This window comes from Bombina bombina, chromosome 4 (genome assembly GCF_027579735.1).
Source record: "Bombina bombina isolate aBomBom1 chromosome 4, aBomBom1.pri, whole genome shotgun sequence".
Classification (NCBI taxonomy): Eukaryota; Metazoa; Chordata; class Amphibia; order Anura; family Bombinatoridae; genus Bombina; species Bombina bombina.
The window spans coordinates 218,864,577-218,936,665 of NC_069502.1; the positions used below are offsets into that span (position 1 = coordinate 218,864,577).

General features: G+C 37.6%; 1 long non-coding RNA gene across 1 annotated transcript; it reads right to left on the bottom strand.

Moving 5' to 3' along the window:
- Positions 1-26,855: 26,855 nt before the first annotated feature.
- On the bottom strand, positions 26,856-29,916 carry LOC128655314 (uncharacterized). Its single transcript, XR_008401757.1, has 3 exons — positions 29,889-29,916; positions 27,662-27,742; positions 26,856-27,032 (listed from the first exon to the last, which is right to left on the bottom strand). It is a non-coding gene; the product is annotated as an uncharacterized LOC128655314 (long non-coding RNA).
- Between the last annotated feature and the right edge of the window lie 42,173 nt (positions 29,917-72,089).

Sequence of the window (72,089 nt, forward strand, 5' to 3'; positions counted from 1 at the left end):
TGTAGGTAGGTGGTGGCAATGTTAGGGGTGGCAGAATATGGGTTAATAATATTTAACTAGTGTTTGTGATGCGGGAGTGCGGCGGTTTAGGGATTAATATGTTTATTATAGTGGCTGTGATGTCCAGAGCGGCAGATTAGGGGTTAATAGGAATAATGTAGGTGGGTTAATAAGTGTATTAGACTTGAGGTTCATGTTAGGGTGTTAGGTGTAAACATAAAATGTGTTTCCCCATAGGAATCAATGGGGCTGTGCTACGGAGCCTTACGCTGCTTTATTGCAGGTGTTAGACTTTTTTCTCAGCTGGCTCTCCCCATTGATGTCTATGGGGAAATCGTGCACGAGCACGTACAACCAGCTCACCACTGACTTAAGCAGCACTGGTATTGGAGTGCGGTATGGAGCTCAATTTTGCTCTACACTCACTTCTTGACTAATAACGCCGGGTTTAGGAAAACCTGTAATACCAGCGATGTAGGTAAGTGAGCGGTGAGAATAACGTGCAAGTTAGTACCGCACCCCTCATAACGCAAAACTCGTAATCTAGCCATTTATTTATAATGTTATTCCTTTGTAGATGGAAAAAAAAGGGTGGAGCATTGTGGGGCATTTTCCTGTCAATCAGGCTATCGATACAAAAAAGTGACCTTAGCCAGACAGAAATGAAAACAGGTCTTACCCCAGGAAGACAACTATCCCTCAGTCCAGCGGATTATGCAACCAGGGAAGACAAAGCATAATAGGATGTGCAGGGGAATGAATGACATCAAATTGTATGTGTTCGGAATTTAAGACCCCCATGATCAAAACAAGGGGTGCTGATTCAAAATGGTAGCATCCAGGAGAGAGAAAGCAAGTGGTGATGGCGTCATCTCCGCACGCTCACAACCACCGCTGTGTCCATGGCAACGGCCATAGCAATGGACAGAGCGGCATGACAATTGTTTGTGCAACAGACTAATTGCACATAAAGTTTAATTCTGCACAATTAGCGCTCTAGTGGAAGTGCAAAATACCGCTCCACTTGTTATCTGGCCCATGATTTTTAACTGAACAAAAATGTAACATGTTTGAAAAGTAGACTTTCATACGGATGATAAAAAAATATGGAATTGTTGCTTATAATACAATTTAAGGAATCTGAGTATTGAATATATGAAATAGTCACATAATAAGAAAGAAGCCTCATACTGCCTGGTTTTAAGCATGAGTAAATGGTTAATTAACCCAGAGAATGGATTTGCAACTATCATGATAATAGCAACAAATGACTAGGTTAATTAATTAAATACTACTTACAGTGATGAAATGGTTGAATTCCCTCATCCTGCCCCCAGTGATAAAGGGATTAATTAGCCAGTAACTAATAGAATCAAGATAATTGTCCAGCAAAGTCTCAGCGAAAGCCAGTTGTGGTGACTGAGGGCAAAAAGAGATAATTAGATAAGTCTTTAAATGTCTTATAAATATAAGTACAATAAGGGGGAGCCAAAGGTATTTACCACCTGGAGAACTATTTTGCCTCACCCACCTGGAAAATAATATATTATTTGTAATTATATATGTTTTACCCCCTTGCCAATGAACACAGCCATTCTATCCTTGATTACAGTAAAAGAAAAACTGTGAATTTTACTGTGTTCTTAACACAAAATAGTTATTTTACCTTGATTGCAGTAACAGATTACAGTTTTGACATGCCAGTAATACACAGATAAGCAATTAATCACAATGCAGTAAACTGAGCTCACTAGATAATTGTTTTAACATTTGAATTATAATTATTTATATCAGTTACACATAACAGCGATTCAAATCAGATTCTTAGCCCCATTTAAACCAATGGCATTTGATATGTAAGTCCTTTATACTAGTAAAACATAAGCAGTGACACAAAGAAAAGTGATTTTAAACTCATTGAGGACAGTTATTATTCTCCATGATGAAGATTCAACATATATTTTATCAAGGGGCATAACTAGACCTCACTGGGCCCCAGAGCAAAGGCTTTTGTCCAGCCCCATTTCAATTGATACCTGAGCTGGCAGAAAAAAATGAGAAGCTGCTTTTCTGTTAGTATGAGTCTTCTTTCCCCCTTTGTTAGTCCATGCCAGAGAATATGCACTCGCACTACCATTATGTACAAATTTGGTGGCAGGTTTTTCTGTAACGCACCGTCATGACCATCTTGGAATCCCTTCCACCATACTTAAATCCATACTCTGTTTATACACTTTAAACCCTATTTTGTGGAGGATAGAGGACATGATGCAGATGGATACCATGCCCCATGTAGCAACACCACTACTGATTACAGGGACAGATGGGCCCCCTGGATGTGTGGGCGCAGTCTTAGTTGAGACCTCTTAGACCCCTGTAGTTATGCTGCTGATGTCACAAACATAGAGCAGTTATTTTAACCCATTTGATGTAAGTAATAGAATACACTAATTTTAATCCTAATGTTAGCATTTCCTTGGATTCTTGAAACACAAAGAACATGGGTTTTTACCCCCTTGATGCCAATAACTAATATTTAGACCCTTAATATCAATAACAGAGAACCATTGTTTCAACACATTTGATGTCAGTAACTGAGAATAATGATTTAAACCAATTTTTTCGCATTTTACTCACTCTATTAAGTGAGCTTTAGCCTCTTGTTGATCTATGGCACAAATGCAAGATAAGAAATACAAAGAACAATCCACATATTGCACCATGTAGAAGTTAGAACATAGCATACAAGAAATGCTGAAAAGTAAAGTGTGTGTGTGAACACTGCAGAGCAATGTATGGAATGCCGAAAAGTGATGTATTAATAGTAAACTGCATATATATGTACATATGACACATTTATATCCACATTTATATCCACATACACCTATACATTAAAACACACATACATCTATACAAAGATAGTCTAACAATATAATAGCCACACCGATTTTACATACATACACCCTAATTCATAGTCAGATAAACATCTTATAGATCTATACATTAACACGTTTTTTTAAGTCCAAAAAACTTTCATGTTTCAAATAGAGTCATTTTAAACAACTTTCCAATTTATTTTTATCCCCAATTTTGCTTTGTTTCTCGGTATTCTTAGTTGAAAGCTAAACCTAGGAGGTTCATATGCTAATTTCTTAGACCTTGAAGGCCACCTCTAATCTAAATGCATTTTGATAGTTTTTCACCTCTAGAGGGCATTAATTTACATGTTTCATATAGATAAAATTGAGCTCATGCACGTGAATTTACCATGGAGACCGCCCTGATTGGCTAAACTGCAAGTCTGTGAAAAGAACTGAAATAAGGGGGCAGTCTGCTGAGGCTTAGATACAAGGTATGCAAAACTGGGGAATTGGTAATTAAGGGATTATCTATCTTTTAAAACAACAAAAATTCTGGTGTTGACTGTCCCTTTAAGAACATTATTACAGAAATTCCCTGTTTACTGCAAAAGGCAACACCCACTGACCAACCAGACACATCCATAATGCCATTCCTATCTACCGGTGACCTTAACCCCTTCCATCAACCCAGCCCCACCCACAAAAGCAATTATGGCTTTCATCAACTTCCCGAGTCCCTAATACTTAGCCACAACTGTTTCTCGGAATTCTAAAAGAATGCCAGGAAAAATGATGAGAAAGACACCAAGAAATGTAAGTCTTCCAAACTTGATAATACAGGGAGTGCAGAATTATTAGGCAAATGAGTATTTTGACCACATCATCCTCTTTATGCATGTTGTCTTACACCAAGATGTATAGGCTCGAAAGCCTACTACCAATTAAGCATATTAGGTGATGTGCATCTCTGTAATGAGAAGGGGTGTGGTCTAATGACATCAACACCCTATATCAGGTGTGCATAATTATTAGGCAACTTCCTTTCCTATGGCAAAATGGGTCAAAAGAAGGACTTGACAGGCTCAGAAAAGTAAAAAATAGTGAGATATCTTGCAGAGGGATGCAGCACTCTTAAAATTGCAAAGCTTATGAAGCGTGATCATCGAACAATCAAGCGTTTCATTCAAAATAGTCAACAGGGTCGCAAGAAGCGTATGGAAAAACCAAGGCGCAAAATAACTGCCCATGAACTGAGAAAAGTCAAGCGTGCAGCTGCCAAGATGCCACTTGCCACCAGTTTGGCCATATTTCAGAGCTGCAACATCACTGGAGTGCCCAAAAGCACAAGGTGTGCAATACTCAGAGACATGGCCAAGGTAAGAAAGGCTGAAAGATGACCACCACTGAACAAGACACACAAGCTGAAACGTCAAGACTGGGCCAAAAAATATCTCAAGACTGATTTTTCTAAGGTTTTATGGACTGATGAAATGAGAGTGAGTCTTGATGGGCCAGATGGATGGGCCCGTGGCTGGATTGGTAAAGGGCAGAGAGCTCCAGTCCGACTCAGACGCCAGCAAGGTGGAGGTGGAGTACTGGTTTGGGCTGGTATCATCAAAGATGAGCTTGTGGGGCCTTTTCGGGTTGAGGATGGAGTCAAGCTCAACTCCCAGTCCTACTGCCAGTTTCTGAAAGACACCTTCTTCAAGCAGTGGTACAGGAAGAAGTCTGCATCCTTTAAGAAAAACATGATTTTCATGCAGGACAATGCTCCATCACACGGGTCCAAGTACTCCACAGTGTGGCTGGCAAGAAAGGGTATAAAAGAAGAAAATCTAATGACATGGCCTCCTTGTTCACCTGATCTGAACCCTATTGAGAACCTGTGGTCCATCATCAAATGTGAGATTTACAAGGAGGGAAAACAGTACACCTCTCTGAACAGTGTCTGGGAGGCTGTGGTTGCTGCTGCACGCAATGTTGATGGTGAACAGATCAAATCACTGACAGAATCCATGGATGGCAGGCTTTTGAGTGTCCTTGCAAAGAAAGGTTGCTATATTGGTCACTGATTTGTTTTTGTTTTGTTTTTGAATGTCAGAAATGTATATTTGTGAATGTTGAGATGTTATATTGGTTTCACTGGTAAAAATAAATAATTGAAATGGGTATATATTTGTTTTTTGTTAAGTTGCCTAATAATTATGCACAGTAATAGTCACCTGCACACACAGATATCCCCCTAAAATAGCTATAACTAAAAACAAACTAAAAACTACTTCCAAAACTATTCAGCTTTGATATTAATGAGTTTTTTGGGTTCATTGAGAACATGGTTGTTGTTCAATAATAAAATTAATCCTCAAAAATACAACTTGCCTAATAATTCTGCACTCCCTGTATATCTTCCAAGATACAGATTTACGAGCCTGTAACATAGTATTAATCACAGAGTCAGAGAAACCTCTTTGACTAAGAATCAAGCGTTCAATCTCCATACCTTTAAATTTAAGGATTTGAGATCCTGATGGAAAAAAGGACCTTGTGACAGAAGGTCTGGTCTTAACGGAAGAGTTTTGGAAATTTTGGAGTGTAGGCGCAAGTGAATGCTTTTACCCTTGTCTTAATTATTAAGTACCCTTATCTGAGGGAAATGTATAAAAGATTTGACACTGGCTTTAATAAAAAAGATATATTTATTTGAAAAATAAGATATATTTATTTGAAAAAATAATAATAGGACTTTATGACAGGTGGTTTACAGATACTGATTAAATCTAGATAGGTATGTATTGTAACCAATATGTGAAGTCTAGGACCAGTGTTACAAGATTGAAGGTATAGGTATATAGTAACGAATATGTTTAGTAACGATATGTTTGTCTGAAATACGATGAAACAAATTGTGTATTTGGAAATGTTTTAAGTATAGGACTCGTTTGAGTGTTGTACCTAGTACATTGAAAACCTAGTACACAATCTAAAAAAGTCGGATATACAGTGGAAGGGATCTTTATGCTTGTAGAGTTTTAGCTGTTATTAAGGTTTCTAGTGTTACTACATATATAGAAGATTATTCTTGGTCTAGATGCTTGTTCCTGGTATCAACAAATATTAGCTTTCACACAAATAACTGTCATATGAAAAAGAAAATGTTTGAACATTTGTTGCTAAAAATCCTACAAATATTCATAAAACATATATTGCTAAAATTGTATATTTACGATAAAAACTTGTATTGCTACAATTTTGAACTTGCTAATAGTCGTCCGACTAGTGTATGACAATTTAAGTTGCACAGAAATTTTGTATGCGATGGTATCCCAGTTTGAATAGTAAAAAACTACCGGTGGATTTAGGGCTGTGAAAAATGTCAAAATGACATGTTTAAAAATCGTTTTCTTAAAAACTTTTTTGGATAGTTTGCATCAGTTTATATTATACACTCATTTTTGCACAAGGGTCCTTGAGTGTTTAACACTGTCAGTGTGTGTCAAGGTAAGATCTATATCTTGGTCCCTTATTTACCAAAGCTCTACGGTCTAAGGAAGTATTGGAGTAAGGAGCGTTAGGACTTACTGTACTCCTAGCCGATTCTGGAGCCCGGTTCGAGTTGTTGCGCTCTGTATGTTTTTCTCTGAAGGATGTCGGGTCCCCGCTGGCTGTGTGCAGCTCCGTGTCCCTCTGATGTGGGTAATCTTTGTAGCGGTCTGTTAGTCCAATAGGAAATGCTGGAGTTGAAACATTTGAAAGTGTTTTTTTGAAGGCTTTGATCCGTCTTTTCACCGCTTGTCCAACGAGCGGGGGGTGTAAAAAACTGGGCTTATAACAGGTATTGTTTATAGCCTCAGTGGGTAAATTATTTTCTTTGTAGGTTACACAGTATTTTGCTACGCGTTTCGGCCGTTACACTGGCCTTTTTCAAGCTGTAATACTGTGTGTTAGTTTGGCGGTCTTTTTATTTAAAAAAATCTCTTCAATTAGATACTTAGCATTCAATCATTCAATTCATTTTTCAGTGGAGGGGCATGCAGCTGTTGCAAATTGTCTTTGCAGTTACATTTTGTGTACCACCCATAGATACAACAATATTCATTCATAATCATAATGATCTAGAAAGGAAGGCACTTTTTGCGTGCAGATATAATAATAAATAATGCGTGTTAAAAATGTTTGCAATGTCATTTCTGGTTTTCACATTTTTCTCATTATTAGTTGTGAATTATTAGTTGTTTGCAAAATGTTTTTAAGCTACTCTGATGTGAGGAGGTGTAAAAAAGATTTCTGAAGCTATAAACAAAAACATACTTGATAAAGCCAGAGGAAAAATACTTTGTCGTTTGTTGAAGATCATTTGATAGTAATGTATTTATATATAGTACATTTACAATTTTATTAAAAAACGTGTTTTAACCCTCTTAATCCTTTGTTGAGGAGACCTATGGTTATCTGAAAAAGTATTGTTATGTTTTGTATAGAGGTTGTATGGTGTTTGTATATTTTTAAACATATTTTATCAATCGTAATCCTTTGTTGAAGGAATTAGAGATCTATGATTGTATGAAAAAAAATGTTTATATAGTCACAGTTACGGTTGAAAAATATTCTTTCAGATATAATACGATCAAAAAATATATATGTTTTTCCAATCTTAGTCGTTTGTTCAAGAATTAGAGATTTTTTTGCTATCTGTAAAAAAAATTTTTGTAAAAAATTTTTCTCAAATTGTTTGTATCTACATTTTGTATCATCATTATTGTGTAGACTGTACTATAGACTATTTGGTGATGTTTTATTGTTTTAAGAAGCTGTTTAGGTTGAAATCTATGTTGAGACCCTTTGGCTGTAATGTTTGTAATTTAAAAATCCATTTTGCTTCTGCTTGTAGTAGTGCTGTGGATTGATTGCCCCCTCTGATGTTTTTCTTTATCTTTTCTATAGCTGTAAAATTGAAGAATTTTAGATTGCTGTTATTACATAGTCTGAAGTGTTTTGGGACAGGTAGCTCTAAATTCCTTTTCTCTTCTGAGTTTTCTATGGACAGGATGTGTTCACGTATCCTTTCTCGTATAGTTCTTTCTGTTTCTCCTGTATATTGTAGATTGCATTTTTTGCATTCTATAAGATAAATTATATTTTTGTCCATACACCTGATAGTATTGTTTATCTTGTATGTTTGTTTCGTATTACTAGATGTAAAAGTGTCTTTTTTGAGTGCCTGCAAGCCTTACATATATGGCAAGGATAAAAACCCTTTAATTCAGTTCCTAGTACCCCTTTCTCAACGTTTTTACATCTATTATTCTTCATTGATGGTGCTAATCTATTTTTTAATGTGTTTGCTCTCCGATATATAAATCTTGGTTTTTTTGGTAATAGAGGTCCAATATCTGGATCATAACTGAGGATGTTCCAGTGTTTTTTGATGATTTTTTCTATAGCCTGCTTATCTTCTCCATATTGAGTGATAAATGGTACATTTATTTTATCGTTTGTTGTGTTCGGAAGTTTATTTTTCTTGGTATTGTGATTCAGGATGTCAGATCTATCAATGTTCCTAACTTCTTCTATATCTTTTTCTATTTGTGATGTATTATAACCTCTATCTATAAATTTTTGTTTAAAAATTTCACTTTGTTCTTCAAAGACTTTGGGGTCATTACAGTTTCTTTTTAATCTTAGAAATTGTCCCTTAGGTATGTTTTGTTTCCATCTTTTTAAATGGCAGCTTTCCCAGTAGATGTAATTATTTGCATCCACTTCTTTGAAAAATGTTTTGGTATTAATTTTGTCTCCATTTGTTGAGATTTCTAGATCTAAATAGCTGATTTTATCTTTACTGAAGGTGTATGTAAAAGTTAAGTTTTTGTTGTTATTGTTCATGGTATGTATGCAGTTTGTCAGATCTTCCTCATTGCCTTTCCATATAAAGAAGAGGTCGTCTATGTATCTCTTGTACAGTATAATGTTCTTTTTGTATGAACTATTGTTGAAAAAATTGTCTTCCCATAGGCCCATGAACAGGTTTGCGTAACTTGGGGCGAATTTTGTGCCCATGGCAGTCCCGCAAACCTGTTCATAGAAAGCACCGTCATATAGGAAATAATTATGTGTTAGGATAAAGTTGATTCCATCTAAGATGAATTCAATTTGATTTGATGGCATTCCACCTTCATCAGTTAGAAAGTGTTTGATTGCATCTATTCCATCACTGTGCTTTATACATGTGTATAGTGATGAAACATCACAGGTTACTAATAGGTAATCTGATTCCCATGGAATTTCCTCCAGTATTTTTAAGAGACTGGAAGAGTCTCTTAAATAAGATTCTAGATTTTTCACATGCAGTTGAAGAAACTTATCTATATATGCAGATAAATTAGATGTTAAGGAGTTTATTCCCGATATTATCGGGCGTCCTAGAGGATTTTTTATGTCTTTGTGTATTTTGGGGAGTCCATATATAATAGGAATTCTCGGGTAAATTGGGTATAAGTAGTCGTATTCTTTATCTGTTATAATTCCACATGTTTTAGCCTTCTCTAGGTGATGTTTTAAGAAGATTTGGTATATTCTGGTAGGGTTAGTAGTCATTTTCTTATATGTGTTAGTATCATCCAATAATTTAAAGATCATATCTTTATATTGTGATTTGTCCAGAATCCCCTTTGTCTGCTGGTTTAATGATAATTTCATTGTTCTTCTCTAATTCTGTTATGAGTAGTTTTTGTTTTCTAGTAAGGTTCTGTTTTTTAGTCTTTTTTTCTTTTAAGTTACTTATGTCGGTTGTTACTAGTTTTTCGAACGTGTCTATATATTTGCCTTTTTCATTTTTGGGGTAAAAATTTGATTTTCTTTTTAGGTCAGTGTGTATATAGCCTCTTTCATCTTTAAAGAAAGTTTTTGTTTCTCTTATTTTATTGGTTTCACCATTTGATATTTCTACTGGATTTTTTATAAAATATTTCTTTAATGTCGAATTTCGGACGAATTTGTGTGCATCTATAAATGTATTGAAATTGTCTATTGTTTGTGTAGGTGCGAATGATAGCCCCTTATTCAATATTTGTTTTTGTTCGTCATTGAGCTGAATTTTGCTAAGATTATATATTCCCTGTTGGGTTTTTACTTCTTTCTTTTCACTTCCTGAAAGTGTGCCCTCTGATGATATTGTTGTTCTTTCTGATCTTTTTGGTCTACCTCCTCTTGTTCCCCTCTTTCTGAATTTCTTCTCTTTCTTCTCCCTGAGTTTTGATTTGGGCCTAGTTCTAAAAAAGAGGGATGTTGGTTTGTGTTGGTTGTGTATGGTGTGTTTTTATCTTCTACCCTTCTTGGTTCTTGTATTTCATTCCTTTTTGGTGGTTCATAATTTTCTAGAGCTGAAAATCTATTGTAGTTGCTAAATGATTTATTGTATGCATTTTGGTATTCATTGTGGGTGTTACTTGATTGGTAGTGTACTCTTTGTTGTTCATGTATTCTTTTATATTCATTTTGATTTTGATAATATGTTTGGTTGTGCTGAAACCTCCCATGTTCTTGAGGTCTCCTATTACGCCAGTGGTTATTCTCATTATAGTAGTTATTATAAGGTTAATTTCTATAGTAATTGTGTTGTATGCAGTCTGTCTGATGGTAGTTGTTTTTTTCTTTTTTGTATTCTACTCTTTGCCAGGATGGTCTTAATTTATAATCCTTCTGTTCTCTTTTTTCGATTTCATTATGTTGTGACTTATGGTTGTATGATCGTTGTTGTTCGTTTTGTGGTTTATATTCAACTTTTTTCTCTAGTTTGTTACCTCTCCATTTGTGGCTAATGTATTCCTCTCCATTAGGATTATGTTGGAATGCGGAATAGTCATTTTTATCTCTTTCAAATTTCTTGAATTTATTATCTACTAGTTCTTGTTTTGTTTTGATCAATAATTGTTTTATTTCCTCTTCTCTTTTTTTGTATTCATTCAATTCTTTAAATTCATTTATTTTACTTTCTAAGTCATTTATTTCATTCCCTAGTTTTAGTAGTTGTTCTTCCCTATATTCTTTTATTAGGTTCATTAATTTGAAGGAGGTTTCTTCTAGTATCTCTCTCCATTTTTTCTTAAAGGAGGAGTCTATATTTTTAAAAGAGCATTCTTTTTTTATTCTTAGTCCCCTGGGGACTCTTTTATTTGTTAGGTATTCATTTAGAAAAATACACTCAGTTTTGTGTCTCATTTCTATAATCAATTTTTCTTCTAAACTATTTAGGTATTCCTTCATTTTATCTACATTTTTATTTTCTAATTCTATTGTTTGTCTACCCTCTTCAAAAATATTGTGTATATTATCATAAATTTGAGACCTGAGATCAAAAATATTTTCTTTTTTGTGTAAATTGCTTTTTGTTTTACTTTTAAAATGTTCACTATGTTGTATTTCTTCTATTGAGTTTTTTCTTGTATGGTTTTCTATGGCTGCTGCAGTACTCATTTTAAAGGGGGATTTTTGGAGATAGTCTAGGTGAGTGAAATATAAAACTTTTTTTGCGCTGCCTAATGGGGTAAGCCTTTTACTCCTAGGATATTTTCCCCAAACATCTGCATATATAGATAAGTTTCTTCAACTGCATGTGAAAAATCTAGACTCTTATTTAAGAGACTCTTCCAGTCTCTTAAAAATACTGGAGGAAATTCCATGGGAATCAGATTACCTATTAGTAACCTGTGATGTTTCATCACTATACACATGTATAAAGCACAGTGATGGAATAGATGCAATCAAACACTTTCTAACTGATGAAGGTGGAATGCCATCAAATCAAATTGAATTCATCTTAGATGGAATCAACTTTATCCTAACACATAATTATTTCCTATATGACGGTGCTTTCTATGAACAGGTTTGCGGGACTGCCATGGGCACAAAATTCGCCCCAAGTTACGCAAACCTGTTCATGGGCCTATGGGAAGACAATTTTTTCAACAATAGTTCATACAAAAAGAACATTATACTGTACAAGAGATACATAGACGACCTCTTCTTTATATGGAAAGGCAATGAGGAAGATCTGACAAACTGCATACATACCATGAACAATAACAACAAAAACTTAACTTTTACATACACCTTCAGTAAAGATAAAATCAGCTATTTAGATCTAGAAATCTCAACAAATGGAGACAAAATTAATACCAAAACATTTTTCAAAGAAGTGGATGCAAATAATTACATCCACTGGGAAAGCTGCCATTTAAAAAGATGGAAACAAAACATACCTAAGGGACAATTTCTAAGATTAAAAAGAAACTGTAATGACCCCAAAGTCTTTGAAGAACAAAGTGAAATTTTTAAACAAAAATTTATAGATAGAGGTTATAATACATCACAAATAGAAAAAGATATAGAAGAAGTTAGGAACATTGATAGATCTGACATCCTGAATCACAATACCAAGAAAAATAAACTTCCGAACACAACAAACGATAAAATAAATGTACCATTTATCACTCAATATGGAGAAGATAAGCAGGCTATAGAAAAAATCATCAAAAAACACTGGAACATCCTCAGTTATGATCCAGATATTGGACCTCTATTACCAAAAAAAACCAAGAATTTATATATCGGAGAGCAAACACATTAAAAAATAGATTAGCACCATCAATGAAGAATAATAGATGTAAAAACGTTGAGAAAGGGGTACTAGGAACTGAATTAAAGGGTTTTTATCCTTGCCATATATGTAAGGCTTGCAGGCACTCAAAAAAGACCAACACTTTTACATCTAGTAATACGAAACAAACATACAAGATAAACAATACTATCAGGTGTATGGACAAAAATATAATTTATCTTATAGAATGCAAAAAATGCAATCTACAATATACAGGAGAAACAGAAAGAACTATACGAGAAAGGATACGTGAACACATCCTGTCCATAGAAAACTCAGAAGAGAAAAGGAATTTAGAGCTACCTGTACCAAAACACTTCAGACTATGTAATAACAGCAATCTAAAATTCTTCAATTTTACAGCTATAGAAAAGATAAAGAAAAACATCAGAGGGGGCAATCAATCCACAGCACTACTACAAGCAGAAGCAAAATGGATTTTTAAATTACAAACATTACAGCCAAAGGGTCTCAACATAGATTTCAACCTAAACAGCTTCTTAAAACAATAAAACATCACCAAATAGTCTATAGTACAGTCTACACAATAATGATGAATCTTTGACAACAATATATTAAGTCCAAAATGTAGATACAAACAATTTGAGAAAACATTTTTACAAAAAATTTTTTTACAGATAGCAAAAAATCTCTAATTCTTCAACAAACGACTAAGATTGGAAAAACATATATATTTTTTGATCGTATTATATCTGAAAGAATATTTTTCAACCGTAACTGTGACTATATAAACATTTTTTTTCATACAATCATAGATCTTTAATTCCTTCATCAAAGGATTACGATTGATAAAATATGTTTAAAAATATACAAACACCATACAACCTCTATACGAAACATAACAATACTTTTTCAGATAACCATAGGTCTCCTCAACAAAGGATTAAGAGGGTTAAAACACGTTTTTTAATAAAATTGTAAATGTACTATATATAAATACATTACTATCAAATGATCTTCAACAAACGACAAAGTATTTTTCCTCTGGCTTTATCAAGTATGTTTTTGTTTATAGCTTCAGAAATCTTGTTTACACCTCCTCACATCAGAGTAGCTTAAAAACATTTTGCGAACAACTAATAATTCACAACTAATAAAGAGAAAAATGTGAAAACCAGAAATGACATTGCAAACATTTTTAACACGCATTATTTATTATTATATCTGCACGCAAAAAGTTCCTTCCTTTCTAGATCATTATGATTATGAATGAATATTGTTGTATCTATGGGTGGTACACAAAATGTAACTGCAAAGACAATTTGCAACAGCTGCATGCCCCTCCACTGAAAAATGAATTGAATGATTGAATGCTAAGTATCTAATTGAAGAGATTTTTTTAAATAAAAAGACCGCCAAACTAACACACAGTATTACAGCTTGAAAAAGGCCAGTGTAACGGCCGAAACGCGTAGCGAAATACTGTGTAACCTACAAAGAAAATAATTTACCCACTGAGGCTATAAACAATACCTGTTATAAGCCCAGTTTTTTACACCCCCCGCTCGTTGGACAAGCGGTGAAAAGACGGATCAAAGCCTTCAAAAAAACACTTTCAAATGTTTCAACTCCAGCATTTCCTATTGGACTAACAGACCGCTACAAAGATTACCCACATCAGAGGGACACGGAGCTGCACACAGCCAGCGGGGACCCGACATCCTTCAGAGAAAAACATACAGAGTGCAACAACTCGAACCGGGCTCCAGAATCGGCTAGGAGTACAGTAAGTCCTAACGCTCCTTACTCCAATACTTCCTTAGACCGTAGAGCTTTGGTAAATAAGGGACCAAGATATAGATCTTACCTTGACACACACTGACAGTGTTAAACACTCAAGGACCCTTGTGCAAAAATGAGTGTATAATATAAACTGATACAAACTATCCAAAAAAGTTTTTAAGAAAACGATTTTTAAACAACATGTCATTTTGACATTTTTCACAGCCCTAAATCCACCGGTAGTTTTTTACTATTCAAACTGGGATACCATCGCATACAAAATTTCTGTGCAACTTAAATTGTCATACACTAGTCGGACGACTATTAGCAAGTTCAAAATTGTAGCAATACAAGTTTTTATCGTAAATATACAATTTTAGCAATATATGTTTTATGAATATTTGTAGGATTTTTAGCAACAAATGTTCAAACATTTTCTTTTTCATATGACAGTTATTTGTGTGAAAGCTAATATTTGTTGATACCAGGAACAAGCATCTAGACCAAGAATAATCTTCTATATATGTAGTAACACTAGAAACCTTAATAACAGCTAAAACTCTACAAGCATAAAGATCCCTTCCACTGTATATCCGACTTTTTTAGATTGTGTACTAGGTTTTCAATGTACTAGGTACAACACTCAAACGAGTCCTATACTTAAAACATTTCCAAATACACAATTTGTTTCATCGTATTTCAGACAAACATATCGTTACTAAACATATTCGTTACTATATACCTATACCTTCAATCTTGTAACACTGGTCCTAGACTTCACATATTGGTTACAATACATACCTATCTAGATTTAATCAGTATCTGTAAACCACCTGTCATAAAGTCCTATTATTATTTTTTCAAATAAATATATCTTATTTTTCAAATAAATATATCTTTTTTATTAAAGCCAGTGTCAAATCTTTTATACATTTCCCTCAGATAAGGGTACTTAATAATTAAGACAAGGGTAAAAGCATTCACTTGCGCCTACACTCCAAAATTTCCAAAACCTTTCCTATACACCTAAGTAAGATATTTTTGGGGAAAATATCCTAGGAGTAAAAGGCTTACCCCATTAGGCAGCGCAAAAAAGTTTTATTTTTCACTCATCTTAACGGAAGAGTCCTCGGTTGGCAAGAGGCCATCCGGACAAGATCCGCATACCAAAACCTGTGAGGCCATGCTGGAGCCACCAGCAGAACAAACGAGCATTCCTTCAGAATCTTGGAGATTACTCTTGGAAGAAGAACTAGAGGCGGAAAGATATAGGCAGGATGATACTTCCAAGGAAGTGACAATGCATCCACTGCTTCCGCCTGAGGATCCCTGGATCTGGACAGATACCTGGGAAGTTTCTTGTTTAGATGAGAAGCCATCAGATCTATTTCTGGAAGACCCCACATTTGAACAATCTGAAGAAATACCTCTGGGTGAAGAGACCATTCGCCCGGATGAAACGTTTGGCGACTGAGATAATCCGCTTCCCAATTGTCCACACCTGGGATATGAACCGCAGAAATTAGACAGGAGCTGGATTCCGCCCATACCAGTATTCGAGATACTTCTTTCATAGCCAGAGGACTGTGAGTCCCTCCTTGATGATTGATGTATGCCACAGTTGTGACATTGTCTGTCTGAAAACAAATGAACGATTCTCTCTTTAGAAGAGGCCATGACTGAAGAGCTCTGAAAATTGCACGGAGTTCCAAAATATTGATTGGTAATCTCACCTCCTGAGATTCCCAAACCCCTTGTGCTGTCAGAGACCCCCAAACAGCTCCCCAACCTGTCAGACTTGCATCTGTTGAAATTACAGTCCAGGTCGGAAGAACAAAAGAAGCCCCCTGAACTAAACGATGGTGATCTGTCCACCACGTCAGAGAGTGTCGTACAATCGGTTTTAAAGATATTAATTGAGATATCTTTGTGTAATCCCTGCACCACTGGTTCAGCATACAGAGCTGAAGAGGTTGCATGTGAAAACGAGCAAAGGGGATCGTGTCCGATGCAGCAGTCATAAGACTTAGAATTTCCATGCATAAGGCTACCGAAGGGAATGATTGTGACTGAAGGTTTCGACAAGCTGAGATCAATTTTAGACGTCTCTTGTCTGTCAGAGACAGAGTCATGGACACTGAATCTATCTGGAAACCTAAAAAGGTTGCCCTTGTCTGAGGAATCAATGAACTTTTTGGTAAATTGATCCTCCAACCATGATCTTGAAAAAACAACACAAGTCGATTCGTATGAGATTCTGCTAAATGTGAAGACTGAGCAAGTACCAAGATATCGTCCAAATAAGGAAATACCACAATACCCTGTTCTCTGATTACAGACAGAAGGGCACCGAGAACCTTTGTAAAAATTCTTGGAGCTGTTGCTAGGCCAAACGGCAGAGCCACAAACTGGTAATGCTTGTCTAGGAAAGAGAATCTCAGAAACTGATAGTGATCTGGATGAATCGGAATATGCAGATATGCATCCTGTAAATCTATTGTGGACATATAATGCCCTTGCTGAACAAAAGGCAGGATAGTCCTTACAGTTACCATTTTGAATGTTGGTATCCTTACATAACGATTCAATATTTTTAGATCCAGAACTGGTCTGAAGGAATTCTCCTTCTTTAGTACAATGAAGAGATTTGAATAAAACCCCAGCCCCTGTTCCAGAACTGGAACTGGCATAATTACTCCAGCCAACTCTAGATCTGAAACACATTTCAGAAATGCTCTAGCCTTCGCTGGATTTACTGGGACACGGGAAAGAAAAAATCTCTTTGCAGGAGGCCTTATCTTGAAGCCAATTCTGTACCCTTCTGAAACAATGTTCTGAATCCAAAGATTGTGAATTGAATTGATCCAAATTTCTTTGAAAAGCTGGGCTGGAATGAGGGCCGCACCTTCATGTGGACTTGGGAGCTGGCTTTAGTTTTCTAAAAGGCTTGGATTTATTCCAGACTGGAGATGGTTTCTAAACTGATACCGCTCCTGTGGATGAAGGATCAGGCTTTTGTTCCTTATTGTGACGAAAGGAACGAAAATGATTATTAGACCTAAATTTACCTTTAGATTTTTTATTCCAAGTTGTTTTTATTGGTATATTTTCAAAAATACAAAATCCGTTCAGAAATACAAAACACAATTGGCATTAACAAAATAAAACAATCAAAATGTCAGGTTAAAGTAACAGTCTCTTAAAACATGTGAATTAGAAATTAAAATAACAAAAGCATAGACAAATAGAAAAACAACTGTCTACCATGTCATATCAAAGTTTCAATCCAATATTACATAATATGTCTGAAAGAATGCACCATCAATCAATGAAAATTCTCTATCTGAGCGGGTAAGTATGGGAAGGTAAGGGGAATCTCATTAGTGGATGAGTGACTAAAGAGAGCTTTCTGAAGCTATATATTGTGTCCACATATTTTGTGCATTAATATAATGATCCCTAGTGTCCAATCTAAAAGCTTTATATTCCTCTAGTTCTATAAGGTCGCTAACTTTGTTTCTCCACATTGTTATATTGGGGGGGTTTTGGGATTTCCAGTTCTTTGCAATAAGTGCTTTAGCACTATTTGTGAATATGCGAAGCAAAATGACATGGGACTTGGAGGGGAGTTTGATGTGTTTATTTAGAAGAAATATTAGGGGATCGAAGGGGAGTATGAATTGGAAAATTTTCTCAATCTCACCAAGAAGGGTTCTCCAGAACCAAGTGATGCTGTTGCACCACCACCACATGTGGCCCATACCACTCCCCGCGTGTCCACAGTGCCAGCATCTATTCCCGGTTGTGGGGTATAATTTGTATAATCGTCTAGGTGTAAGATACCAGTTATGAAGGATTTTATAATTCATCTCTAGAAGGGCTGCCGATGAAGAGGATGACATAGTATTTATAAATATAGATGATGCTACTTGGGGAAGAATTATAACTCCTAACTCCCTTTCCCATGATTCAATAGCACCAGGTAAGTACCCCGGGGGAGGTTGGGTTAAAATAGAATAAATTTTAGATAAGGTATGCCTTAAAGGGGTAGGAGATGTTATCAACGTTTCTAGTTTATTCATAGGTCTAAGCATGTTATTACTGGATTTATGAGTTGTAATATAATTATGAAGTCTTCTATAGTTAAACCAGTTGTTGGCCCAAGTGAAGTTCCGCTCCTGAAGTGTGATGTGTGGGAGTATGTGTTCATTCTCTGAGAGGTGGTGTATCGCAATGTTGGAATGTTGGTGAGGGTCGGAGGGATCAGTCCCCAAGTCAGCCAGAGAAAAATCAGTATTATGTGTCAGGGAAGTGAGTGGGGAGGGGTTGGATGAAAGGTAAGGGTTAGTTTTATTCGTTTTCCCCCACTGTAATAAGGTCTCTTTAGTTATTGGATTGTCTATGTTGTGGATTATGTTTTCAAAACGGGGGGACCAGCATACAGAGCGGAGATTCAGGTCTTTATATGGATATTCCTCCAGGTGAACCCACCGTTTTTGAGATCCATGTATCCTCCAGTCGAGGATCCTTTGGATATAGATGGCAGATCTGTATAATTCTAAATTGGGGACCCCTAGACCACCATGTATTCGGGGGGATATCATTATCTTATTATTAATTCTAGAATGTCTGCCTCCCCAAATGAAGGAGTTGAATAGTCTTTGAATATTCGTGAGGTATCGGGGTGGGAGAGGGATCGGGAGAGCTTGCAGTACATAAAGGAGTCTGGGGAAAGCCGTCATTTTTATCGAGTTGATTCTACCCATCCAAGACAGGTGTCTAGAATGCCATGAGGAAAGTTCACGTTCTAAAGATGTCTTAAGAGGGATATAATTATAGCGATATGTTGAATCTAAGTCTTCAGTAAGATTAATACCTAAATATCTCAATGAAGTTTTGCACCGTCGGAAGGGACAGGTAAGTTCAATTTGTTGGGCAAGAGTGTCTGGTAGCGAAATCCCTAGATACTCAGACTTAGACTGGTTAATGGTAAAGTTGGTTAGTTCGTGAAAAAGTGACAATTCATCTAGGAGTATGGGTATTGACTTATCCGGGGATGTGAGGGAAAACAGCACGTCGTCTGCGAAGAGGGATAATTTATAAGTCTCTCCCCCAACTGATATACCCTTAATGTTTGGGTTTTGTCTGACTCTGGCAGCAAAAGTCTCCAAAAGACATATAAATAGTAAAGGGGACAAAGGGCACCCCTGCCTGGTGCCGTTAGTTATTGGGAAGGGGCGGGACAGGATGCCATTCAGGGAGATTCGGGCACTGGGGTTAATATATAAAGCAAAAATTCTATGGAGCATAAGCTCGCCGAGGCCCATGGATTTCAGTGTGGCCCTAAGGAAGGACCATCGAACTCGGTCAAAGGCCTTCTCCGCATCGGTTGACAACCAGACTGCGGGAAGGCCCTGTCTTTTGGAGTGGATAAGTAGATGGAGATTTCGGACTGTGTTGTCCTTAGCCTCCCTAAGTGGGACGAAGCCAACTTGGTCTTGATGGATGAGTTGAGGGAGATATTGGTTTAGTCTAATAGCTAACATTTTAGTGAATATTTTTATATCTGCGTTTAGCAGAGAGATTGGCCTATAGTTAGGGATATGATCTAGGGGCTTGTTTGGTTTCGGTATTATTGAAATATGAGCTTGGAGGGATTGGGGGTGGAAGGAATTGTCATTATCAATGTCAGAGAAATGTGATAGGAGGTGGGGACCAAGGATGTCTATAAATTTAGAATAATATGAGTGACCAAAGCCATCTGGGCCTGGAGCTTTACCAGGCGGGAAGGAGAGAATAGCCTTTCGGAGTTCCTTTAAGGTGAAAGGGGATTCTAATTCTAATTTTTGGTCTTCTGTCAGGGAGGGGAGATTAAGTGAGGCAAGGTAGTCGGTTATGTCTGAGGGTGAAGGCGGAGTGTTTTTCCTGTCTAAATTATAAAGGTCCTCGTAATAGGATTTGAAATTATCTGCTATGTTGGAAGAGGTGGACCAAGTTTTGCCTTTATTATCTTTTATATTCATAATATATCCCTTAGAAGACTTATTTCTTAATAAACGTGCCAGAAGCTTGCCCTGTCTATTTCCTCCCTCGTAAAATCTTCTTCTAAGGAAGAGAGCTCTACGTTTGGCCTCTAAGCCTAAAAGGAGGGCCAGCTGCCTCTGCTTATGAGTGATATGTTCGAGTAGCGAATGGGCTTTTGGGTATCTCTTATGGGTGTCTTGGAGTTTGTCTAGTTCTTCTAATAAATTACTAAGTGCCAGGGAGTTTTGTTTGGTTATTTTCGCTTTGAGCGCAATTAATTCCCCCCTAATAACGCACTTATGTGCTTCCCATATTTGGTGGGGGGTGACATCTGGTGTGACATTTAACTGAAAATAAGATTCGATTTTCTCTTGGATGTGTAGTTTGGAAATTGGATCGGTCAGTAATGTTTCGTCCAGTCTCCAAGTGCGTTCTGGTCTCTGTGAAGTGGGCCAAATTAAAGAGCAACTAACCATTGCATGATCTGACCAGGTTATGGGGAGGATGTTAGAGGATTGGACTAAGGCTAAGCTAGTGACATCAATCATGAAGTAATCGATGCGGGAATAAATTTGATGGAGGTGGGAGAAGAACGTATAATCTTTAACATTTGGGTGGTGAATTCTCCAGGCATCATGGACATTTAGTTTTGAAATATTGGATTTAATTAATTTTAACGTCTTTTGGGATATGGATGACGTTCCAGAGGAGCAGTCTAAATCCGGGTTTAAAGCTAAATTAAAATCTCCTCCTACAATCAGGCAACCCCTAGACATTTCAGAAATTATGTTAGAGGTTCTAAGGAAGAACGGGGCATCTCCAGAGTTAGGGGCGTAAACATTAGCAATGGTTATGACTTTATTGAAAAGTCGGCCAGTGATCACTACTAGTCTTCCTTCTTTATCTCTAAAAATATTAGTGAGATGGAAAGGAATCTGTTTACGTATCAGAATTCCTACACCGTTGTGTTTTGTAGAATGTGATGAAAGAAAGACCTGGCCAAATTTCCTAAGGGATTGCATGGGTTCTCTGCCCTTCTTAAAATGGGTCTCTTGGAGGAGAATAATATCGCTTTTAAGTCTATGATAATCTCTCAAGGCTTGGGATCTCTTCTGGGGAATGTTTAGCCCTTTAACATTATGGGACAGTAAATTAATAGTCCTAGGTTGTACAGCCATATCTTATATATTCAGTGGTGACTATAGTTAAGTGGGATGCTGGGACACTCGGGGAGCAACAGAGGGTGATTATTGCTAAATGTTGTAGAAAGTAAATGTGTGTATTAGTGTGGGAGATGAGTAGGTCCCTGTGTACCATCTGTGAGAGTATTTGCTGAATAGAAACAGAGAATTCTTGGGGATAAACATACTGATATATAAATGAACAGTACAAAAAAACAATTGTATGCAAAATTCGACTGGCATTAGGTATATGTAAACGTTCAGAAACTGTTATGACATTTCTAGTATAAACGGATTGCTTAAATATGAGCATATGAAAAAACAAGCATAAATAGAAACTTAAACTTTTATGGTAACAAATGGTGGTCGTGAGGTTCTGACAAGACACCATTCAAGGGGGTGGAATGATGTCGGGGAACCTCTATGGCATTCATAAGGTATATGACCGGGAACTTAGCATTTTTAATAAAAGTGTAGTTGAACCCAACTGAACAGTTAAACACATTAAACTAGGGTGAAAATAAACAAGAGTTCGAAATAATCATACGATACCCTGGGAGCTTCAAGGCTGATGTCAGTTCACAGGAGCTTAAGATCGAAATAGCAACTGCGTTTATCACAGTGATAGTCTGTCAGCCCATTGTCTTATAAGAAAAGGAGGTGAGGTAGCGTTGCTAGAGTTGTCAGGTATCTTCGTCTGGTGAAGGGAGGCCTGTCTTGCGCCTCTTGGGGGCCACCCTAGACCAAGGAATTCTTTGCTCTCTTGAAGTTCCTTCCTCCGGGTGATTCCTCAGGGGTGGAGGGTCTATGACTGTCTCTGGTGGTGGCTCAAATGAGAGGTTAAGTTTCTTTGAAATGTGGTCTAGGTCCGGAAAACTTTTATATATCACTTGCCCTCCGTTGTGCGAAATTATAAGGCTAAATGGGAAGCCCCAGCGATAACGTATGTTGTTTTCTTGTAGGACCTTAGTTATAAAACGGACCTCTCTCCTACGCTGGATTGTTTGAGGGCAGAGATCTTGAAATATCTGCAAATTGTGGTTGTGAAATTGGATTACTCTTCTGGTCCTGGCCGACTGCCACATCTCTTCTTTTACAGTGTATTTCAGAAATTTGAGAACAACATCTCTTGGGGGAGCAGGAGGTCTGCTGGGAGGTCTAAGGGCCCTATGTATTCTTTCAATGTCTTCTGGCAGGAGGTTGGGAGACTGAGGGAGAAGAAATTGAAAGAGTTCTGTGACATATGTTCTAAGTTGATCTTGTGAGACCTCCTCTGGGATCCCACGTATTCGCAGATTGTTCCTCCGGCTTCGATTTTCGAGGTCTTCTATTTTATCAGATAGGCTTTGGAGCATTGAGTCATGTATAGACAGTTGGTTAGAGTTTGTACTGACCATGTTGTTAAGGTGGTCCTGGCCCTCCTCCAAAAATTCCATTCTAGAGCCTAATTCGTTAAGGTCTTTCTTTAAATCTTTAATCTCTTCTTTGATAAACTTTTTTAGCGATTCAATGTCTGATTTATATGGGAGGCCAGTGATCTGCGATTGTATAGACTGTAAAGGGTCCTGTGTGGAAGTAGGAGCCGGGATGGTGGGTGCTGATTCTTGAGAGTGCATAGTCTCTGGGACTGATGGGTCGTGTGGATGAAAGAATGAAGAAACTGATGGCCCCAACTGTTTGTTTTGCTTTTCTGACTTATTGCCTTTTCTGCTGGTCATGTTATGATTGAGGGTGGCCTTGTTGTTGGGTAATGCGGTGAGAGGGATCGTAAACCAGAGGAGTGAAGGCCGAAAAAGTATAAAGGAGTAGTTGTTATCCTTAAATAGGGGTTAACGTAATCCTCCCCTGTCTCACTGTGCGTATAATTGCGGTGGGAAGCAGTTATTTGAGGCCTAAAAGCGGGTCCTTAGGCCCGAGTTCACTGAATTATAAGTCACAGGTTAGTCCGTTGTCAGATAAGGCCCCAGTGAGAGCTCCGGTATGTGCTATTTGAGATCAATGGTCATATCTCCGTGTGTTGTATGTAGGAGCCTTGGAAGCTAGGCGTAGTGTATGCCAGAATAATACCTGTCTTCTCACGTGTCGGCCCGGGTGGATCTGAGACCGCCGTATAACCCTCCGTAACTCAACTCCCTTTACTGGTCACATGCGGGAGTAAAAGTGTAGTCGCCCACGATAAGAGGGGTGAGCGGGATGGTTGTCTCTGTGGGATGAGGCGGCGGGTTCGTGCAATGTTTTTTCAGTGCTTCTTATATTATATGTGGCAAGATGGCGGCCGCGACCTCTGCTCCGGCGATCTTCTGTGTTGAGTTTAGGTCCATTATGCCCAAAATTGGGTACAGATCCAAGGCCAGCTAGTTAGAGGGTCATAGTATAGAAGGTTATGGCCAGATTAGTTTGTAAAATGCCAGTTTGTATGCCATAAAAGGCCCGACAGCTCCAGAGCTTAGTTACACTGCTTCCATGCTCCAGCACGGCGCAGCTCCGCCCCCCTTACCTTTAGATTTTTTATCCTGTGGTAAAAAAGTTCCTTTCCCTCCAGTAACAGTTGAGATAATAGAATCCAACTGAGAACCAAATAATTTATTACCCTGGAAAGAAAGGGAAAGCAAAGTTGACTTGGAAGACATATCAGTATTCCAAGTTTTAAGCCATAAAGCTCTTCTAGCTAAAATAGCTAGAGACATATACCTGACATCAACTCTAATGATATCAAAGATGTCATCACAAATAAAGTTATTAGCATGTTGAAGAAGATTATCAATGCTATGAGAATTATGATCTGTTACTTGTTGCGCTAAAGCTTCCAACCAAAAGGTTGAAGCTGCAGCAACATCAGCTAAAGATATAGCAGGTCTAAGAAGATTACCTGAACATAAGTAAGCTTTTCTTAGAAAGGATTCAATTTTCCTATCTAAAGGATCCTTAAAGGAAGTACTATCTGCCGTTGGAATAGTAGTACGCTTAGCAAGAGTAGAGACAGCCCCATCAACCTTAGGGATTTTGTCCCAAAACTCTAATCTGTCAGATGGCACAGGATATAATTGCTTAAAACGTTTAGAAGGAGTAAATGAATTACCCAAATTATTCCATTCCCTGGAGATTACTTCAGAAATAGCATCAGGGACAGGAACTTCTGGAATAACTACAGGAGATTTAAAAACCTTATTTAAACGTTTAGATTTAGTATCAAGAGGACCAGAATCCTCTATTTCTAATGCAATTAAGACTTCTTTAAGGAAAGAACGAATAAATTCCATTTTGAATAAATATGAAGATTTATCAGCATCAACCTCTGAGACAGAATCCTCTGAACTAGAGGAACCATTATCAGAATCAGAATGATGATGTTCATTTAAAAATTCATCTGAAAAATGAGAAGTTTTAAAAGACCTTTTACGTTTACTAGAAGGAGGAATAACAGACATAGCCTTCTTAATGGATTTAGAAACAAAATCTCTTATGTTAACAGGAACACTCTGAGTATTAGATGTTGACGGAACAGCAACAGGTAATGTAACATTACTAAAGGAAATATTATCTGCATTAACAAGTTTGTCATGACATTCATTACAAACAACAGCTGGAGGAACAGATACCACAAGTTTACAGCAGATACACTTAACTTTGGTAGATCCAGCACCAGGTAGCGATTTTCCAGTAGTATCTTCTGACTCAGTGTCAATCTGGGACATCTTGCAATATGTAATAGAAAAAACAACATATAAAGCAAAATTGATCAAATTCCTTAAATGACAGTTTCAGGAATGGGAAAAAATGCCAGTGAACAAGCTTCTAGTAACCAGAAGCAATAAATAATGAGACTTAAATAATGTGGAGACAATAGTGACGCCCATATTTTTTAGCGCCAAAAAAGACGCCCATATTATTTGGCGCCTAAATGCTTTTAGCGCCAAAAATGACGCCACATCCGGAACGCCGACACTTTTGGTGCAAAAAAAAACGTCAAAAATGACGCAACTTCTGGCGACACGTATGACGCCGGAAACAGAAAAAAAGTTTTTGTGCCAAAAAAGTCCGCTCCAAGAATGACGCAATAAAATGAAGCATTTTCAGCCCCCGCGAGCCTAACAGCCCACAGGGAAAAAAGTCAAATTTTAAGGTAAGAAAAAATTGATTTATTCAAATGCATTATCCCAAATATGAAACTGACTGTCTGAAATAAGGAACGTTGAACATCCTGAGTCAAGGCAAATAAAGGTTTGAATACATATATTTAGAACTTTATATAAAAGTGCCCAACCATAGCTTAGAGTGTCACAGAAAATAAGACTTACTTACCCCAGGACACTCATCTACATGTAGTAGAAAGCCAAACCAGTACTGAAACGAGAATCAGTAGAGGTAATGGTATATATAAGAGTATATCGTCGATCTGAAAAGGGAGGTAAGAGATGAATCTCTACGACCAATAACATAGAACCTATGAAATAGACCCCGTAGAAGGAGATCATTGAATTCAAATAGGCAATACTCTCCTCACATCCCTCTGACATTCACTGCACGCTGAGAGGAAAACCGGGCTCCAACCTGCTGCGGAGCGCATATCAATGTAGAATCTAGCACAAACTTACTTCACCACCTCCATAGGAGGCAAAGTTTGTAAAAACTGATTTGTGGGTATGGTGAGGGGTGTATTTATAGGCATTTGAGGTTTGGGAAACTTTGCCCCTCCTGGTAGGAATGTATATCCCATACGTCACTAGCTCATGGACTCTTGCTAATTACATGAAAGAAATTGCAATATACAGCTCTGGACAAGAGACCACTGCAACCTATTTATAGGTATGTGTTTGAGTAAAATGAGCATTTTTGTTTTATTCTATAAACTACTGACAACATTTCTCCCAAATTCCAAATAAAAATATTGTCATTTAGAGCATTTATTTGCCGAAAATGACAACTGATCAAAATAACAAAAAATGCAGTGTTTTTAGACCTCAAATAATGCAAAGAAAACAAGTTCATATTCATTTTTAAACAACACAATACTAATATTTTAACTAAGAAAAAGTTCAGAAATCAATATTTGATGGAATAATCTTGAGTTTCAATCACAACTTTCATGCATCTTGGCATGTTCTCCAACAGTCTTTCTCATTGCTGTTGGGTTACATTATGCCACTTTAATGGCTTTTGACCATCCATATTTCTCTTGATCACATTCCAGAAGTTTTAAATGGGGTTCAAGTCTGAGAATTAGGCTGGCCATGACAGGGTTTTGATCTGCTGGTCCTCCAGCCACACTTTGATTGACCTGGCTGTGTGGAATGGAGCATTGTCCTTCAGGAAAAAACAATATTAAGAATTGGGAATCATTTTCAGAGCAGAAGGAAGTATGTTTTCTTCCTAGATAACCTTGTGGCTTCATTCAATCTTCCTGATTCCAGCCTTGCTGAAGCACCCACAGATCATCAATCATCCTCCACCAAAATTCACAGTGTGTGCAAGACATTTTTGATTGTATAGCTCTTCAGGTCTCTGTATAACCATTAGACAACCAAGTGATGGGCAAAGCTGAACATTGGACACATCAGAGAAGATGGCCTATAGATGTAAAAAGAATGTAATGAAAAAAGTTTACCATTAAAACACATTAACACACATTATAAAATACTAGAATCGATTAAAATTAGTTTTTAGATTTTAAGGTATTTAAATGGAAAGGATTCCATAATGTTTATATATACAGGTATATACAGTATATATATATATATATATATATATATATATATATATATATATATATATATATGTTCTGATGCAATAAGAAAGAACTCGCTGGACTTCTTCCAATAAAATATAGCTTTTAACAGAAAGATTAAAACATCATAACGTTTCAGAACCGGTCCGATCCCTTTGTCAAATGATCACAAAGTACATGCTCCCGATATATATATTGTAATACTGCACCCACTCCTGGTGCCTGGTTTCAGGGAAACTGCACGGTCCTCTAGGTCATAAACGACACAGTCAAATACATTTTAACAGTGAGGTTTATTTTTGCTGTGCAATTGCAGTTAACAGCATTGTGTGTTTACAAAAATAAAACACACTGAATCCTACAAACAAACTCCTAGCTCAATATGAGCTTTTACTAATTAAGTTCCTCATTACTTACTAAACCAAGATAAAACTAAACTTAACAAATAAAATGCTGTTTTTATCAATCTCACCTAAAGCCGTTTTTCTCAGCTCAACTGCAATGTGCTTGTCTTCAAGTCAGAAAACCCTCTGGAGGCTCTCTCACTCTCCACCTAGCAGAAGGAGAAATAATTACACTGATTTGATTGAACACAGGTGAGGAAAAATCCCTTCCTGATTCCTCAATTCCATCTATGGGTAAACTGAGGAGTGGAACATTATCTGACCCTCTCTCCATTGTTCCACCCCAGGGAAACAAAAATAGAGAAGCGTCATTCCTAGACACATACATTTCCCTGAAATTTAGAAATCAAATACACATTTCTACAATGTAGGAGAAATATAAACCTGGTCACTCACAATTCCCTTCTCTCTGTCATAATTTATATATGATCCTTACATGCCTTTCCTCCCCTTTCATGCTATTTTTCTAAAAATAATTTGTTTCTGTGACAGCTTGCAACATGCTTCTTTTTTTACACAGCTGACTTCCATGCATGCAACGTGATGACGTAACGGCCGCTCTGCTGACCACACACACTCTGCCTCTGTGCACACATCAACAAGCAGCTGATACTATCACTTATGGATCAGGTGATTTAAGGTATTGTAAATAGTAATCTCCATGTCCAGGTAGTAAGTTTGTTTTACCTTGGATTATATATGGGTGCAATTTTGAAGCTATGGTCATAAATCCTTTCTCTGTATTTTAGATCCACATACTACTGATATTTTCGCTACATCCTGATGTTGTTTTCTTTCCCATTAACTTCTGTATAAAACATTTTCACCTTCTTGGTACAATTGATTTATCACATGGCTATATGCAGTTTAATCCATTATAGTTTATTTTCAGTTTGGTTGCCATGGCAATCCTATGGCGTTTTTTCCTTTGAATTAGGTGAAGGGGTTTATATTTTCACTGTTTTGATTTTGTATACATTGTGGCAACACATATTGCCACTTTGTCTGAGGAAGGGGATACGTTCCCCGAAACGTCACATTAAAGGCACCTGTCATTTAAAGTCCAGCGAGTGCAAGCCTGTTTTGTTTGTCTACTATAATTATCTGCAAGCACCCTGGCAATTCAACTAAGAAGTGAGAGTGCTCTCCTGTTGTGTATTTTTTATTTTATAAATATATAAATTTTCCAAATATGAGGGCACTCACAGATCTTGTCTTTTAAAAGATAAATAACTAAAGCCGAAGATCACCATGCTGTCATTAATGGTGCACATTTGATTTTTGGATTATTAAATTAGGTGATTAATAATGCAGTTAATGATTTGTGTTGTTTTTGTGAGGTTACAATTCAGAGGTTAAAGGTTATAAACAGCAGAGGCATTTTAGGATTGTGATCACTAGTAAATAACACTGCCAGACGATGTTCAGAAATCAATATTTACCAAAGTGCAAGATTAATCAACCCTATAATTCTAGTAATTTTTACTTAACATCATCTAGTTATATAGGCCCCGTGTACTAAAAAGCGAGCAGACAAGCTTTACAACTCAAGAAGTTGTCTGCTCGCCTTCACTACATACGGCAGTGGACGAACAGGATTTGTTTCCTGTATATATCATTAGACACTTAAGTGGGCGTGTAAAGACCACCCCTTCTCTCATGAGACCAATCAAATGAGAGAAGGAACTGTCAATCCCTTAGAGCGAGAGAGCTATCTCTTATTGCGCTTTATATCTCATCCACCTAAACTGTCCTTTGCTTCAGAAACCTTTTCTTAGTTGAGTTCCATGGATAATACTTTTTTGTATTGATCGCTTGCAAATAACATTTTGAATATTTGAAAGCTGAGCTTTAATTAGATTCTGGGATTTACTGAAACATTTACTAAATCCATACATATCTGGATTCAGTGTACTCATGGGACACAAGATGCACACAATTAAAATGTCTTTGTTTAATTATGATCAGTTTGTGAGAAATGTTAACAAAATGCTGAGCATAGAATAAAAGTTTCCCAGTAGATTGTTTAAGGCAACCATCTAAATATATTAAAAATGCAGATCCACATAACTAGATGCGTGTTCACTAAGAACAAATGAACCATTACATGTTTGGATAAAAAAAATAAATGAATAAAAATAAAATTAGCAGTTTCCCTGCATGCTGCCTCACCGACACACAGTGAGCAAATAACACAACATTTTTACTTTATGGATCATAGAGAGTTTACGAATAGCAATAATAAGATATTTTTTTAAACCATTATCTTTCTTCATTGTCCTAGGAGGTACTTACATTGTATGAAATCAAGCAGAGGAATAAGAATGTGGAATTGTATGTTTATTGTAATCAGTTCACATCCGCCTCTGAGCCAGAGCGTTTTATTCTATTTTTATTTTTTACTTCATGAAACTAAAAAAGGGCATGGCACATTCATTTTATACTTATGAAAACATGTCACTGCTCACCAAAAAACAGCTCTGGGGTTTCTCTTATCAACCAGTGCCTTCTTTTTCCTTTAAAGGGACATTCTAGACAAAATTAAACATTCATGATTCAGATAGCGCATGCAATTTTAAACAACATTCCAATTTACTTTTATCATAAAATGTGCTTTGCTCTTGGCATTCTTTGCTGAACGCTAAACCTAGGTAGGCTCAAACTGATTTTTAAACTGTTAAAAACCACCTCTTATCTCAGTGCATTTTGACAGTTTTGTACAGTTTTACATTGCTTGTTCATGTGTGCCATATAGATAACACTGTGCTCACTCCTGTGGAGTAATTTAAGAGTCAGCACTGATTGGCTACAATGCACGCCTGACAAAAGAAATGAGAGAAGGGGCATTCTGCGGAGGCTTAGATACAAGGTAATCACAGAGTGTAAAAGTGCATTAATATAACCGTGTTTGTTATGCAAAACTGGGGAATGGGTAATAAAGGGATTATCTATATTTTTAAACAATAATAATTCTCGAGTAGACTCTTCCTTTAATAACATAGAAATAGAAACATACGGCTAGATTACGAGTTGTGTGTTAGGCTGAAAAAGCAGCGTTATCAGGTCCTAATGCTGCTTTTTCACTACCGCTGTTATTACGAGTCTTGCAGGTTTAGGGGCACCGCACACTTCTTTGGCCTTACTGCAAAACGACTTACGTAAACTTCGTAAAGTCTTTTTTCTATGGGACTTCCATAGCGCCGGTATTACGAGTCTGTCCTGGGAGGCCAAAAACTGAGCGGTACACCCCCTACCTCCAAGATCCCTAACGCATTTTAAAGTCAGTAGTTAAGAGTTTTATGGTGCAACGCTGTAGCATACAACTCATAACTAAAATGCTAAAAAGTACACTAACACCCATAAACTACCTATTAACCCCTAAACCGAGGCTCTGCCGCATCGCCGCCACTATAATAACATTTTTAACCCCTAATCTGCTGCTCCGGACATCACCTCCACTATAATAAACATATTAACCCCTAAACCGCCACACTCCCGCCTCGCAAACACTAGTTAAATAATATTAACCCCTAATCTGCTGCCCCTAACATCGCCACCACCTACATTATTCTTATTAACCCCTAATCTGCTGCTCCGGACACCGACACCACCTACATTATACTTATTAACCCCTAATCTGCTGTCCCCAACATCGCCAACACCTACATTATATTTATTAGCCCCTAATCTCTCTCCCCCAATGTCGCTGCCACCTATCTACATTTATTAACCCCTAATCTGCCGCCCCCAACGTCGCTGTCACTATAATAAACATATTAACCCCTAAACCGCTGCACTCCCGCCTCACAAACACTATTTAAATATTATTAACCCCTAATCTGCCGCCCCTAACATCGCCGCCACCTACCTATATTTATTAACCCCTAATCTGCCGCCCCAACGTCTCTGCCACTATACTAAATGTATTAACCCCTAAACCTAAGTCTAACCCTAACACCCCCTAACTTAAATAGAATTACAATAAATCTAAATAAATATTAATAATATTACCTAAATAATTCCTATTTAAAACTAAATACTTACCTGTAAAATAAACCCTAAGCTAGCTACAATATAACTAATAGTTACATTGTAGCTATCTTAGGGTTTATTTATATTTTACAGGCAAGTTTGTATTTATTTTAACTAGGTAGGATAGTTATTAAATAGTTATTAACTATTTAATAACTACCGAACTAAAATAAATGCAAAAGTACCTGTACAATAAAACCTAACCTAAGTTACAAAAACACCTAACAAAACACTACAATTTTATAAATTAACTAAATTAAAAACAATTAAATAAATTAAATAAAATTAGCTAAATTACAAAAAAACAACAACTAAATTACAGAAAATAAAAAACGACGCGGAGCGGGTCCATCTTCAAGACATCCGACACGGAGCATCCTCTTCATCCGGAGTCTTCTTACTGAATGTACCTTTAAGTGACGTCATCCAAGATGGCGTCCCTTAGATTCCGATTGGCTGATAGAATTCTATCAGTCAATCAGAATTAAGATAGAAAAAATTCTATTGGCTGATGCAATCAGCCAATAGGATTGAAGTTCAATCCTATTGGCTGATCCAATCAGCCAATAGGATTGAGCTCGCATTCTATTAGCTGTAAAAACCTGTAATACCAGCGCTGCAGGTAAGTGAGCAGTGAGAAAAAACTGCTTGTTAGCCCCGCATAGCTTCTAACGCAAAACTCGTAATCTTGCCGATAGATTTTAATAAGATTAGAGCCATGGGCACAACATGTAATTCCTAAAAGTGTTTAAACCCCCTTTTTTTGAATAAGTTCTTTCTTCTGAAACTACTTCCCTTCAGCTTGAGTAGGGTTGTCACCTCAGCCATGCTTTCCTGCACACTTACGAAATACACAGGTTATGCAGGGAGGAACATGAATAGTGCTGTCCACGATCACTATACATGTGTTGTCCAGGGTGCAATTCACGTTCCCCTCTGCACACCCTGCAGCATGTGTAACTCATAAAGGCCCAGGAAAACATGGCAACCCTAAGCTTTAGATCATGACCCTTTGTTATCAAATTGCTTGTTTTATTAAATATACTCAAAGACTCTGTTTTACTAAGCCCTTTAATATATTGAAGTTATACCTCACCTCTTTCTATTCTCTCCACTAAGCTATACATATTTAGGTAATTGAGCCTGTCCTAGAAGGTTTTTATATTTTAGACCATGTACCATTTAGCAGCCCTCATTTGAACAGATTCCGATTTGTTTATATCATAATATGACATCAGAGTCAGCTGTGTCTTGTACGACACAAATTAAGTCTTCACTGATGCAATATGTAACATGTTGCTCTAGTCACATGTAGCATATGTGCGTATGCCACTGAAACAGTAATAGCTTTTGCTAGAAGCATTCACCTAGATTACGAGTTTTGAGTACTATAGGGAAAGTAAAGAACACCACAAAAGTTGCGTTAACCCCCTATAGCGCTGCCATTACAAGTTTAAAAAAAAAAAGTATTTTGCAGGCAATATGGCTGTGTTGAGCTCCATACGCACACAAAAACAAGCGCTGTTCTGACGTGCTTGTGCACGCTTTCCCCATAGACATCAATGGGAAGAGCAGGCAAAAAAAGTCTAACACCTGCGATCGCGGAAACAAAAGCTTCATAACATAGCCCCATTGATGTCTATGGGGAAAAAGAAACTACAGTTTAAACACCCTAACATAAACCCTGATTCTAAACACCCCTAATCTGCCGCCCTGACATCTCCGATGCCTGAATACAGTTATTAACCCCTAATCTGCAGCACCCTATATTGCCGCCACCTAAATAAAATTATTAACCTCTAATCTGCCGCTCCCGATATCGCGGCCAATATACTAAAGTTATTAACCCCTATTCTGCTTCACCTCAACATTGACGCAACTATGTTAAAGATATTAACCCCTATTCCGCCGCTTCCGATATCGCTGCCACTTAAAAAAAGCAATTAACCCCTAAACCTCTGGCCTTCCAAATCACTAACACTAAATAAACGTATTAACCCCTAAACCACAAGCCCCCCCCCACATTGCAACAACCTAAATTAAAAAAAATAACCATTAACCCTAATGTAACCCTAGCCCTAACGTAACCCTAACCTTAACACCCCCTAACTTTAACTTACAATTATTAACTAAATAAACCTATTAACCTCTAAACCGCCAGCCCCCCACATCGCAATAACCTAAATTAAACTATTAAACCTTAACCCTAAACCTAACCCTAACACCCCCTAACTTTAAAATAATTAAAATAGATATAAATTAAATTTACAGTTATTAACTAAATAATACCTAGTTAAAACTAAATACCTGTAAAATAAAAGCTAAGCTAGCTACAATATAACTAATAGTTACATTGTAGCTAGCTTAGGTTTTATTTTTATTTCACAGGTAAGCTTGAATTTATTTTAACTAGGTAGACTAGTTAGTAAAAAGGTATTAATTATTTACTAACTACCTAGCTAAAATAAATACAAACTTATATGTGAAATAAAACCTAACCTGCCTTACACTAAAACCTAACATTACAAAAAAAAAAAACAAAAAAAAACGAAATTATCTAAAAAAAATAAAGATTATTCCTATTCTAATAACATTAAAAAAAACCACCACAAAATAAAAAAGCCTAATCTAGTATAAACTATCAAGGGTCATTAAATGGGCCTTTTGGGGGGCCCTAAAAAGGGCCTTTTGTAGGGCATTGCCCTAAGTTAAACAGCTCTTTTGCCTCAAAAAATAAAACACCCCCTAAAATATACATTACAATAAAATAAAAAACAAAATCATCCAAAATAAAAAAGAATTACACCTAATCTAACAGCCCAATCAAAATAAAAAAGCCTACCCAAAATATAAAAAAAAACAATAGAATAAGAGCTCCATCCTATTGGGTGATTTGAACAGCCAATAGAATGAGAGCGCAATCCTATTCACTGATTGGAACAGCCAATAGAATGAGAGCTCAATCCTATTGTCTGATTGGAACAGCCAATAGGATTTTAGCAGCTCTAATTCCTATTGGCTGATTGAAATCTTTTAGCCAATAGGAATGCAAGGGACCCATCCTGGATTGCATCACTTTCATTGAAGAATCAGTATATGGCGGCGACCGTATGAAGAGGATGCTCCGCGCTGGATGTCTTCAGGATGGACCCGCTCCGCGCCGTCTGGATGAAGATCGAAGAGGCCGTCTGGATGAAGATTTCTTGCCACATGGATGAGGACTTCACCTGCTGGATGAAGATAGAAGAGGCCGTCTGGATGAAGACTTCTTGCCGCATGGATGATGACTTCGCCGGCTGGATGGATCCTTCAAGCGGGACTTCAACAATTTTAAGTGGATCGTCGGGGGTTAGTGTTAGGATTTTTGGGGTGTTTTTTTTTTTCTAGATTAGGGTTTGGGCTATGTAAAAGAGCTAAATGCCCTTTTAAGGGCAGTTCCCATACAAATGGTTAGCTTTGGTTATTTTAGATTTGGGGGGGTTGGTTAGGTGGTGGGTTTTACTGTTGGGGGTGTATGTATTTGTTTACAGGTAAAAGAGCTGATATCTTTGGGGCAATGCCCAACAAAAGGCCTTTTTAAGGGCCATTGGTATTTTATTTTTGGGGGGCTTTTTTATTTTGATAGGGCTATTAGATTAGGTGTAATTCTTTTTTGTGTAGTTTAGTTTTATTTGATTGGTAGTTAGTTTAATTTTAGTTTTATAATTATAATAGTTTAATTGTTAGATTAAAATAATTTTTTTAAATTTGACGGGTAAGTTTTAATTTAATTTAAGATAGGAAAATTTTAATTTTAATATAAAGTTAGGGGGCTTTCGGTTTAGGGGTTAATATTCTATTTTAGTTTATTTTGTTGTGGGGGCTTGCGGTTTAGGGGTTAATAGTTTTATTATAGCGGTGGTGTGGGCGGAAGGCAGATTAGGAGTTAATAATATTTAAATATTGTTTGCGAAGTGGGAGGGCGGTGGTTTAGGGGTTAATAGGTTTATTATAGTGGCAACGATGTCGGGGAGCGGCGGAATAGGGGTTAATTAATTTTATTAGTGGCAGCGATGTCGGCAGCAGCAGATTAGCGGTTAATACATTTATTATAGTGTTTGCGATGTGGGAGGGCCTCCGTTTAGGGGTTAATAGGTAGGTTATGGGTGTTAGTGTACTTTTTTACGCTTTAGTTATGAGTTTTATGCTACAGCTTTGTAGCGTAAAACTCATAACTACTGACTTTAGATGGCGGTACGGATCTTGTCGTTATAGGGTGTAACGCTCACTTTTTAGCCTCACCGCAAAACTCGTAATACCAGCGCTATGGGAGTCCCATGAAAAAACTTAATTTTTACGAGTGCGGTACTTACGTTGCGTTACAGGCTAAAAGGTGTGCGGTACAGCTATACCGACAAGTCTTGTAATGGCTGCCGTGCTGTTTTAACGCTGAAAATGACATATTTTCAGCGTTACAAGTCGCAACGCAAAACTCGTAATCTAGGTGTTTATTTGCTAATGGAATTATATTGCAAAAATGATTTAAAATTGAAATGCACCCATGCACATTTCAGTTTTGACCTTTCCATACCTTAAAATTATTGTAGTATATGTAATGTTTCTTCCCAAATGTAGTATACCCTATATAACGTTTAAGTGTAAGAATTGAACCATACCTCTATACATGTAATATGACTTTGTATAAATGTAAACTTTTTTAATAGAAGATAAAAAGAAAAGAAACAATTGTTTTTAAAATAGGGCATTTTAATATGGATTTTTTTAATATAGATTTCCCAGTGCCTTTTCTGTTTTTGTACTTGCAGAAATTTACCATTGTCCAACAAAACAACTCTCAGGTTTTCCTTATCAATTAGTAATTACCTGATTCTTTAGGAAAACTGACCACAAATTTGAGTTTTCTGATATGTTAAGCATCACTGTTAAAAGCCTTAAAGGGGCAGTCTACACCACAATTGTTATTGTTTAAAAAGATAGATAACACCTTTGCACAACCAAAATTGCTATTTTAATATACTTTAAACCTCTAAATGTTTACCTTTTTCTAAGCCATTTCAAAGAGCCCCTTGCATTTTGATTAGCTTTTTCACAAGACACTGCTAATATATGCGAAAAATAACATTGTGCTCACTCATATGAGTTGTTCAGGACACAACACTAATTGGCTAAAATACAAGTAAATAGATAATAAATTAATAGCCCTGAGAAAAATGTGTTGTCTGCAGAGGCTAAGATACGAGGTAATCACAGAGGTAAAAAGTATATTAATATAACCATGTTGACTTGCTAAAACTGGGGAATGGGTAGGGATTATCTATCTTTTTAAACCATACCCATTTTGGAGTAGGCTGTCCCTTTAACTATGTCTGTGTAAAACAGTTTATTTTGTTTAAGTATTGCTCTTTCAAATGTATAGTAGCAACTAGCAATTGTTTTAGTTAAATGTGCCTTTAAGTCATCACCATCTTTTTCTGATGTGAAAAAGTAGTTCAGCGCTAAAAATGAAACATTTAAGAGGGTGGTTTGACCAACCTTACATTATGACTTATTATTGCTCCTTGTATTCTATAATCCTTGAATGGAGATGACTAAAATTGTATTCTTTTAAGCGATTGCTTTAAGAAATGATGTAACAAGAATATAGGATCCTTCAATGAGTCTGACGATGGTGAAGACATTAGAGTCTCTGTAGAAAGAAGAACAAAGATATTGCCACATAGGTGCTAACTTTGTGTAATTGGAGTTTTATAGATGCATCTGATGTAGTCATAGATCAAATGTAGCTAATAACATAACAAGAAGTGGCAATAAAGATACATAGGAATGATTCTTACAACTAAAATGCGTGTACCCAATGAACTATCTTTATTGGTTAGTTTCATATTATCATGTTCAGTGTAACCTCCCCCAATGTGTTACCCGTTAATATCGTGAGTTTCATTATGGTTTGATACAAAGATATAACCTATATAATGTGATACATGAGATAAATCACTAAATTTCACCCAGAAACCAGCTGAAAAGAGGTTTAACTGTAAAGGTATTATGGTACCAATGTGCTAAATATCAAATACCCTACCTGATTATTATTTATGTCTTCAATGAATTTGCTTTTTTTTGCTTTTGTTCTTCACCCTGAAATTATATGTGATGTCATTTTATGTTATGTTATGCAATACATTGTAATACTTACAAGTGAAAGCACTGGGTAAAACAATAAATAAAAATCAACAAGTTATATACCAAAAGGGATCCCTCTAGTACCTTCTGTGCTAGTATACAGTGATGGATGCCTATAATGCCTTCTGTGTTAGTATACAGTGTTGGATCCCTCTAGTACCTTCTGTGCTAGTGTAGTGATGGATGCATATAGTACCTTCTGTGCTAGTATACAGTTTTGGATCCCCATAGTACCTTCTATGCTAGTATACAGTGTTAGATCCCTATAGTAGCTTCTTTGCTAGTATACAGTGTTGGATCTCTATAGTACCTTCTGTGCTAGTATACAGTGTTGGATCCCTATAGTACCTTCTGTGCTAGTATACAGTGTTGGATGCCCTATAGTACCTTCTGTGCTATTATACAGTGTTGGATCCCTCTAGTATCTTCTGTTCTAGTATACAGTGATGGAAAGTGTCACAGAATGCAAAAAAATGTGCGCTACAAGATAGCTGTCTCCAGTATAAAGATGTAGAGCTTTATCAATTGGCTCCTGTAACTGGTTAAAAGAAAAGAAAAGCAGGGGGACGCTTCCGGGTTTCAACCAAGATGGCTGCTTTGCTTTGAGGCTCTAAGGATGGGCAGATAAATCCGTTAAAGGGACACTGAACCCAATTTTTTTCATTCGTGATTCAGATAGAGCATGAAATTTTAAGCAACTTTCTAATTTACTCCTATTATCAAATTCTCTTTATTCTCTTGGTATCTTTATTCGAAATGCAAGAATGTAAGTTTAAATGATGGCCCATTTTTGGTGAACAACCTGGGTTGTTCTTGCTGATTGGTGGATGAATTCATCCACCAAAAAAAAAGTGCTGTCCAGAGTTCTGAACCAATAAAAAAATCTAGGAGTAAATTAGAAAGTTGCTTAAAATTGCATGCTCTATCTGAATCTCGAAAGAAAGAATTTGAGTTCAGTATCCCTTTAATCATCTGCAGATCAAGGTGTCATCGATTCACAACACTAATATATCTTTATTATATAGACTCTGCTGAAATGGTAGAGGAGAGTTAATGTCGATACTTTTTGCTCAAAGTACAGGAATGGCAAGACCATTAACAGCGGCTTGTATGCACTCAAGGTCTTAGCCTTCCCCCTGTCCATCCGGGTAGAGCTGCCTAGATGAGTTGAAACATCTTCACACACAGAGAATGCTCATAGTCTTAATAGATATAGATAATTACTTACACAGTTGCTACAAATACTCTTCCTATCAAATAGTTATGAGGGAGTTCTACCCCATGCTGCAGTCACTTCTGGAAGAGTTTAAGAGGAAGTACTGCGACAGAATGGAGGACTTAACCCGAACTCTGAGTTTGAGAAAGTAACCACAAGATCATACAGTTCAGAGGCAGGAATTAAAAGAGAAAACTACAGTCACAACTAACCACACGTAAATAGAGACCCTGCAGTCACATGCCTTTCTGCACTTAAGAACCCTGGATTAGAGCCTGTCATTTTTTCCCATCGGAGCAACAGCAAGTGGTGCCTTTTGAGGAGACTACGCAGTATGGTCTTACTCTAGCTCCTACACTCTGTATTACTGTGGACAATGGTTCTTATTTCATCCAGAGGTCCTCCGATGAGGATGATATTGGCAAGCTACCTAGCACCTATTTGGACCTCTCACAATGACCCAGGCAGCCATATCAAGAATTACGGCCAGGTTCCTGAAAAGCCACCACAGTCATTACAGCAGTCCGACAGAAATTTATAAACAGCCAGCAATCTGGACCCAAATACAGTCAGCCAGATTATGAGTTTTGCATTATGGCTGGCTCGCTAATAACTTGCAAGTTATTTCCACCGCTCACCTTTAATAGTGCTGCTATTACAGGTTTGCAAAAACCCGGCTTGTGCGGGCGATATAGTTGCGTTGAGATCCATACCACACACAAATACACAAATAAATTTGAGCTGCTTTGACGTGCTTGTGCACGATTTCCCCATAGACATCAATGAGGAGAGCCGGCTAAAAAAAAGCCTATCTCCTGCAATCGTGGAGCGTAAAGCTCCGTAATGCAGCCCCATTGGTGTCTATGGGGAAGGAAAATGTATGTTTAAACCTAACACCCTAACATAAACCCTAAGTCTAACATCACTGCCACCTACATTGCACTTATTAACCCCTAATCTGCTGCCTCCAACGTTGCTGCCACTTACCTACACTTATTAACCCCTAATCTGCTGCCCCCAATGTCACCAACACCTACATAAATTTATTAAACCCTAATCTGCCGCCCCCAATGTCGCCGCCGCCACTATTAACCCCTAAACCTCTGGCCTCCCACATCACTAACGCTAAATAAATATATAAACCCCTAAACCTAACCCTAAGTCTATTCCTAACCCTATCGTAACCCTAACCCTAACACCAATAATTTTAACATAATTAAAATAATTCTAAATAAAACCTACTATTATTAACTAAATAATTCCTATTTAAAACTAAATACTTACATGTAAAATAAAATCTAAGCTAGCTACAATATAACTAATAGTTACATTGCTATCTTAGGTTTTATTTTTATTTCACAGTTAAGTTTGTATTTATTTTAACTAGGTAGACTAGTTAGTAAATAGTTATTAACTATTTACTAGCTACCTAGTTAAAATAAATACAAATTTACCTGTAAAATAAAACCTAACCTGCCTCACACTAACACCTAACATTACAATAACATTAAATAAATTAAATTAAATTAAAAAAATACATTTATCTAAATTACAAAAAAAATAATAAACACTAAATTGCACAAAATAAAAAAAGAAATTATCAAAAATAAAAACAAATTACTCCTAATCTAATAGCCCTATCAAAATAACCCCCCCCCCAAAAAAAAAAAACCTAGCCTACACTAAACTGCCAATAGCCCTTAAAAGGGCCTTTTGCTGGGCATTGTCCCAAAGAAATCAGCTCTTTTACCTGTAAAAAAAATACAAACAACCCCTAACAGTAAAACTCACCAGTCACCACCCACACAACCAACCACCCAAATAAAATCCTATCTTAAAAACCTAGGCCTAGATTTGGAGTTTGGCATTAGCCGTGAAAACCAGCGTTAGAGGCTCCTAACGCTGGTTTTAGGCTACCTCCGGTATTAGGAGTCACTCAAAAAAGGGTCTAACGCTCACTTTTCAGCCGCGACTTTTCCATACCGCAGATCCCCTTACGTCAATTGCGTATCCTATCTTTTCAATGGGATCTTTCTTACTCCGGTATTTAGAGTCATGTCTGAAGTGAGCGTTAGACATCTAACGACAAAACTCCAGCCGCAGGAAAAAAGTCAGTAGTTAAGAGCTTTCTGGGCTAACGCCGGTTTATAAAGCTCTTAACTACTGTACTCTAAAGTACACTAACACCCATAAACTACCTATGTACCCCTAAACCGAGGCCCCCCCACATCGCCGACACTCGATTAAATTTTTTTAACCCCTAATCTGCCGACCGCCACCTACGTTATACTTATGTACCCCTAATCTGCTGCCCCTAACACCGCCGACCCCTATGTTATATTTATTAACCCCTAACCTGCCCCCCACAACGTCGCCTCCACCTACCTACACTTATTAACCCCTAATCTGCCGACCGCAAAGCGCCGCCACCTACGTTATCCTTATGTACCCCTAGTCTGCTGCCCCTAACACCGCCGACCCCTATATTATATTTATTAACCCCTAATCTGCCCCCCACAACGTCACCTCCACCTGCATACACTTATTAACCCCTAATCTGCCGACCGGACCGCACCGCTACTATAATAAAGTTATTAACCCCTAATCCGCCTCACTAACCCTATAATAAATAGTATTAACCCCTAATCTGCCCTCCCTAACATCGCCGACACCTAACTTCAATTATTAACCCCTAATCTGACGACCGGAGCTCACCGCTATTCTAATAAATGTATTAACCCCTAAAGCTAAGTCTAACCCTAACACCCCCCTAAGTTAAATATAATTTAAATCTAACGAAATAAATTAACTCTTATTAAATAAATTATTCCTATTTAAAGCTAAATACTTACCTGTAAAATAAATCCTAATATAGCTACAATATAAATTATAATTATATTATAGCTATTTTAGGATTAATATTTATTTTACAGGTAACTTTGTATTTATTTTAACCAGGTACAATAGCTATTAAATATTTAAGAACTTTAATAGCTAAATTATTCCTATTTAAAGCTAAATACTTACCTGTAAAATAAATCCTAATATAGCTACAATATAAATTATAATTATATTATAGCTATTTTAGGATTAATATTTATTTTACAGGTAACTTTGTATTTATTTTAACCAGGTACAATAGCTATTAAATATTTAAGAACTTTAATAGCTAAAATAGTTAAAATAATTACAAAATTACCTGTAAAATAAATCCTAACCTAAGTTACAATTAAACCTAACACTACACTATCAATAAATTAATTAAATAAACTACCTACAATTACCTACAATTAACCTAACACTACACTATCAATAAATTAATTAAATACAATTCCTACAAATAAATACAATTAAATAAACTAGCTAAAGTACAAAAAATAAAAAAGAACTAAGTTACAAAAAATAAAAAAATATTTACAAACATAATAAAAATATTACAACAATTTTAAACTAATTACACCTACTCTAAGCCCCCTAATAAAATAACAAAGCCCCCCAAAATAAAAAAATGCCCTACCCTATTCTATATTACTAAAGTTCAAAGCTCTTTTACCTTACCAGCCCTGAACAGGGCCCTTTGCGGGGCATGCCCCAAAGAATTCAGCTCTTTTGCCTGTAAAAAAAAACCATACAATACCCCCCCCAACATTACAACCCACCACCCACATACCCCTAATCTAACCCAAACCCCCCTTAAATAAACCTAACACTAAGCCCCTGAAGATCTTCCTACCTTATCTTCACCCTGCCAGGTTCACCGATCCGTCCTGAAGAGCTCCTCCGATGTCCTGATCCAAGCCCAAGCGGGGGGCTGAAGAGGTCCATGATCCGGCTGAAGTCTTCATCCAAGCGGGAGCTGAAGAGGTCCATGATCCGGATGAAGTCTTCATCCAAGCGGGAGCTGAAGAGGTCCATGATCCGGATGAAGTCTTTTATCAACGGCATCTTCAATCTTCTTTCTTCCGGATCCAGCTTGCAGACCTCTGACGCGGAACATCCTCTTCTCCCGACGCCTACTAGCCGAATGACGGTTCCTTTAAGGGACGTCATCCAAGATGGCGTCCCTCGAATTCCGATTGGCTGATAGGATTCTATCAGCCAATCGGAATTAAGGTAGGAATATTCTGATTGGCTGATGGAATCAGCCAATCAGAATCAAGTTCAATCCGATTGGCTGATCCAATCAGCCAATCAGATTGAGCTTGCATTCTATTGGCTGTTCCGATCAGCCAATAGAATGCAAGCTCAATCTGATTGGCTGATTGGATCAGCCAATCAGATTGAACTTAGGTGGGTGTTAGTGTTAGGGTTAGACTTAGCTTTAGGGGTTAATACATTTATTAGAATAGCGGTGAGCTCCGGTCGTCAGATTAGGGGTTAATAATTGAAGTTAGGTGTCGGCGATGTTAGGGAGGGCAGATTAGGGGTTAATACTATTTATTATAGGGTTAGTGAGGCGGATTAGGGGTTAATAACTTTATTATAGTAGCGGTGCGGTCCGCTCGGCAGATTAGGGGTTAATAAGTGTAGGCAGGTGGGGGGCGACGTTGTGGGCGGCAGATTAGGGGTTAATAAATATAATATAGGGGTCGGCGGTGTTAGGGGCAGCAGATTAGGGGTACATAAGTATAATGTAAGTAGCGGCGGTTTACGGAGCGGCAGATTAGGGGTTAAAAATAAAATGCAGGTGTCAGCGATAGTGGGAGCAGCAGATTAGGGGTTAATAAGTGTAAGGTTAGGGGTGTTTAGACTCGGGGTACATGTTAGGGTGTTAGGTGCAGACTTAGGAGGTGTTTCCGCATAGCAAACAATGGGGCTGCGTTAAGAGCTGAACGCGGCTTTTTTGCAGGTGTTTTTTTTCAGCTCAAACAGCCCCATTGTATCCTATGGGGGAATCGTGCACGAGCACATTTTTTGAGGCTGGCCGCTTGCGTAAGCAACTCTGGTATCGAGAGTTGAAGCTGCATTAAAAATGCTCTACGCTCCTTTTTTGGAGCCTAACGCAGCCTTTATGTGGACTCTCAATACCAGAGTTGTTTTTATGGTGCGGCCAGAAAAAAGCCGGCGTTAGTTTTTCGGGTCGTTACCGACAAAACTCCAAATCTAGCCGCTAAACTACCCATTGCCCTGAAAAGGGCATTTGGATGGGCATTGCCCTTAAAAGGGCATTTAGCTCTTTTACATTGCCCAAACACTAAGCTAAAAATAAAACCCAGCCAATAAACCCTTAATAAAACCTAACACTAACCCCTGAAGATCGACTTACAGTTTTGGAAGACCGGACATCCATCCTCATCCAGGCGGCGAAGTCTTCATCCAAGCGACAAGTAGTCCTCAATGGAGCCGAGAGAAGTCTTTATCCAAGCGGCAACAAGTCCTCAACGAAGCCAGGAGAAGTCTTCATCCAAGCGGCAAGAAGTCATCATCCAGACGGGCAGAAGTCTTCATCCAGACGGCATCTTCTATCTTCATCTATCTGGCGTGGAGCGGGTCCATCTTCAAGACATCCGGCACGGTGCATCCTCTTCATACGGTCCCAGCCGTACACTGAAGGTTCCCTTTAAGGGACGTCATCCAAGATGGTGTCCCTTGAATTCCGATTGACTGATAGAATTCTATCAGCCAATAGGAATTAAAGGGTAAATAAATCATATTGGATGATGCAATCAGCCAATAGGATTGAGCTTTAATCCTATTGGCTGATCCAATTGGATTGGCTGATTGGAACAGCCAATAGAATGTGAGCTCAATCCCATTGGCTGATTTTGTCAGCTAATAGGATTGAAGCTCAAGCTTATTTTACCCTTTAATTCCTATTGGAATATAGAATTCTATCAGCCAATCGGAATTCAAGGGACACCATCTTGGATGACATCCCTTAAATGGAACCTTCAGTGTACGACTGGGACCGTATGAAGAGGATGCTCCACGCCGGATGTCTTGAAGATGGACCCGCTCCGTGCCGGATGGATGAAGATAGAAGATGCCATCTGGATGAAGACCTCTGCCCGCCTGGATGATGACTTCTTGCCGCTTGGAAGAAGACTTCTCCTGGCTTCGTTGAGGACTTCTTGCCGCTTGGATGAAGACTTCGCCGCCTGGATGAAGATAGATGTCCGGTCTTTCAAAACTGTAAGTGGATCTTCGGGGGTTAGTGTTAGGTTTTATTAAGGGCTTATTGGGTGGATTTTATTTTTAGCTTAGGGTTTGGGCAATGTAAAAAGCTAAATGCCCTTTTAAGAGCAATGCCCATCCAAATGCCCTTTTCAGGGCAATGGGTAGCTTAGTTTTTTTTAGATAGGATTTTATTTGGGAAGATTGGTAGTGTGGGTAGTGGGTTTTACTGTTGGGGGGAATGTTTGTATTTTTATTTGCCAGGTAAAAGAACTGATATCTTTGGTTCAATGCCCCGCAAAAGACCCTTTTATGGGCTGTTGGTAGTTTAGTTTAGGCTAGGGGTTTTATTATTTGGTGGTGGGGGGGGTTATTTTGATAGGGCTATTAGATTAGGAGTAATTAGTTTAAATATTTGATCATTTCTTTTTTATTTTGTGTAATGTAGTGTTTGTTTTTTTGTAATTTAGTTAATTGTACTTGATTAATGTAATTTATTTAATTTTAGTGTAATGTTAGGTTTTACTGTAAGACAGGTTAGGTTTTATTTTACAGGTAATTTTTTATTTATTTAAACTAGGTAGTTAGTAAATAGTTGATAACTATTTACTAACTAGTCTACCTAGTTAAAATAAATACAAACTTACCTGTGAAATAAAAATAAAACATAAGCTAGATACAATATAACTATTAGTTATATTGTAGCTAGTTTATATTTTATTTTACAGGTAAGTATTTATTTATTTTTAAATAGGAATAATTTAGGTATTCATTGTAGTTTTTATTTGGAATTATTTTAATTATGTTAAAGTTAGTGGGTGTTAAGGTTATGTTAGGGTTAGGGTTAGACTTAGGGTTAGGTTTAGGGGTTAATAACTTTAGTATAGTGGTGGCGACATTGGTGGCAGAAGATTAGGGGTTAATAAATCTAGGGACAACAAAGTTATTTTCTCCCTTCCGTATGTGTACTTTGGTTAAGCTTCACCCCTCACCTTAGACATCAGATGTAATGCACAAATAACGAAAGAAGTGGTTGTAGCACCGGTTCTTACTCACAAGTCTATGCGTCTGTGCTCGGTCCTGGGGAAGCAGTAACACCCGATGGTGGATTATTCGATTCCTCCGGCTGCTCCCCTGTTCTAGCGTACAGGTATCCTCGACTTCAGTGAGACCGTGCAAACGCATCCAGTCGGCGTCTGACGTCACAGTACAGACCCGCTACACGATCCAATTGGGCGGGTGAGGGGGCTTGGTCTGGAGTCTCGTAAACGGGTATCCTCATTGGCTAGATGCAGGCAAAAAGATGCTATGACTACGGTACAGGTAGCCGAAACGCGTCAGCAGCATTAGTGGCCACCATCCTGTATTTGTGTACTCTGCTGGAGTGTGTTCGCTGTCTGTTCCATATGGAGTTGCTTTTTTAATGGAATAAAGAAAAAGTTTTGTGAAGCACCAAACTGTATCGGATTTCCTTTATATCTTTGTTAATAAATCTAGCTAGGTGGCGGCAATTTTGGGGGCAGCAGATTAGGGGTTAATAACAGTAATGTAGGTTGTGGCGATGTTAGGGACAGCAGATTAGGGGTTAATAAGTGTATGTAGGTAGCGATGACATTGGGGGCAGCGGATTAGGGGTTAATAATATTTAACTAGTGTTTGCGATGCAGGAGTGCGGCGGTTTAGGGGTTAATATGTTTATTATAGTGGCTGCGATGTCCGGAGCGGCAGATTAGGGGTTAATAATTTTATTTTAGTATTTGCGATGCGGGAGGGCCTCGGTTTAGGGGTTATTAAGTAGTTTATGGGTGTTAGTGTACTTTTTAACACTTTAGTTATGAGTTTTATGCTACAGGCTCAGCTTTGTAGTGTAAAACTCAGAACTACTGACTTTAGATGGCGGTACAGATCTTGTAGTTATAGGCTGTACCGCTCACTTTTTGGCCTCCCAGGCAAAACTCGTAATACCAGCGCTATGAAAGTCCCATTGAAAAAGGACTTTTTAAAAAGTGCAGTACTTACGTTGCATGACGGCCAAAAAGGTGTGCGGTACAGCTATACCTACAATACCTGTAATACCAGCGGTAATGAAAAATAAACCCATAACGCTGCTTTTTCACTCATAACGCACAACATGTAATCTAGCTGAGTGTCTCTTAAAGTGGAGAGCATGGAACTTGGGTAGCTATAAAATAGGTATTGGCTAGAGGAAGATGAGCTGAAGCTCTGGCGCACATAGAGGATTCTATATTTTCCTTTCGCCGGTAAGCTTATAGATATAACATAATAGGCTGTTAAACTTCTTGTGTCAGAGGTCCCAATATCATATTCTGCCTTATGAAGATTACCGGATCTGAAACCTTAGGTACTTATGATTACATTCTCAAAAGTTAATCTTATCTCATGTTTTCAAGTTAAAGGACTGTGATAGTCATTTGTATGTTAGGTGGGCCCATATAAGTGTATTATAGTTTTGGTGTATTGGAATCTATTTATGCCATCTGTTCATGTTACATTCTTCTCTCAAGTTTTACTTAGGCATCTATAAAATAAATATTCCTGTGAGTTCAGTATAGCTAGATAAATAAGACTGAATTTTCCTGTAAGCTTTTCCTAAAGAACCAAATTTATAAGCCTAGATTACAGGTTAGTCACCACAGACAAACCACCTTAAGATGGTTTCTGTAACACTTTTGCAGTCCTCCTCCACTCTTATTATATGTGGAGCTTTGATATCATTGCTTATCTCCTACAAATTTTCATAATACATAACATTTGGCACCTAGTTCAATACATCTATGTAAACTCCTTATCGCCACATGTCATAAAATATATATAGTAACTCACATACAAAGCACTTCCCTGCCACAGTAATTCCATCCTGATAGATCTTTCCACTAGATAGCTGATACATACATCCCTATCTCTCTTTAAATCAGACCCCACTATTGCTCACTAGTTAGTGCCCCTTTAAGATCAAAAGCAAGACTGAGACCCACAAAGTTAATTATCCTCCTCATAATGTGAATCAACCTACTGTTTACCCCATATACTCAATATTAGGCCTTATTTAGGGTAACTCTTTCCCATTATAACATATACTCTCTATAAGTAGCATTGTGTAATTATTGATAATTTCTAGTTGGAGTAATCTAAGCTTTTAGTTTATAGAAATCATTTTACCTAATACCACATAGTCCATACCTGCCTGATATAAGTCTGTGTCCATGGTGCAAAAATAAGTGGGCTTAACTATACATATTCGTCTATGCTCTGAGTGATATGTGTTTCTCTCCAACTAATATAGTATAAGTGATATGCAGAATTTTATTTTATCACATTTTAGCTGCAATACCTCTCTAACTTGTTGAATTGTACTTATTATATAAGATGAATATATATTTTTCCTATTGTTCAAATTACAACATAACAATATACAGTATATGTTAGTTAAGTTTCTAGAATATTACATTCAATGCTATTTTAATGTACACTATTTTTGCTAGTCTATAATTTATTATTTAAGAGGTCCAAGAGTGACCGTTTGTATCATTAGCTTTCCTCACCTGAATCCTCCTTGCTCTTTTGGATTCATGAGTGGCTCTACGAAATCATAGAGGAATGTATAGTTTATATAAAATGAGGATTCATTACCATCTCTTTACTAAATTGACTGTTCTTCGAGCACCTCAGATATGTCATAACATAAGCAATGTAAAAGTTTTCCTTGTGTATTTTAAGTATCACAATGTAACAATACCTTATGTGTCACTCTCCATTCTTTGTTAACTGTTGCTTATTATTGTACTTGCTAATAACCTCAATAAAAACAATAAAAAAAAGAGAACAGCTTTAAAGACATCTGCAGGTACAGAAAAAAAAGACATAGCAGTGCTAGCTAACCATTCTCCTGTAGTTGTGCCCATCAGTTTAATGTATCTTTAAAGGGACAGTCAAGTCCAAAAAAACCTTTCATGATTTAAATAGGGCATGTAATTTTAAACAACTTCCCAATTTACTTTTATCACCAATTTTGCATTGTTCTCTTGGTATTCTTAGTTGAAAGCTAAACCTAGGAGGTTCATATGATAATTTCTTAGACCTTGAAGACTGCCTCTAATCTGAATACATTTTGACCACTAGAGGGCATTAGTTCACATGTTTCATATAGATAACATTGAGCTCATGCACGTAAAGTGACCTAGGAGTGAGCACTGATTGGCTAAACTGCATGTCTGTCAAAAGAACTGAAATAAGGGGGCAGTCAGCAGAGGCTTAGATACAAGATAATTACAGAGGTAAAACGTGTATTATTATAACTGTGTTGGATATGCAAAACTGGGGAATGGGTAATAAAGGGATTATCTTTCTTTTTAAACAACAACAATTCTGGTGTTGACTGTCCCTTTAACTGTGTGTTTACAATGAGGCCCGGCAGCAAACTCACAAGTACCTGTACGTCTAGAGTGGTGAGAAGGGATTTATATGTATTATTATGACTTGCATAGTTTCCAGTCTTTTTTTTTTTTAGTTTTCCTAAAATAAATACAATTTTACAGTGAGCTAAATAAATAAATGAATCCGGTTTCCACAAACCCTGTAAACAAGGTGACTGAGCTGGTTTAACACAGTTACAATTTGTTCCTAATTTCCAGAGCTTAATAAGACTTAAGTAGAGAAATAGCTTGACTGCCAAGGGCAGCACATGCTGTGCATTCACTTGGTCACTCACACACTCAAAGGAATCCTTGTGAAATTATGGACTGAAGGAATTATTCAACCTCTTAAATGAATCATCGTAATCCGTAAAGGTTGTTACTTTACATGATTTATAGGTATATTTTTTTTTAAAGAAACTTTATTTTATATATATATATATATATATATATATATATATATATATATATATATATATATATATATATATACTGTATATATATATATATATATGTTTTAGCTGAAAGTGAAATCATAGCTGATAAAGCAGAATGGGAATGCATTTGGTACCACAGCTAAGATGACACAAGTATCTAGTCATAAATTGTAGATGCTACAAAATACAAATTGAGGCATCTTGCCTTATTGGTGCAGAATCAAACTAATAACACACAGAACAAGATGGGACAAGAGGTTTGTTGGGATTATGGATATTTTACCCTAAATTATTATTATTATTATTATTATTAATAATTATTATTATACTGTATAATTATCATTTTCAGAGAGTCAACAGATCCTGCAGTACTATATGTGAAAGTACCAAATATAACACATTGGGGCATATGTAACAAGCTCCGTACGGAGCTTGATGCCCCGTGTTTCTGGTGAGCCTGCAGGCTCGCCAGAAACAGCAGTTATGAAGCAGCGGCCACAAAGACCACTGCTCCATAACCTGTCCGCCTGCTCTGAGCAGGCGGACAGACATCGCCGGAAATCAACCCGATCGAGTACGGCCGCGAGTCAGCAGGGGGCAGCGTTGCACCAGCAGCTCTTGTGAGCTGCTGGTGCAATGCTGAATACGGCAAGCGTATTGCTCGCCATATTCAGAGATATCTGTCGGAAATGGTGTGTGCAGCTCGTAAGAGAGGAAGGAGGGGGAGTGTTTTTAGTGTGATAATGAAATACATATATGTTTACATTTAAACATATATGTATTTCATTATCACACTAAAAACACTCCCCCTCCTTCCTCTCTTACGAGCTGCACACACCATTTCCTTTTAATCGGTTTAAGAATGTCCATACAATTGAAGATAAATAAAAATACAATCTACTGTGGACAACTTTAAAGCTAACACGGCTGTTTTGCTTCAAGGCAATAATAATTTGTTTAGTGACATACACAGACATTCCCCTCCTCCCCCCTCAGTGATCATTTACAAGGCACCACACTGCACTTTTTTGCAAGGTTAAAACAGTTATAAGTAGCCTGACATGCCGTAGGTAAACAGAGCCTACTCACTTAGTTCCTGATCCTTCATTGCAGGGATTCAGTCTGGGTTGCTACCGGCAACACCCCCCATACTGTAGACACACACACAGTGTTTGAGCTCCTCTCAGCTCAACGACTATCTCCACAATGAGATTTTGCGCCGTTGAGCTGGGAGGAGCTTGTCGAGCGTCATCACGTGACTGTGAGTGATGACGCTCTTCTCTGTCACTGGCTGCTGCTGGCCTGCTGCCTGTCTCTCTCTCTGCCTGTCTCTCTCTAACACCTCCCACCCCTCGCACAGGCTGAAGTGTGCGAACAGCTTAGTATGGGGAGGCTGGGAGCTGCGCAGCAGGCGATTTTAGAATGCGCAAAGCACAGTGCCATAGCTTAGCCTATCGCACATGCGGTTAGGGCTTAGATAGACAAATTTAGTACAGGGGCCAGGCAGGCTGAGGGGCTACACAGGCTAATACTATATTATTTATACTGTAAAACTTTTACAACATGATCAGATCATTAAATAAATTAAATAAAAAAAATAAAATAAGTTTATATTGTATTTTTTCTGGGGGTAAAAAAATATATAATTATATATTTTTTTTCTGTTTTTTTTTTTTTTTCTTCTGGGATGCTGAGGGGGGCACGTGCGAGTGTGCTCAAATGGAGGAGCCTCCACTGGGGGATATACAGCTGTGCTCCAATTGAAGTGATGGTGTTACGGACCGGTGCTGCTCAATAATAATATGACAGTCACAGCTCTCTGCTGGTGGGGGCAGCCAGTGAGAGTGAGACAGAGGGAGGCTGGCCTGGAAGCCGGGAGGGGAACTTACCAGCTATTCCTAATAGCAAGTTAAGCTAAACCAACTCTCTCTAACGCGCGCAGGCAGAACATACTTTGAAATCGGATGCCTGTTAGATAGAGTGTCACCTACCTGCTGTCCAGATCGCTGTAGCCACCCTGGGACCAGTCTCTCAAGCTTGCCTCTCACTGCAACGCCACGCCCACTCACACTGCCAGAGATGAGACAGTCAGAGGCTCAGAGCAGACAGACTAGTGTGTTACACACTGTACAGGCACGGGAAAAAGGAAACTGCTTCCTCCCTCGCTAACTGCCTGTCTCTGACTCTGAGTGCTCTGACTTCCGCTGCTCACAGCAACCCGCCCCTAAAAACGGCCACATCACTAGTCTAGTATCAACAATAAGTAAAGATCACAATGCATTTGCATAAAAAAAATGCTTATTAATTGCCGATCTCTACTGCAGCAGCTGAGCCAGCCTGAGCAGCCCAGCTGAGCTGCTGGCCGGCAGCCCACCGGGATTTTTCCCGGTATCCCGGCTGCCCAATCCGGCCCTGCCGACAGACATTGTTAACTAGAGGCCATTGTGTTATATGATAAGTGATAACAGCAGGGCATTACTATACAAATCAGAGCATGGCATTACTATGCAAATCAGAGCATGACATTACTATGCAAATCAGAACATGGCACTACTACACAAATCAGAACATGGCATTACTACACAAATCAGAACATGGCATTACTATACAAATCAGAGCATGGCATTACTATACAAATCAGAGCAGGGCATTACTATACAAATCAGAGCAGGGCATTACTATACAAATCAGAGCATGGAATTACTATACAAATCAGAGCATGGCATTACTATACAAATCAGAGCATGACATTACTATACAAATCAGAGCATGGCATTACTATACAAATCAGAGCATGGAATTACTATACAAATCAGAGCATGGCATTACTATACAAATCAGAGCATGGCATTACTATATAAATCAGAGCAGGGCATTACTATGCAAATCAGAGCATGGCATTACTATACAAATCAGAGCATGGCATTACTATGCAAATCAGAGCATGGCGTTACTATGCAAATCCGAGCATGGCATTACTACGCAAATCAGAGCATGACATTACTACGCAAATCAGAGCATGGCATAACTATGCAAATCAGAGCATGGCATTACTACGCAAATCAGAGCATGGCATAACTATGCAAATCAAAGCATGGCATTACTACTCAAATCAGAGCATGGCATTACTATGCAAATCAGAGCATGGCATTACTATGCAAATCAGAGCATGGCATTACTATGCAAATCAGAGCATGGAATTATTATGCAAATTGAAGCATGGCATTACTATACAAATCAGAGCATGGCATTACTATAAAAATCATAGCATGGCATTACTATGCAAATCAGAGCAGGGTATTATTATGCAAATTAGATCATGGCATTACTATGCAAATCAGAGAATGGCATTACTATGCAAATTAGAACATGGCGTTACTATGCAAATCAGAGCATGACATTACTATGCAAATCAGAGCAGGGCATTACTATGCAAATCAGAGCATGGCATTACTATACAAATCAGAGCATGGCATTACTATGCAAATCAGAGCATGGCATTACTATACAAATCAGAGCATGGCATTACTATGCAAATCAGAGCATGGCGTTACTATGCAAATCCGAGCATGGCATTACTACGCAAATCAGAGCATGACATTACTATGCAAATCAGAGCATGGCATAACTATGCAAATCAGAGCATGGCATTACTACGCAAATCAGAGCATGGCATAACTATGCAAATCAAAGCATGGCATTACTACACAAATCAGAGCATGGCATTACTATGCAAATCAGAGCATGGCATTACTATGCAAATCAGAGCATGGCATTACTATGCAAATCAGAGCATGGCATTACTATGCAAATCAGAGCATGGCATTACTATGCAAATCAGAGCATGGCATTACTATACAAATCAGAGCATGGCATTACTATGCAAATCAGACCATGGCATTACTACGCAAATCAGAGCATGGCATTACTATGCAAATCAGAGCATGGAATTACTTTACAAATCAGAGCATGGAATTATTATGCAAATTGAAGCATGGCATTACTATACAAATCAGAGCATGGCATTACTATAAAAATCAGAGCATGGCATTATTATGCAAATCGAAGCATGGCATTACTATGCAAATCAGAGCAGGGTATTATTATGCAAATTAGATCATGGCATTACTATGCAAATCAGAGAATGGCATTACTATGCAAATTAGAACATGGCGTTACTATGCAAATCAGAGCATGGCATTACTATGCAAATCAGAGCATGGCATTACTATGCAAATCAGAGCATGGCATTACTATGCAAATTAGAGCATGGCTTTACTATGCAAATGTTGCTTTAGAAGGAAATATAAATGTTTGTGACAGCTTTCGTTCATCTAAAACTGATGGCTAGTTATTATGTGGCTATGAATAAATTGTATGCATAGTGCACACCAAAGAAGATTATGGCATAGCATCCTTCAAGCAGTATCAAAATCAGCAGGAAAACATGAACTGTTCAGACAGTAATTACCTTCTTTTGATAAGGATACTGATGATCAAAATCCTGGTTAAAATCTAAAAGTCATTATATCACTATTACCCTTAGCTCATGTGAAATATATGTGTACATTCTATGGACCTTGAAAAAAGGCTCTTATCATTAGCACCATGCAACTAGGTAAGTTAATTGCATTCTGTCAGAAAACATATGCAGTACTTCCAAATGTCAACTAGGTAATGCAAAGGGAGCTGTATATTTAACACCATCTGGGTCATCTCCTGTACATTCTGGTTGATATGGAATTAAGGTTTTATTTTAATTGTAGTTGTGGTTATTTTTGTTTATTGTACTGGCTACAACTCTGACAAAAAGCAGTAATAAATAAAAAGAGGAAAAACCAATCAGAAGAAACAAAATTACATTAAATGTATCCTCTTACATGAACGTTTGTCATTTGTGTAAGAAATTAAAATAATATCTGGAGACAATTGTAGTTAATTATGTATCAGTTTCAATAAAGTGTGTAGGGTTTTAGGCTTGTATGTAGGGATACAATGTATTTTTTTATTGAAACACTGAACTGTACAATAAATTAACTCACTGACCATTAAAATATATACAGAAATACTAGACAATGGATTAAAAGGGTCCAGAATCAGCCATACTTTAGGCATTTGGCAAACAGACTACAAGTGCATATGACCCAGAGCATCTGATCTAAGGTCTGATCATGACAAAAACAGACATTAGTTTGCAAGTAATTTTCTTATAAAATAAAATAATTTATTGAGATATAGGAATATATAATGGTTAGTTATCTTGTTGCTTGGATGGTACCATTGTTAGCAAAGTTTGCTTATCTCTGCATTTGAATTCCAAATATTTTCCATGGAGTCCCAGATGGATTTGGTCTTCTAAAATTATGTTTCTCCTATCTGTAAGTCTGTCTTGCTCTCAGCTGTTCCCTAGTTGTTACATTTTAGTTTAATTTAAAAGCCACTTATACCTGTCAATCTTTGGTCAATAACTTCATAAATATTGTACTGCCAGCTGTTAAAGGGACAGTCAAGTCCAAAAAAAACCTTTCATGTTTCAAATAGGGCATGTAATTTTAAACAACTTTCCAATTTACTTTTATCAACAATTTTGCTTTGTTCACTTGGTATTCTTAGTTGAAAGCTAAACCTAGGAGGTTCATATGCTTATTTATTAGACCTTGAAGGCCGCCTTTAATCTAAATGCATTTTGATAGTTTTTCACCACTAGAGGGCATTAGTTCACATGTTTCATATAGATAACATTGAGCTCATGCACATGAATTTACCATGGAGACAGCTCTAATTGGCTAAAATGCAAGTCTGTCAAAAGAACTGAAATAAGGGAGCAGTCTGCTGAGGCTTAGATACAAGGTAATTAAAGAGGTAAAATGTGTATAATTATAACTGTGTTGGTTATGCTAACCTGGGGAATTGGTAGTAAAGGGATTATCTATCTTTTAAAACAACAAAAATTCTGGTGCTGACTGTCCCTTTAAAGGTACAGTCAAATCAAAATTAAACTTGTATGCTTCAGATAGGGCATACAATTTTAAACAACTTTCCAATTTACTTTTTTTTTTCTCTTGGTATTCTTTTTTGAAAGCTAAACCTAGTTAGGCTCAAATGTTAATGTCTAAGCACTTGAAGCCCGCCTCTTATCTCAGTGCATTTTATTAGCTTTTCACAGCTAGAGAGAGCTAGTTCATGTGTGCCATATAGATAACATTGTGCTCACTCTTGTGGAGATATTTACGAGTTATAATTGGCTAAAATGCAAGTCTCTTAGAAGAACTTAGATAAGGGGGCAGTCTGCAGAGGCTTAGATACAAGGTAATCACAGAGGTAAAAAGTGTGTTAATATAACAATGTTGGTTATGCGAAACTGAGGAATTAAAAAAAAACGGGATTAGATATCCTTTTAAACAACAACAATTGTCAAATAGACTGTCCCTTTAAAAAAACTCTCTCAACTGACTGATCAAGAAAAACAGTGCATTGTAATTGAAGAAAGAATTTAAGCTTTTATATCTTTGGTAAACTATGCATCACATTATCAAAGGAGAAAGGTCACAAGCAGATGTTACTGATGTCAACATTCATTAGTACTCAAAGCTGTGAAGTGCTCATTTTATTAGAAAATGATTGCAATATTTTTGATATGATCAGACCTCTTATAATTTAAGCTTTTATGAAAGGCCTGATCTGACATTGCAGTTATTTCCTTATAAAACTATTTTATTTATAAATAATTGTTTTATAGCTGCAGTAATTGTGATTTTTTTTGGTACCAGTGATTTTAAGGTACCAGTGTACTGTATAATTCCTTCACTACTGGAAATTTCAGAAAAAAACTTGCCTAAAGTACCAGAGAATTTTAAGCATTTTTGCTATTGCTTTGTTTAAACAGGAATAGAGCCATTGGGGCATATGTATCAAGCTCTGATTGGAGCTTGATGCCCCGTGTTTCTGGCGAGCCTGCAGGCTCGCCAGAAACAGCAGTTATGAAACAGCAGTCACAAAGACCGCTGCTCCATAACCTGTCCGCCTGCTCTGAGCAGGCGGACACACATCGCCGGAAATCAACCCGATCGAGTACGATCGGGTTGATTGACACCCCCTTCTGGCTCTGCAGGGGGCGGCGTTGCACCAGCAGCTCACAAGTGCAATGCTGAATACGGCGAGCGTATTGCTCGCCGTATTCAGCGAGGTCTGGCGGACCTGATCCGCAGTGTCGGATCAGGTCCGCCAGACCTTAATAACTAGAGGCCTTTGTTTCTTTTATTTACCTATTAAATAGGGATGGGCGAATGTTTCTTAAAATTTGACATAAAAAATTAATTTTGATACGTTCGTTCGAATCGAATTTCGAATGTTTATATAACATTCTAACAATCTATTTTCAAATTTTTCAATAACATTCAAAGATATTAGTTCAAATAATAGAATGTTTAGCTATATATTTTATACCACATTCAATTTCGAAAATGTAATATTTGAATGTGACATTCAAATTCAAAATATTATTTCTAGTCTACAACTGTGTTGTATAAATGTTATATTTGAATTCAAATGTGACATTCAAAAACTGTAAATAACATTCGTAAATAGAACTTTTAAGAATATTCGTTTTTATCAGCATTCGATTAGGTAAATTAAATTTCTACAATAACATTCGTTCTAACATTAGAATTCGAATAAAAACACATTTGCCCATCCCTACTATTAAAACTAGATAAATATTTTAATGTAGACAACTCAAGGAATTGATTGAGGCCACTGATTTTCATAACAGGCCAGATCTTGAGGAACTGGAGCACAGGTGAAAATAATTAGCTGATTAATAAACATGGTTATTTTACCTGCTCTCATTTATGTAAATTCTGAAAATCTGGCCTGTTGAGGAGGCCTGAGGACAGGTTTGAAAACATTTTGTTATGTTTCATGCCACTATTTGGACACCAAATACAATCATATAAAAAAATGCCCCTCCCTCACCTCTGCTCAATAGGTCACCCACCTTCTGTACGTAAATATATATATAGCAAAGAAGCAAAACAAAGCACTCACTGGACTTTAGACATCAAGCGTAAATTTTTTATTTGTGACGTTTTGGGACCTCAAACGTTGCTTCTTCTGACAACCAAAGTGTACAAATGAACAAACTTAAATAGGCCTGTAGGCCCCTCCCTAAGTCAGGTCACCAATCCTTGGAGACCGTGTGCAAAAAACATGGGGCTAAACCATCTAGGTAGCCCAAAGAAAAAGTAATGTGTAGCATGATAATGTGCAACATAATAACATGTGTCAGTATAAAAACATCTAGCGTGATAATAGAGTCAAGTGCATATAAGTAGAATTAATCAAACTAGTGATCTGTGATCCCACCGTGCTCCTAATCCTCAACCGGTACACGCCCCGGGTTCAAGAACTCATGGAATAATCCATCGGCACTATTCGTGATTTAATTGGTTCATAAACAACACCGCCCACCCTGTGGATTGTGTGCTTCCAAAACATTGTCATGGCAAAAACCGTAATCACTACAGGGGTGTAGCCATGAATCTCAAGGAGGTAATCAATAGAACACTCTCAGTCCCTGTAAACCGCACACATCAAAGTCGCCCGTGATACTACCTGTGATGACGTCTGGCTTACATCTGGGTATATAGCCTGTATAGCATATAGTCTATCAAACCGCCTCCTCTGTCGGCTTTCCTTTGTATAAAGTTAGTACGCCCAGGGGCATGTCAAAGTCTAGTCAGGCACTCAAATAAAGCAATGTCAAATAAAGCTGTGTCAAAACATTCCAATAGAAACCACTCCCACAAATCCTCATAGGAACACCGGGGTCACACACCCCTCTGCTATAGGGTTGGAGTGCCTGATATCAAAACAATATCAATAACAACATATCTCACCCCCATTTTGCCTCGTATCAGGAAACAATCACATATACACAAAGCCAGCTCATAATCACTTAGTGCCCGGGAAATGAGATAAAACCCTAAAAGAGACAAGGGATCCGGATAGATGCACTGTCATGCCTGAAGTGTAAAGATGACAGTCAAGTGAGTCCTAATTGCTACCCGGGTATGGGAGACTGTCCTATGTATAATAATCTAATACCACTATACTAAAAACAAAGAACCGGGTGATTACAGCTAGAGAAAAAGGGGGCTTAAATACGTGCACAGGAGGAGATGTGCCCCCCAAAATCATCACAAACCATTCATATCCAGGGGTGTACTCATAGCAGTACCATAAACTAATCGGAAGATATTTTATACCTATTCCCAAACATTGAAATAAAACACCAACTAGTGTTATAAAAATAACGGAATCCTAAAAAAATATTAGCCTACATCATAAATGTAATAAGATATTATATCCCTCCAACTCAGAGGGTATAAATATACAAAAAATCAGTCTGAAGTCAGCAGCCTAATTATCCTGGTACTAGCCAAAGAAAGACCAAACATTCAACCTTAAACCACACATATGGTACATCACTCTAAGACAACTTTTCTCATAAACACCTAAACCAAAGTGAGAATTGTGTATATCGGACTCCTATGAGAAACCCCTAACCTTTCTGATCACTACCCTGGCCAGAGATAACCCTTCTCTCTCAGCCTCAGAGAGGAAATGCACCTACTATACCATGCTCCACAATCACACTAGCGTGAATCCAAAATTGCTACATATGTCCAAATCCTAAAAAATTGATCACTCAGTATAAAGCCCTGAGGAATGTGACCTCAACCACCTCTAACTCGGCACACAGTAGTTATAAACTAAACCTCTATGGACTGCCACTGGCCTCCCATAGAAAAACCTTATCCAGAGCCAGGAACCCTTCATGTATCTGGCATGAGAACAGGGACGTGGGATCATGAGCACCATGTGGAAAACAGTGGAAATATGATCAAACTAGACATACAAACAGACAAACTGGACACAATACAATCAATAAAAAGAGAAAAAGATCTCATACTTAAAAACAAATATCCTTATCCAAATAAAGCAATTATATATTAAGTTCTACAGTTGTGGGACCAAACAGTATACTAACATAGGTTGGGCAACGCTGGAATACAGCGAAATGGACGACTATGCAGGCGGACATGCCACACATAACAACATGAATGCAATAATGTAATTGTGCACTCTCATACGGAAATGTAATCGAAGACTCTCTGTTAACACTATATGTTGCTGTTTATATGAATGGGAGACTGTCACAGGAAACATTGCCAGCCAGTTTGGACATTGAGGCCCCTAGGGGCCAGAGTTCCCAATTCATGTATCCACCTGGCCTCCTTTTGTAACAGGGAATTGGCTCTATTGCCCCCTCTTCTTGGGGTCGGCACATGGTCGATTATAGGAAATCTCAAGTCCGTACTTAACCGATGATTGGCCATCCGGGTCCTGGCGTCATCAATGGTTTTACCAGTGTAAAACAGCCCACATGGACAGTTCAGAAGATAGATGATATACAGTGTTGTGCATGTGAGGAAGAAATTAATCTTATATTTCTTCTTTTTCTCTGGATGTTGGAACGTTGGCCCTGTGTGCATGCTGTTGCACGTCACACAGCTCATACATTTAAAACAGCATTTTTTTTTTCAGCCACAGCTGCTTATCGGTCAGCGGAGTTAGATCTGTCCTCATCAGAGAATCTTTCAGGCTTTTACCTCTATGATATGCCAGACGGGTGCCCCCCACTTTATAAATGGCATGGTGATATCGGACTGGATCAGCCTCCATTCCTCCTTGATGGCTCTTGTTATATGGTGCTGATTTGGAGTATATGTTGTTACAAATGTGAGTTGAGAGGTGATATCCTGTGTTCTCTTTTCACTTCTGGTCTCCTCCTGGACCACATTGTACAAATCTTTCTACCATCTCGGCTAATTGGACTTTGCACCTCTCTGGATCTGTGTTGTTATGTACAACTCATTGGAATTGTGCTTTCGGTATATTCCAAATCAGGGCCAGGTGATGACAACTATTTGCATGTAAGGTGAAATTCCGGTCTGTGAAATTGATAAATCGATAAGCAGCTGTGGCTGAAAAAGAAAAATTGCTGCTTTAAATGTACAAGCTGTGTGACGTGCAGCAGCATGCACACAGGGCCAATGTTCCAACATCCAGAGAAAAAGAAGAAATATAAGATTCATTTCTTCCTCACATGCACAACACTGTATATCATCTATCTTCTGAACTGTCCATGTTGGCTGTTTTACACTGGTAAAACCATTGATGACGCCAGGACCCAGATGGCCAATCATCGGTCAAGTATAAGAACTGCCCTAAAAAGTGGGAAATCTGACCAACCGGTGGTCCGGCACTTCCTAGAGAGAGGACATACAGTTACGGACTTGAGATTTCGTATAATCAACCATGTACTGACCCCAAGAAGAGGGGGCAATAGAGCCAAGACCCTGTTACAAAAGGAGGCCAGATGGATACATGAATTGGGAACTCTGGCCCCTAGGGGCCTCAATGTCCAAACTGGCTGGCTATGTTTCCTGTGACAGTCTCCCATTCATATAAACAGCAACATATAGTGTTAACAGAGAGTCTTTGAGTACATTTCAGTATGAGAGTGCACAATTACATAATTGCATTCATGTTGTTATGTGTGGCCTGTCCGCCTGCATAGTCGTCCATTTCGCCGCCTGCATAGTCGTCCATTTCGCTGGATTCCAGAGTTGCCCATCCTATGTTAGTATATTGTTTGGTCCCACAACTATAGAACCCATTATATAACTGCTTTATTTGGATAAGGATATTTGTTTTTAAGTATGAGATCTTTTTCTCTTTTTATTGATTGTATTGTGTCAAGTTTGTCTGTTTGTATGTCTAGTTTGGTCATATTTCCACTGTTTTTCACATGGTGCTCTTAATCCCACATCCCTGTTCTCATGCCGGATACATGAAGGGTTCCTGGCTCTGTATAAGGGTTTTCTATGGGAGGCCAGTGGCGGTCCATAGAGGTTTAGTTTATAACTACTGTGTGCCGAGTTAGAGGTGGTTGAGGTCACATTCCTCAGGGCTATATACTGAGTGGTTCATTTTTTAGGATTTGGACATATTTAGCAATTTTGGATTCATGCTAGTGTGATTGTGGAGCATGGTATAATAGGTGCATTTCCTCTATGAGGCTGAGAGGGAAGGGTTATCTCTGGCCAGGGTAGTGATCAGAAAGTTTAGGGGTTTCTCATAGGAATCCGATATACACAATTCTCACTTTGGTTTAGGTGTTTATGAGAAAAGTTGTCTTAGAGTGATGTACTGTATGTGTGGTTTAAGGTTGAATGTTTGGTCTTTCTTTGGCTAGTACCAGGAAGATTAGGCAGTCTGCTGATTTCAGACTGATTTTTTGTATCTTTATACCCTCTGAATTGGAGGGATATAATATCTTATTACATTTATGATGTAGGCTAATATTTGTTTAGGATTCCTTTATTTTTATAACACTAGTTGGTGTTTTATATCAATGTTTGGGAATAGGTATCAAATATCTTCCGATTAGTTCATGGTACTGCTATGAGTACGCCCCTGAATATGAATGGTTTGTGATGATTTTGGGAGGCACATCTTTTCTTGTGAATGTATTTAAGCCCCCCTTTTTCTCTAGCTGTAATCACCTAGTTCTTTTTTTTTAGTATAGTGGTATTAGAGTATTCTACATAGGACAGTCTCCCGTACCCAGGTAGCAATTAGGACTCTTCAGGCATGACGGAGCATCTATCCGGATCCTTTGTCTCTGTTAGGGTTTTACCTCATTTCCGGGCCCTCAGTGATTATGAGCTGGCTTTGTGTATATGTGATTGTTTCATGATATGAGGCAAGATGGGGGTGCAATATGTTGTTATTGATATTATTTTGATATCAGGCGCTCCAAACCTATAGCAGAGGGGGGGGGGGTGGCCTTGGTGTTCCTATGATGATTCGTGGGAGTGGTTTCCTTCGGAATGTGGGACAGCAAAGTGGGCCAAATTTGCCCCCTCCCACGCAAACCTGTTCTTAGGTTGGTGGGAGTTTGCCCACATCTTTGGAGATAGTAACCCTTATAAAGTTATATTCAAGTATTCAAAAGATACATAGATGATTTGTTGTTTGTGGGGAGTGGTCCTAAGGACCAAATACAACCTTTTGTTGATTGGTTAAACATGAAACAAGTAGGTATGAAATTTACTTTTGAGTGCAACTGCACACAAATCAACTATCTAGACTTGACTCTGACATGTTCCACTGAGGGTAGAATTGTCTCTAAGGTGTACTGAAAAGCTATTTCAGGCAATTCCTTGCTCCACGCCTCAAGCTGTAACCCTAGGCATACTCTGTATGCAGTGGCCAAAGGTGAATTACTCGGTTAAGGAGAAACTGTACGGAGCACTCTGATTATAATCATGAGGCAGATCTCTTAGAGGAAAGATTAAGGGAGTGAAAGTACTCTTCTAGGGATATAAACAGGGCCAGAAAAGCAGTGGAAATTGAATCCCGAGAGAGACTCTTATCCAATACTCACAAACATAGAGCGAATAGGGATTTCAATGGGGTCACTTGTGTCACTGAGTTCAGCTCTCAATACACTGACATAGCTAAAATTGTTTGCAAACATTATCCCTTATTGGCCACAGATGATGGGCTAACTGGACTGGTAGAGGAGGGTTTGAGATGTTCGTCTAGAAGATCTATGACCCTAGGGGGCATTTTAGCTCCAACTCAGCTAAAAAATAGAACCACCCCCTTTTCCAGTTTGTGGCTGTCATTTGCAGGGACCTTTAAATGTAGTCACAAGAAATGTAGACCTTGTGAATTCGTAAGGGTAACTAAGGAGTTCACCTCATTTGTCACTGGTGAGACCATTGAGATGAGACATTGCCTAAACTGCTTATTAAATTTTGTCATTTATCTTATAAGTTGACACTAATGTAGACTACAGTACATAGGTCTCCCAACATGGGACATGCATTCCCATATTAGGGAACATCTATCGACTCTTACAATTGGTCATTCTTCTACACCTCTGGTCCAACATTTTACCAATGTCCATCATGGCAGCTTAAATACCTTTAGCTGGAATATTATTGAGAGGGTGTTTAAACCTAAAAGAGGAGGGGACCTATGTCAAATACTAGCCAAGAGAGTGATATATTGGATTTTTAGTCTAAGAATGAGAGTCCCTGAGGGTTTAAATTCACGTTACGAAATTTCTGGGAGTAGATTTTACAGTGGTGTTCCACATTATGTATGTGAATATGCTTTTGTATTCTGTATTATACAAAGAGTAACATCTTGCTTTTTGCTTTGAATCCTGTATCTACATCTAACAATGACTTAAGTACAATAAGTTGATACATTTTGTAAATATGTATATATACTGTACATGTATTAGTTTGCCTTGTTCTTATTGTTTAGCTATTCATAATTAGATGTACTTTATTTTCATTTATGAAATTCTTTTTAGTATCAACGATGTTAAGATTTGTTACACGCTTCAGTCCTGTCCATGTAGGAACCTAATACTGGCTGTTGCTAATCTAAATTGTTTAACCAATGATATGGAGCATAAGCTAGAGGTGCAGCATGCTTTCACCAATAAAGAGGTTTTACCTGTGTTTTAAAGGTGTGTGTGAGAGATAACCAATTAAGGCTTTGATTACGGCTCAAAGCCGAAACGCTGTGTGCATCTCCGTTTTTAACACTTTTGCAATAAAAATTAATTTTTAGAAGCCTGGATTCTTCTTTCTTCATTGTGAATATGTGTATCTACACATGTTAACACATAAATATATATGTAGATATTCATATATATTTAAGTTAGCTGCCCATCGCTGCGCTACTTTCCCCCTTCATGGGTGCTGAAGTTCTGATTCCGTGTATGACGGCATCAGAATGAGGCTCCCATTGGAGCCAATGGATGCGCCTTTTCGTGAGCGCAATGCTTCCCAGCGATGTGAATGCGAGGTCGCGTTCGCATTACTGTGAACTTGTAATACCAGTGTACATTAGCTTTCATCAAAGTGATATTTAGACATCCACTTGTAATCTGACCCTGGTTTAGAGATCATTAATGGAATTCATAGGGTAAGTAATGAGCAGAGTAGAGGGACCAGGGGGTTTTGTAATACCGTAAAGGTTAATACACTGAACAGGAGAGGAAAGTTTTGTGAGAATAACTAAGGGCAAAGCAGCCATTTTCTTTCATATATGTATAGTATAAATGAATACCAATAATAGAATAATATTTAAAACTGTGATATTGGTAGCAAATCTGTACTGTTTTTTATAGACTGTTTTGTAGGTTTAAATTAACATCTTTGTAGTGGCCTATCAGTGCAGTTATAAATGAGTTCCTACAAGTAATCACTGTGTAGAATATTGCAGGGTCAGTATAATTTTACTACAGATAATTAAATATTTTATTAGGTATTATATTTCAAACTTAATATCTCAACAATTTAAAAGGAACAGGAAGATATATAGGGTAAAGCAGCTACATGGACTATAGGACAATAATAACCTCTCAAAGCATTTGTTCTCATAAATATGCAAGGTGGAAAGATATCACTATAGTTTATTAGTAAAGGGTTAATTGGTTACCAGCCCAGAATAATAAGTTACTAGTCTACTCAGTGTTAAAGATAGCAAAAATTCACAGAAATTTTCTACATGTCCGGGACTAGTGGACATTTTTCATCCCTGTATTTGTTCCTTGTCCTGTAATACAACAGAAAACAACCAGCCTAGGTGGACTTCTCTGTGAAGAGGATGGAGCTTGGCTGAAGATCTCTGAGATGCATCCTAGGCTTTTAACATGTTGCTGGCTATAGTGTTTGTTAGGCAAGTATTTAAAAGTTAAAAGGTTTATATTATGTCTAATAAACACGGCCATGATTATTCTTCACCTCCAGCTTTTGTGTCTTTCTATGTTCTTGGGAAGGAAGTGGGGGATGATGGGAAACACTAGGTGAGGTAGAATGTCAGTGTTTCTCTGTAATTGTTTGCATGAAAATAGATTTTGCCAACTATAAAAGAGTACGGTAATTCTTGTTCAGAGTATATTTTGTCCAGCTAGAGAAATGGAGAATGCTTCTGTTAAATCTGCAGACGTTTTTCATACCCAATGACAAGTGCAATGCAATACAATTGTCAACACATCTGTGACAAAACAAGCATCTTATTGTCAAAACGTATCACTAGGACAGTGTTTCGGAGTCAAAAATCTTGAAAGGACTAGCAGACACTAGTCAGCAAAGCTCAGCTCTGTTGTTGTTAAAGAGTTCATTTGATTTTTAACATATGAAATACGGTGTAAATCTGATATGATGACTGACACATTATATAATTGAAAACAAGAAGCAATTCTAGTACAAGATGGCTATTCCACATGCATTAAAAAACAAACAAAATGTTCCTGCTTTATTTTTACCTTTGTAAAGCACATAAAGGTAAAGGTTTAGACATATTTTAACATTCAAATGGTAGAATAAATTTGTATAGAATAAATAAACAAGGCCAATATTTTGCCAATGAGTTTGCTGAAATATTTATTCATTTCTAATCACAACCCTAAAAAAGCTTGTAAGGAGCAACTATTGCCTATACCTGTTACTAAAACATTGGTTATATTGGGGTGGTATGAGCATTGCAAAAGTTTCAAAATCTTTAAAGGGGCATTGTACAGTGATCTTTTCACCCATTTAGGGCTAGATTAAGAGTGACTAGCTATTGCAAGAGAGCGATTTAGGGTATTTTGCGGCTCTTTGCATGCAACAGGAATAGCGCGCATATCACAAGTTGAAAGTGAACGTGTTCGCTTGAGTGCAATAGAATTTAAGGTGCATTAGGATATCGCTACTTAGGAGCTCTGGTTAACTGCTATGCAAGACTAAAAACACTTAAAAAATACATTTAAAAGTAGAGTTACACTTATGATAACTCTGTCTGGTAAATTATTTTAAAAAATGCAATAAGTCTCAGGTGTTAGAAAAATAAAGGCATGCAAAGGGTTTTAACATAGAGATACATACAAATACATGTCTAAATATGTATATAAATATGTATATAAATATGTATATAAATGTGTATATATATATATATATATATATATATATATATATATATATATATATATATATATATGTACATTAAAAACACCTAGATTACAAGTTTTGCTATAGGGGGTAGTTAACTAACTCGACAAAAGTTGCGTTATTTCACCCTCCATAGCGCTGCCATTATGAGTTTTTGTGCGTGCGATATTGTTGCGTTGAGCTCAATACTGCACAAAATACAAGTGCTACTTTGACATGCTAGTGCACACTTTCCCCATAGACATCAATGGGGAGAGCGTGTTAGAAAAAAACTTGAGACGTGGAAAGAAAAAGCTCCGTAACGCACCCCCATTGATGTCTATGGGGAAAAAAGTTATCTTTAAACCTAACATCCTAACATAAACCCCACGTCTAAATACCCCTAATCTGCTGCCCTTGACATCGCCGACACCTACATAAACTTATTATTCTCTAATCTGTCACTCCCGAAATCGCCGCCACTGAAATAAATCTATTAACCCCCAATCTGCCACTTCCGATATCACCAATACTATACTAAAGTTATTAACCCATATTCCCCCGCAGCCCAACATCGCCCCCACACTAAAATAAAGATATTAACGCCTATTCCGCCGCTCCTCGACATTGCTGCCACTAAATAAAGCTATTAACCTCTAAACCTCTTGCCTCCCACATCACTACCACTAAATAAACCTATTAACCCCTAAACTGACAGCCCCCCACATCGCAACAGCCTAGATTAAAATATATTAAAGTGAAAGTAAATCCTAGCGTATTTACTATTGAAACAAATAAAGGGGACTTTCATTCATGAATTTTGATACTTGACGTAGAAAGCTCCTTTATTTGATTCAATCGATCGCCGCTCTTAGCTCCTACAGTTTCATGAATGAAAGTCCCCTTTATTTGTTTCAATAGTAAATCCTAACGTTTGTAAAACGCTAGGATTTACTTTCACTTTAACCCCTACACCTAACCCTAAACCTAAACCTAACCCTAACACCCCCTAACTTTAACATAATTAAAATTAAAATAGAGCCAATTTAAAGTTGCAGTTAACTAAATAATACCTATTTAAAACGAAATACCTATTTAATACCTATTTAATACTAAAATACTAATAGTTATATTGTAGCTAGCTTAGGTTTTATTTTTATTTCACAGGTAAGTTTGTATTTATTTTAACTAGGAAGACTAGTTAGTAAATAGTTATTAACTATTTACTATGGCCTAGATTTGGAGTTTGGCGGTAGCCGTGAAAACCAGCGTTAGAGGCTCCTAACGCTGGTTTTAGGCTACCGCCGGTATTTGGAGTCAGTCAGGAAAGGGTCTAACGCTCACTTTTCAGCCGCGACTTTTCCATACCGCAGATCCCCTTACGTCAATTGCGTATCCTATCTTTTCAATGGGATCTTTCTAACGCCGGTATTTAGAGTCGTGTCTGAAGTGAGCGTTAGAAATCTAACGACAAAACTCCAGCCGCAGAAAAAAGTCAGTAGTTAAGAGCTTTCTGGGCTAACGCCGGTTCATAAAACTCTTAACTACTGTGCTCTAAAGTACACTAACACCAATAAACTACCTATGTACCCCTAAACCGAGGCCCCCCACATCGCCGACACTCGATTACATTTTTTTAACCCCTAATCTGCCGACGGCCACCTACGTTATACTTATGTACCCCTAATCTGCTGCCCCTAACACCGCCGACCCCTGTATTATATTTATTAACCCCTAACCTGCCCCCCACAACGTCGCCGCCAGCTACCTACAATAATTAACCCCTAATCTGCCGTCCGCACGCTGCCGCCAGCTACATTATAAGTATGTACCCCTAATCTGCTGCCCCTAACACCGCCGACCCCTATATTATATTTATTAACCCCTAATCTGCCCCCCTCAACGTCGCCTCCACCTGCCTACACTTATTAACCCCTAATCTGCCGAGCGGACCGCACCGCTACTATAATAAAGTTATTAACCCCTAATCCGCCTCACTAACCCTATAATAAATAGTATTAACCCCTAATCTGCCCTCCCTAACATCGCCGACACCTAACTTCAATTATTAACCCCTAATCTGCCTACTGGAGCTCACCGCTATTCTAATAAATGTATTAACCCCTAAAGCTAAGTCTAACCCTAACACTAACACCCCCCTAAATTAAATATAATTTTAATCTAACGAAATTAATTAACTTTTATTAAATAAATTATTCCTATTTAAAGCTAAATACTTACCTGTAAAATAAATCCTAATATAGCTACAATATAAATTATATTTATATTATAGCTATTTTAGGATTAATATTTATTTTACAGGTAACTTTGTATTTATTTTAAACAGGTACAATAGCTATTCAATAGTTAAGAACTATTTAATAGCTAAAATAGTTAAAATAATTACAAATTTACCTGTAAAATAAATCCTAACCTAAGTTACAATTAAACCTAACACTACACTATCAATAAATTAATTAAATAAAATACCTATAATTATCTACAATTAAACCTAACACTACACTATCAATAAATAAATTAAATACAATTCCTACAAATAAATACAATGAAATAAACTAACTAAAGTACAAAAAATAAAAAAGAACTAAGTTACAAAAAATAAAAAAATATTTACAAACATTAGAAATATATTACAACAATTATAAACTAATTACACCTACTCTAAGCCCCCTAAAAAATAACAAAGCCCTCCAAAATAAAAAAATGCCCTACCCTATTCTAAATTACTAAAGTTCAAAGCTCTTTTACCTTACCAGCCCTAAACAGGGCCCTTTGCGGGGCATGCCCCAAGAAGTTCAGCTCTTTTGCCTGTAAAAAAAAAACATACAATACCCCCCCAACATTACAACCCACCACCCACATACCCCTAATCTAACCCAAACCCCCCTTAAATAAACCTAACACTAAGCCCCTGAAGATCTCCCTACCTTGAGTCGTCTTCACCCAGCCGAGCCAAATTCTTCATCCAAGCGGAGCAAGAAGAGGTCCTCCATCCGGTAGAAGTCTTCATCCAAGCGGGGCAGAAGAGGTCTTCCATCCGATTGAAGTCTTCATCCAAGAGGCATCTTCTATCGTCATCCATCCGGAGCGGAGCTGGCAGCATCCTGAAGACCTCCGACGCGGAACATCCATCCTGGCCGACGACTGAACAACGAATGACGGTTCCTTTAAATGACGTCATCCAAGATGGCGTCCCTCGAATTCCGATTGGCTGATAGGATTCTATCAGCCAATCGGAATTAAGGTAGGAATATTCTGATTGGCTGATGGAATCAGCCAATCAGAATCAAGTTCAATCCGATTGGCTGATCCAATCAGCCAATCAGATTGAGCTCGCATTCTATTGGCTGTTCCGATCAGCCAATAGAATGCGAGCTCAATCTTATTGGCTGATTGGATCAGCCAATCGGATTGAACTTGATTCTGATTGGCTGATTCCATCAGCCAATCAGAATATTCCTACCTTAATTCCGATTGGCTGATAGAATCCTACTCTTTTAATCCACTCTCTCATTCTTTCCCGCCTTGACTACTGCAACTCTGTCCTCTCTGGTCTCCCCACCTGCCGCCTAGCTCCTTTACAATCCATAATGAATGCCTCTGCCAGACTCATCTTCCTTACACGTCGCTCTTCATCTGCTGCGCCTCTCTGCCAATCCTTTCACTGGCTTCCTCTTGCCTCTAGGATCAAACACAAAACTCTCACTCTTACATACAAAGCCCTCAACTGCACTGCTCCCCCCTACATCTCAGACCTTGTCCCCAGATACTCTCCCTCCCGTCCCCTTTGCTCCGCTCATGACCTCCTACTCTCCTCCTCTCTTGTCACCTCATCATACTCCCGTTTACAGGACTTCTCCAGACTGGCTCCCATCTTGTGGAACTCTCTGCCTCGCTCCACAAGACTCTCTTCTAGTTTTAAAAGCTTCAAGTGCTCCCTAAAGACTCTACTGTTCAGGGACGCATACAACCTATGCTAACCTTTCCTAATACCAGTTCCTCTCCTCCACTGCAATCCCCTTAACCCTCTTAGCATGTAAGCCTAAAAGTCCAGCTGTTTGTAGATCACCTTCATAAGAGCTGGCTACAACAGTGCAACTCTTGGCAGGGCCCTCTACCCTATAATTGTTTTGTTGTACTCCCCCTTTGTTTATAGCGCTGCGGAATCTGTTGGCGCTCTACAAATAACCGATAATAATAATAATAATAATAATAATAATAATAATAATAATAATAATAAATAGGGTAGGGCATTTTTTTATTTTGGGGGGCTTTGTTATTTTATTAGGGGGCTTAGAGTAGGTGTAATTAGTTTAAAATTGTTGTAATATATTTCTAATGTTTGTAAATATTTTTTTATTTTTTGTAACTTAGTTCTTTTTTATTTTTTGTACTTTAGTTAGTTTATTTCATTGTATTTATTTGTAGGTTTTGTATTTAATTTATTTATTGATAGTGTAGTGTTAGGTTTAATTGTAGATAATTATAGGTATTTTATTTAATTAATTTATTGATAGTGTAGTGTTAGGTTTAATTGTAACTTAGGTTAGGATTTATTTTACAGGTAAATTTGTAATTATTTTAACTATTTTAGCTATTAAATAGTTCTTAACTATTTAATAGCTATTGTACCTGGTTAAAATAAATACAATGTTACCTGTAAAATAAATATAAATCCTAAAATAGCTATAATATAAATATAATTTATATTGTAGCTATATTAGGATTTATTTTACAGGTAAGTATTTAGCTTTAAATAGGAATAATTTATTTAATAAGAGTTAATTAATTTCGTTAGATTAAAATTATATTTAATTTAGGGGGTTGTTAGTGTTAGGGTTAGACTTAGCTTTAGGGGTTAATACATTTATTGGAATAGCGGTGAGCTCCAGTCGGCAGATTAGGGGTTAATAATTGAAGTTAGGTGTCGGCGATGTTAGGGAGGGCAGATTAGGGGTTAATACTATTTATTATAGGGTTAGTGAGGCGGATTAGGG